This window comes from Equus caballus, chromosome 15 (assembly GCF_041296265.1).
Source record: "Equus caballus isolate H_3958 breed thoroughbred chromosome 15, TB-T2T, whole genome shotgun sequence".
Classification (NCBI taxonomy): Eukaryota; Metazoa; Chordata; class Mammalia; order Perissodactyla; family Equidae; genus Equus; species Equus caballus.
The window spans coordinates 7,116,589-7,188,677 of NC_091698.1; positions in this window are offsets into that span (position 1 = coordinate 7,116,589).

A 72,089-nucleotide genomic window follows, 5' to 3' on the forward strand; every position below is an offset into this window, starting at 1 on the left:
ACACCAGAACCACGTGCCAGAGACGCCGGAAGCACCAGCTGAGAATGCCTGAGCCACCTGTTCGACTCGCAAGAAACACCTGTCGGACATGCCAAAATCACCTGCCGGGTACGCCAGAAACACTTGGCGGACGCTCCGGAATCACCTGTCGGGCGTGCCGGAACCACCTCTCAGACTTGCCAGAACCATGTTCTGGACACGCCGGTACCACCTGCCGAGTATGCCGGAAGCAGCTGATGCACTCCCCAGAACCACCAGTGGACACGCCAAAATCAACCTCCGGGTACGCCAGAACCACGTGGCGGACTCTCCGGAATCTCCTGCCGGGCATGCCGGAACCACCTGTCAGAGGTGCCAGAACCACATGCTGGACACTCCGGAATCACCTGCCGGGCAAGCTGGAAGCACTTGCTGGACATGCCGGAACGACCGGCTCGACTCGCCGGAACCATTGCCGGACATGCAAAATCACCTGCCGGCTACGCCAGAACCAATCGGCAGACACTCCAGAACCACCTGCCGGCATGCCGGAACCACCTCTCAGAGGTGCCAGAACCACATGCCGGACACTCCGGAATCACCTGCCGGGCATGCCGGAACCACCTCTCAGAGGTGCCAGAACCACATGCCGGACACTCCGGAATCACCTGCCGGGCATGCCGGAACCACCTGCCGGACATGCCGGAACCACCAGCTCGAGTCGCCAGAACCATTGCCGGACATGCAAAATCACCTGCCGGCTACGCCAGAACCACTTGGCGAACACTCCGGAATCACCCGCCGGGCATGGCGGAACCACCTCTCAGACATGCCGGAACCACATGCCAATGACACCGGAAGCACCTGCCGAGCACGCCAGAACCACCTGCTCGACTCGCCAAAACCACCTGCTGGACACGCCAAAATCACCTGCCGGCTACGCCAGAACCACTCGGCAGACACTCCGGAACCACCTGCCGGGCATGCCGGAACCACCTCTCAGAGGTGCCAGAACCACATGCCGGACTCTCCGGAATCACCTGCCGGGCATGCCGGAACCAGCTCTCAGAGGTGCCAGAACCACATGACGGACACTCCGGAATCACCTGCCGGGCATGACGGAACCATCTCTCAGACGTGCCAGAACCATGTTCCGGACATGCTGGTACCACCTGCCGAGCTCGCCGGAACCACATGCTGGACACGCCAAAATCACCTGCCAGCTACGCCAGAACCACACGGCAGACACTCCGGAATCACCTGCCGGGCTGGCTGGAACCACCTGCCGGTCACGCCAACATCACCTTTCAGCTACGCCGGAACGACTTGGCGGACACTCCGGAAACACCTCTCCGGCCGGCCGCAACCACCTCTCAGACGTGCCAGAACCATGTGTCTGAGATGCCGGAACCACTCCCCGAACAGACCGAAACCACCTGCCAGACGCGCCTGAACCCCCTGGCGAGCACACCTGATCCAACTGCTCAACTTGCCGGAACCAACTTCCTGGCACACCAAAATCACCTGCCGGCTACGCCAGAACCACTTGGCGAACACTCCGGTATCACCTGCCGGGCATGCCGGAACCACATCTCAAAGGTGCCAGAACCACATGCAGGACACTCTGGAATCACCTGCCGGGCATGCCGGAACCACCTCTCAGAGGTGCCAGAAGCACATGACGGACACTCCGGAATCACCTGTCGGGCGTGCCGGAACCACCTGTCAGACTTGCCAGAACCATGTTCTGGACACGCCGGTACCAACTGCCGAGTATGCCGGAACAAGCTGATCCACTCCCCAGAACCACCTAGTGGACACGGCAAAATCAACTGCCGTCTACGCCGGAACCACCGGCTCGACTCACCGGAACCATCGCCGGACATGCAAAATGACCTGCCGGCTACGCCAGAATCACATGGCGAACAATCCGGAATCACCTGTCGGGCATGCCGGAACCACCTCTCAGACATGCCAGAACCATGTTCCGGACACGCCGGTACCATCTGCCGGGCATGCCGGAACCACCTCTCACAGGTGCCAGAACCATCTCTCAGACGTGCCAGAACCATGTTCCGGACACGCTGGTACCACCTGCCGAGCTCGCCGGAACCACCTGCCGGACATGCCTAAATCACATGACAGCTACGCCAGAACCACACGGCAGACACTCCGGAATCACCTGCCGGGCTGGCTGGAACCAACTGCCGGTCATGCCAACATCACCTTTCAGCTACGTCAGAAGCACTTGGCGGACACTCCGGAAACACCTCTCCGGCCGGCCGGAACCACCTCTCAGACGTGCCAGAACCATGTGCCTGAGATGCCGGAACCACTCCCCGAAAAGACCGAAACCACCTGCCATACCCTCCTGAACCCACTGGCGAGCACGCCTGATCCACCTGCTCCACTAGCCGGAACCACCTTCCTGACACGTCAAAATAACCTGCCGGCTACGCCACAACTATTTGGTGAACTCTTCGGAATCACCTGCCGGGCTGGCTCCAGAACCACTCAGCAGACTCTCCGGAACCACCTGCCGGGCATACCGGAGCCACCTCTCAGACATGCCGGAACCACATGCCAATGACACCGGAAGCACCTGCCGAGCACGCCAGAACCACCTGCTCGACTCGCCAAAACCACCTGCTGGACTCGCCAAAATCACCTGCCGGCTACGCCACAACCATTTGGTGAACTCTTCGGAATCACCTGCCGGGCTGGCTGGAACCACCTGCTGGTCACGCCAACATCACCTGCCAGCTGTGCCGGAACCACTTGGCGGACACCATGGAAACACCTGTCTGGCCGGCCGCAACCACCTCTCAGACGTGCCAGAACCATGAGCCTGAGATGCTGGAACCACTCCCCGAACAGACCGAAACCAACTTCCAGACCCGCCTGAACCCACTGTCGAGCACGCCTGATCCACCTGCTCAACAAGCCGGAACCACCTTCCTGACACGTCAAAATCACCTGCCAGGTATACCACAACCACTTGGTGGACACTCCGGAATCATCTGCCAGACATGCCAGAACCAGCTCTCAGAGACACCAGAACCACGTGCCAGAGACGCCGGAAGCACCAGCTGAGAATGCCTGAGCCACCTGTTCGACTCGCAAGAAACACCTGTCGGACATGCCAAAATCACCTGCCGGGTACGCCAGAAACACTTGGCGGACGCTCCGGAATCACCTGTCGGGCGTGCCGGAACCACCTCTCAGACTTGCCAGAACCATGTTCTGGACACGCCGGTACCACCTGCCGAGTATGCCGGAAGCAGCTGATGCACTCCCCAGAACCACCAGTGGACACGCCAAAATCAACCTCCGGGTACGCCAGAACCACGTGGCGGACTCTCCGGAATCACCTGCCGGGCATGCCGGAACCACCTGTCAGAGGTGCCAGAACCACATGCTGGACACTCTGGAATCACCTGCCGGGCAAGCTGGAAGCACCTGCTGGACATGCCGGAACGACCGGCTCGACTCGCCGGAACCATTGCCGGACATGCAAAATCACCTGCCGGCTATGCCAGAACCACTTGGGGAACACTCCGGAATCACCTGCCGGGCATGGCGGAACCACCTCTCAGACATGCCGGAACCGCATGCCAATGACACCGGAAGCACCTGCCGAGCACGCCAGAACCACCTGCTCGACTCGCCAAAACCACCCGCTGGACACGCCAAAATCACCTGCCGGCTACGCCAGAACCACTCGGCAGACACTCCGGAATCACCTGCCGGGCTGGCTGGAACCACCTGCCGGTCACGCCAACATCACCTGCCAGCTATGCCAGAACCACTTGGCGGACACCATGGAAACACCTGTCGGGCCGGCCGGAACCACCTATCAGACGTGCCAGAACCATGTGCCTGATATGCCGGAACCACACCCCGAACAGTCCGAAACCACCTTCCAGACCCGCCTGAACCACCTGCCGAGCACGCCGGAACCACATACTCGATTCACCGGAACCACCTACCAGACACGCTAAAATCACCAGCCGGGTATGCCACAACCACTTGGTGGACAATCCGGAATCATCTGCCGGACATGCCAGAACCAGCTCTCAGACACACCAGAACCACGTGCCGGACATGCCGGAAGCACCGGGTGAGCATACCTGAGCAAAATGCTCGACTTCCAAGAAACACCTGCCAGACACGCCAAAATCACCTGCCGGGTACGCCAGAACCAAGTAACGGACACTCCGGAATCACCTGTCAGGCATGCCGGAACCAACTCTCAGACGTGCCAGAACCTCGTGCCGGTCACGCCAGAACCACCTGCCGGACACGCCGGAACCACCGGCTCGACTCGCCGGAACCACCGCTGGACATGCAAAATGACCTGCCGGCTACGCCAGAACCACTTGGCGAACACTCCGGAATCACCTGTCGGGCATGCTGGAACCACCTCTCAGAGGTGCCAGAACCACATGCCGGACACTCTGGAATCACCTGCCGGGCATGCCGGAACCACCTCTCAGAGGTGCCAGAACCACATGCCGGACACTCCGGAATCACCTGCCGGGCATGCCGGAACCACCTCTCAGAGGTGCCAGAACCACATGCCGGACACTCCGGAATCACCTGCCGGGCATGCCGGAACCATCTCTCAGACGTGCCAGAACCATGTTCCGGACACGCTGGTACCACCTGCCGAGCTCGCCAGAACCACCTGCTGGACACGCCAAAATCACCTGCCAGCTACGCCAGAACCACACGGCAGACACTCCGGAATCACCTGCCGGGCTGGCTGGAAACACCTGCTGGTCACGCCAACATCACCTTTCAGCTACGCCAGAACCACTTGGCGGACACTCCGGAAAAGCCTCTCCGGCGGGCCGGAACCACCTCTCAGACGTGCCAGAACCATGTGCCTGAGATGCCGGAACCACTCCCCAAACAGACCGAAACCACCTGCCAGACCCGCCTGAACCCACTGGCGAGCACGCCTGATCCACCTGCTCAACTAGCCGGAACCACATTCCTGACACGTCAAAATAACCTGCCGGCTATGCCACAACCATTTGGTGAACTCTTCAGAATCACCTGCCGGGCTGGCTCCAGAACCACTCGGCAGACTCTCCGGAACCACCTCTCAGACATGCCGGAACCACATGCCAATGACACTGGAAGCACCTGCCGAGCACGACAGAACCACCTGCTCGACTCGCCAAAACCACGCGCTGGACACGCCAAAATCACCTGCCGGCTATGCCACAACCATTTGGTGAACTCTTCGGAATCACCTTCCGGGCATGCCGGAACCACCTGCCGGACATGCCGGAACCACCAGCTCGACTCGCCGGAACCAGTGCCGGACATGCAAAATCACCTGCCGGCTACGCCAGAACCACTTGGCGATCACTCCGGAATCACCTGCCGGGCATGGCGGAACCACCTCTCAGACATGCCGGAACCAGATGCCAATGACACCGGAAGCACCTGCCGGGCTCGCCAGAACCACCTGCTCGACTCACCAAAAACACCTGCTGGACACGCCAAAATCACCTGCCGGCTACGCAGAACCACTTGGTGAGCACTCTGGTATCACCTGCCGGGCATGCCGGAACCACCTCTCAGAGGTGCCAGAACCACATGCCAGAAACTCCGGAATCACCTGCCGGGCATGCCGGAACCACCTGCCGGACATGCCGGAACCACCGGCTCGACTCGCCGGAACCATTGCCGGACATGCAAAATCACCTGCCGGCTACGCCAGAACCACTTGGCGAACACTCCGGAATCACATGCCGGGCATGGCGGAACCACCTCTCAGACATGCCAGAACCACATGCCAATGACACCGGAAGCACCTGCCGAGCACGACAGAACCACCTGCTCGACTCACCAAAACCACCTGCTAGACACGCCAAAATCACCTGACGGCTACGCCAGAACCACTCGTCAGACACTCCGGAATCACATGCCAGGCATTCCGGAACCACCTCTCAGAGGTGCCAGAACCAAATGCCGGAGAATCCGGTATCACCTGCCGGGCATGCCGGAACCACCTGCCGGACACACCTGAACCACCTGACGAGCACGCCAGAACCACCTACTGGACTCGCCGAACCACCTAACTGACACGCTAAAATCACCTGCCTGGTAGGCCACAACCACTTGGTGGACACTAAGGAATCATCTGCAGGACATGCCAGAACCAGCTCTCAGACAAACCAGAACCACGTGCCAGACACGCCGGAAGCACCTGCTGAGCATGCCTGAGCCAAATGCTCGACTTGCAAGAAACACCTGCCAGACACGCCAAAATCACCTGCCGGGTACGCAAGAACCACGTGGCGGACACTCCGGAATCACCTGTCGGGCATGCCGGAACCAACTCTCAGACGTGCCAGAACCTCGTGCCGGTCACGCCAGGACCACCTGCCGGACAGACCGGAAACCACTGCTGGATACGCCGGAACCACCGGCTCGACTCGCCGGAACCACCGCCAGACATGCAAAATGACCTGCCGGCTACGCCAGAACCACTTGGCGAACACTCCGGAATCACCTATCGGGCATGCCGGAACCACCTCTCAGACTTGCCAGAACCATGTTCCGGACACGCCGGTACCACCTGCCGAGTATGCCGGAACCACCTGATCCACTCCCCAGAACCACCTGCTGGATACGCCAGAATCACCTGCCGGCTACGCCAGAACCACTCGGCAGACACTCCGGAATCACATGCCAGGCATTCCGGAACCACCTCGCAGAGGTGCCAGAACCACATGCCGGACACTCCGGAGTCACCTGCAGGGCATGCTGGAACCACGTGCTGGACATGCCGGAACCACCTGCCGGACATGCCGGAACCACCTGCCGGACATGCCGGAACCACCGGCTCGACTCGCCGGAACCATTGCCGGACATGCAAAATCACCTGCCGGCTACGCCAGAACCACTTGGCGAACACTCCGGAATCACCTGCCGGGCATGGCGGAACCACCTCTCAGACATGCCGGAACCGCATGCCAATGACACCGGAAGCACCTGCCGAGCACGCCAGAACCACCTGCTCAACTCACCAAAACCACCTGCTGGACACGCCAAAATCACCTGCCGGCTACGCCAGAACCACTCGGCAGACACTCCGGAATCACCTGCCAGGCATTCCGGAACCACCTCTCAGAGGTGCCAGAACCAAATGCCGGAGACTCCGGTATCACCTGCCGGGCATGCCGGAACCACCTCTCAGCGGTGCCAGAACCACATGCCGGACACTCCGGAATCACCTGCCGGGCATGGCGGAACCACCTGCCGGACACGCCTGAACCACCTGCCGAGCACGCCGGAACCACCTACACGACTCGCCGGAACCACCTACCTGACACGCTAAAATCACCTGGCGGGTATGCCACAACCACTTGGTGGACACTAAGGTATCATCTGCCGGACATGCCAGAACCAGCTCTCACAAACACCAGAACCACGTGCCGGACACGCCGGAAGCACCTGCTGAGCATGCCTGAGCCAAATGCTCGACTTGCAAGAAACACCTGTCAGACACGCCAAAATCACCGGCCGGGTACGCCAGAACCACGTGGCGGACACTCCGGAATCACCTGTCGGGCATGCCGGAACCAACTCTCAGACGTGCCAGAGCCTCGTGCCGGTCACGCCAGAACCACCTGCCGGACAGACCGGAAACAACTGCTGGATACGCCGGAACCACCGGCTCGACTCGCCGGAACCACCGCCGGACATGCAAAATGACCTGCCGTCTACGCCAGAACCACTTGGCGAACCCTCCGGAATCACCTGTCGGGCATGCCAGAACCACCTCTCAGACTTGCCAGAACCATGTTCCGGACACGCCGGTACCACCTGCCGAGTATGCCGGAACCAACAGATGCACTCCCCCGAACCACCTGCTGGACACGCCAGAATCACCTGCCGGCTACGCCAGAACCACTCGGCAGACACTCCGGAATCACCTGCCCGGCAGGCTGGAACCACCTGCCGGTCACGCCAACATCACCTTTCAGCTACGCCAGAACCACTTGGCGGACACTCCGGAAACACCTCTCCGGCCGGCCGGAACCGCCTCTCAGACGTGCCAGAACCATGTGCCTGAGATGCCGGAACCACTCCCCGAAGAGACCGAAACCACCTGCCAGACCCGCCTGAACCCCCTGGCAAGCACGCCTGATCCACCTGCTCAACTAGCCGGAACCAACTTCCTAACACGCCAAAATCACCTGCCAGGTATACAAGAACCACTTGGTGGACACTCCGGAATCATCTGCCGGACATGCCAGAACCAGATCTCAGACACACCAGAACCACGTGCCAAAGACGGCGGAAGCACCAGCTGAGCATGCCTGAGCCACCTGCTCGACTCGCAAGATACACCTGTCGGACATGCCAAAATCACCTGCAGGGTACGCCAGAAACACTTGGCAGACGCTCCGGAATCACCTGTCGGGCGTGCCGGAACCACCTCTCAGACTTGCCAGAACCATGTTCTGGACACGCCGGTACCACCTGCCGAGTATGCCGGAACCAGCTGATCCACTCTCCAGAACCACCTAGTGGACACGCCATAATCAACTGCCGGCTATGCCAGAACCACTCGGCAGACACTCCGGAATCACAGGCCAGGCATTCCGGAACCACCTCTCAGAGGTGCCAGAACCAAATGCCGGACACTCCGGTATCACCTGCCGGGCATGCCGGAACCACCTCTCAGAGGTGCCAGAACCACATGCCGGACACTCCGGAATCACCTGCAGGGCATGCTGGAACCACGTGCTGGACATGCCGGAACGACCTGCCGGACATGCCGGAAAAACCTGCCGAACATTCCGGAACCACCGGCTCGACTCGCCGGAACCATTGCCGGACATGCAAAATCACCTGCCGGCTACGCCAGAACCACTTGGCGAACACTCCGGAATCACCTGCCGGGCACGGCGGAACCACCTCTCAGACATGCCGGAACCAGATGCCAATGACACCGGAAGCAGCTGCCGAGCACGCCAGAACCACCTGCTCGACTCGCCAAAACCACCCTCTGGACACGCCAAAATCACCTGCCGACTATGCCAGAACCACTCGGCAGAAACTCCGGAATCACATGCCAGGCATTCCGGAACCACCTCTTAGAGGTGCCAGAACCAAATGCCGGACACTCCGGTATCACCAGCCGGCACGCCAGAACCACCTGCTCGACTCCCCAAAACCACCTGCTGGACACGCCGAAATCACCTGCCGGCTAGGCCACAACCATTTGGTGAACACTTCGGAATCACCTGCCGGGCTGGCTGGAACCACCTGCCGGTCACGCCAACATCACCTGCCAGCTATGCCAGAACCACTTGGCGGACGCAATGGAAACACCTGTCAGGCCGGCCGGAACCACCTATCATACGTGCCAGAACCATGTGCCTGATATGCCGGAACCACACCCCGAACAGACCGAAACCACCTGCCAGACCCGCCTGAACCACCTGCCGAGCACGCCGGAACCACCAGCTCGAGTCGCCGGAACCACCGCCGGACATGCAAAATGACCTGCCGTCTACGCCAGAACCACTTGGCGAACACTCCGGAATCACCTGTCGGGCATGCCAGAACCACCTCTCAGACTTGCCAGAACCATGTTCCGGGCACGCCGGTACCACCTGCCGAGTATGCCAGAACCACCTGATCCACTAGCCAGAACCACCTGCTGGACACGCCAGAATCACCTGCCGACTACGCCAGAACCACTCGGCAGACACTCCGGAACCACCTGCCGGGCATGCCGGAACCACCTCTCAGAGGTGCCAGAACCACATGCCGGAACAGCGGAATCACCTGCTGCGCATGCCGGAACCATCTCTCAGACGTGCCAGAACCATGTTTTGGACACGCTGGTACCACCTACCGAGCTCGCCGGAACCACCTGCTGGACACGCCAAAATCACCTGCCAGCTACGCCAAAACCACACGGCAGACACTCCGGAATCACCTGCCGGGCTGGCTGGAACCACGTGCTGGTCACGCCAACATCACCTGCCAGCTATGCCAGAACCACTTGGCGGACACCATGGAAACACCTGTCGGGCCGGCTGGAACCACCTCTCAGACGTGCCAGAACCATGAGCCTGAGATGCCAGAACCACTCCCCGAACAGACCGAAAAAACCTGCCAGACCCGCGTGAACCCACTGGCGAGCACGCTTCATCCACCTGCTCAACTAGCCGGAACCAACTTCCTGACACGCCAAAATCACCTGCCAGGTATACAAGAACCACTTGGTGGACACTCCGGAATCATCTGCCGGACATGCCAGAACCAGCTCTCAGACACACCAGAACCACGTTCCAGAGACGCCAGAAGCACCAGCTGAGCATGCCTCAGCCACCTGCTCGACTCGCAAGATACACCTGTTGGACATGCCAAAATCACCTGCCGGGTATGCCAGAAACACTTGGCGGACGCTCCGGAATCACCTGTCGGGCGTGCCGGAACCACCTCTCAGACTTGCCAGAACCATGTTCTGGACACAAGGGTACCACCTGCCGAGTATGCCGGAACCAGCTGATCCACTCCCCAGAACCACCTAGTGGACACGCCAAAATCAACTGCCGGCTACACCAGAACCACTCGGCAGACACTCCGGAATCACAGGCCAGTCATTCCGGAACCACCTCTCAGAGGTGCCAGAACCAAATGCCGGAGACTCCGGTATCACCTGCCGGGCATGCCGGAACCACCTCTCAGAGGTGCCAGAACCACATGCCGGACACTCCGGAATCACCTGCCGGGCATGCTGGAACCACGTGCTGGACATGCCGGAACCACCTGCCGGACATGCCGGAACCACCTGCCGGACATTCCGGAACCACCGGCTCGACTCGCCGGAACCATTGCCGGACATGCAAAATCACCTGTCAGCTACGCCAGAAACACTTGGTGAACACTCCGGTATCACCTGCCGGGCATGCCGTAACCACCTCTCAGAGGTGCCAGAACCACATGCCGGACACTCCGGAATCACCTGCCGGGCATGCCAGAACCAACTCTCAGACGTGCCAGAACCTCGTGCCGGACACGCCAGAACCACCTGCCGGACAGACCGGAGCGACCTGCTGGACACGCCGGAACCACTGGCTCGAGTCGCCGGAACCACCGCCGGACATGCAAAATGACCTGCCCGCGACGCCAGAACCACTTGGCGTACACTCCGGAATCACCTGTCGGGCGTGCCGGAACCACCTCTCAGACTTGCCAGAACCGTGTTCTGGACACGGCGGTACCACCTGCCGAGTATGCCGGAACCAGCTGCTCCACTCCCCAGAACCACCTAGTGGACACGCCAAAATCAACGGCCGGCTACGCCGGAACCACCGGCTCGACTCGCCGGAACCACCGCCGGACATGCAAAATGACCTGCCGGCTACGCCAGAACCACTTGGCGAACACTCCGGAATCACCTGTCTGGCATGCCAGAACCACCTCTCAGACTTGCGAGAACCATGTTCCGGACACGCCGGTACCACCTGCCGAGTATGCCGGAACCACCTGATAAACTCCCCAGAACCACCTGCTGGACACGCCAGAATCACCTGCCGGCTACGCCAGAACCACTCGGCAGACACTCCGGAACCACCTACTGGGCATGCCGGAACCACCTCTCAGAGGTGCCAGAACCACATGCCGGACACTCTGGAATCACCAGCCGGGCATGCCGGAACCATCTCTCAGATGTGCCAGAACCATGTTTCGGACACGCCGGTACCACCTGCCGAGCTCGCCGGAACCACCTGCTGGACACGCCAAAATCACCTGCCGGCTATGCCAGAACCACTCGACAGACACTCCGGAATCACCTGCCGGGCTGGATGGAACCACCTGCCGGTCACGCCAACATCACCTTTCAGCTATGCCAGAACCACTTGGCGGACACTCCGGAATCACCTGTCGGGCGGTCCGGAACCACCTCTCAGACTTGCCAGAACCATGTTCTGGACACGCCGGTACAACCTGCCGAGTATGCCGGAACCAGCTGATCCACTCCCCACAACCACCTAGTGGACACGCCAAAATCAACTGCCGGCTACGCCAGAACCACTCGACAGACACTCCGGAATCAAATGCCAGGCATTCCTGAACCACCTAACAGAGGTGCCAGAACCACATGCCGGACACTCCGGAATCACCTGCCAGGCATGCTGGAACCACCTGCCGGACATGCCGGAACCACCGGCTCGACTCGCCGGAACCATTGCCGGACATGCAAAATCACCTGGCGGCTACGCCAGAACCACTTGGCGAACAATCCGGAATCACCTGCCGGGCATGGCGGAACCACCTCTCAGACATGCCGGAACCACATGCCAATGACACCGGAAGCACCTGCCGAGCACGCCAGAACCACCTGCTCGACTCGCCAAAACCACCTGCTGGACACGCCAAAATCACCTGCCGGCTACGCCGCAACCATTTGGTGAACTCTTCGGAATCACCTGCCGGGCTGGCTGGAACCACCTGCCGGTCACGCCAACATCACCTGCCAGCTACGCCGGAACCACTTGGCGGACACTCCGGAATCAGCTGTAGGGCTGACCGGAACCACATCTCAGACGTGCCAGAACCATGTGCCTGAGATTCCGGAACCACTCCCCGAACAGACCGAAACCACCTGCCAGACCCGCCTGAACCCCCTGGCGAGCACGCCTGATCAACCTGCTCAACTAGCCGGAACCACCTTCCAGACATGCCAAAATCACCTGCCAGGTCTACCAGAACCACTTGGTGGACACTCCGGAATCATCTGCCGGACATGCCAGAACCAGCCCTCTGTCACACAAGAACCACGTGCCGGAAACGCCGGAAGCACCTGCTGATCATGCCTGAGCCACATGCTCGACTTGCAAGAAACACCTGCCAGACACGCCAAAATCAACCTGCCGGGTACGCCAGAACCACGTGGCGGACACTCCGGAATCACCTGTCGGGCTTGCCGGAACCAACTCTCAGACGTGCCAGAACCTCGTGCCGGACACGCCAGAACCACCTGCCGGACAGACCGGAAAGACCTGCCAGACACGCCGGAACAACCGGCTTGACTCGCCGGAACCACCGCCGGACATGCAAAATGACCTGCCGGCTATGCCAGAACCGCTTGGCGAACACTCCGGAATCACCTGTCGGGCATGCCGTAACCACCTCTCAGACTTGCCAGAACCATGTTCCGGACACGCCGGTACCACCTGCCGAGTATGCCGGAACCACCTGATCCACTCCCCAGAACCACCTGCTGGACACGCCAGAATCACCTGCCGACTACGCCAGAACCACTCGGCAGACACTCCGGAACCACCTGCTGGGCATTCCGGAACCACCTCTCAGAGGTGCCAGAACCACATGCCGGACACTCCGGAATCACCTGCCTGGCATGCCGGAACCATCTCTCAGACGTGCCAGAACCATGTTCCGGACACGCTGGTACCACCTGCCGAGCTCGCCGGAACCACCTGCTGGACACGCCAAAATCACCTGCCGGCTACGCCAGAACCACGCGGCAGACACTCCGGAATCACCTGCCGGGCTGGCTGGAACCACCTGCCGGTCACGCCAACATCACCTTTCAGCTACGCCAGAACCACTTGGCGGACACTCCGGAAACACCTGTCGTGCCGGGGGGAACCACCTCTCAGACGTGCCAGAACCATGTGCCTGAGATGCCGGAACCACACCCCGAACAGACCGAAACCACCTGCCAGACCCGACTGAACCACCTGCCGAGCACCCCGGAACCACCTACTCGACTCGCCGGAACCACCTACCTGACACGCTAAAATCACCTGCCGGGTATGCCACAACCACTTGGTGGACACTCCAGCATCATCTGCCGGACATGCCAGAACCAGCTCTCAGACACACCAGAACCACGTGCAGGACACGCCGGAAGCACCTGCTGATCATGCCTGAGCCACATGCTCGACTTGCAAGAAACACCTGCCAGACACGCCAAAATCACCTGCCCGGTACGCCACAACCACGTGGCGGACACTCCGAAATCACCTGTCGGGCATGCCGGAACCAACTCTCAGACGTGCCAGAACCTCGTGCCGGACACGCCAGAACCACCTGCCGGAAAGACCGGAACCACCTGCTGGACACGCCAGAAGCACCGGCTCGACTCGCCGGAACCATTGCCGGACATGCAAAATGACCTGCCGGCTACGCCAGAACCACTTGGCGAACACTCCGGAATCAGCTGCCGGGCATGGCGGAACCACCTCTCAGACATGCCGGAACCACATGCCAATGACACCGGAAGCACCTGCCGAGCACGCCAGAACCACCTGCTCGACTCGCCAAAACCACCTGCTGGACACGCGAAAATCACTTGCCGGCTACGCCGCAACCATTTAGTGAACTCTTCGGAATCACCTGCCGGGCTGGCTGGAACCACCTGCCGGTCACGCCAACATCACCTGCCAGCTATGCCAGAACCAATTGGCGGACACCATGGAAACACCTGTCGGGCCGGCCGGAACCACCTATCAGACGTGCCAGAACCATGTGCCTGAGATGCCGGAACCACACCCCGAACAGACCGAAACCACCTGCCAGACCCGCCTGAACCACCTGCCGAGCACGCCAGAACCACCTACTCGACTCGCTGGAACCACCTACCTGACACGCTAAAATCACCTGCCGGGTACGCCAGAACCACTTGGCGAACACTCCGGAATCACCTGTCGGGCCTGCCGGAACCACCTCTCAGACTTGCCAGAACCATGTTCCGGACACGCCGGTACCACCTGCCGAGTATGCCGGAACCACCTGATTCACTCCCCAGAACCACCTGCTGGACACCCCAGAATCACCTGCCGGCTACGCCAGAACCACTCGGCAGACACTCCGTAACCACCTGCCGGGCATGCCGGAACCACCTCTCAGAGGTGCCAGAACCACATGCCGGACACTCCGGAATCACCTGCCGGTCATGCCGGAACCATCTCTCAGACGTGCCAGAACCATGTCCCGGACACGCCGGCACAACCTGCCGAGCTCGCCGGAACTACCTGCTGGACACGCCAAAATCACCTGCCGGCTACGCCAGAACCATTCAGCAGACACTCCGTAATGACCTGCCGGGCTGGCTGGAACCACCTGCCGGTCACGCCAACATCACCTTTCAGCTACGCCGGAACCACTTGGCGGACACTCCGGAATCAGCTGTAGGGCCGACCGGAACCACATCTCAGACGTGCCAGAACCATGAGCCTGAGATGCCAGAACCACTCCCCGAACAGACCGAAACCACCTGCCAGACCCGCCTGAACCCCCTGGCGAGCATGCCTGATCCACCTGCTCAACTAGCCGGAACCACCTTCCTGACACGCCAAAATCACCTGCCAGGTCTACCAGAACCACTTGGTGGACACTCCGGAATCATCTGCCGGACGTGCCAGAACCAGCTCTCAGACACACCAGAACCACGTGCCAGAGACGCCGGAAGCACCAGCTGAGCATGCCTGAGCCACCTGCTCGACTCGCAAGAAACACCTGTCGGACATGCCAAAATCACCTGTCGGGTACGCCAGAAACACTTGGCGGATGCTCCGGAATCACCTGTCGGGCGTGCCGGAACCACCTCTCAGACTTGCCAGAACCATGTTCTGGACACGCCGGTACCACCTGCCGAGTATGCTGGAACCAGCTGCTACACTCCCCAGAACCACCTAGTGGACACGCCAAAATCAACTGCCGGCTACGCCAGTACCACTCGGCAGACACTCCTGAATCACAGGCCAGGCATTCCGGAACCACCTCTCAGAGGTGCCAGAACCAAATGCCGGAGACTCCGGTATCACCTGCCGGGCATGCCGGAACCACCTCTCAGAGGTGCCAGAACCACATGCCGGACACTCCGGAATCACCTGCCGGGCATGCTGGAACCACGTGCTGGACATGCCGGAACCAACTGCCGGACATGCCGGAACCACCTGCCGGACATTCCGGAACCACCGGCTCGACTCGCCGGAACCATTGCCGGACATGCAAAATCACCTGTCAGCTACGCCAGAAACACTTGGTGAACACTCCGGTATCACCTGCCGGGCATGCCGTAACCACCTCTCAGAGGTGCCAGAACCACATGCCGGACACTCCGGAATCACCTGCCGGGCATGCCAGAACCAACTCTCAGACGTGCCAGAACCTCGTGCCGGACACGCCAGAACCACCTGCCGGACAGACCGGAGCGACCTGCTGGACACGCCGGAACCACTGGCTCGAGTCGCCGGAACCACCGCCGGACATGCAAAATGACCTGCCCGCGACGCCAGAACCACTTGGCGTACACTCCGGAATCACCTGTCGGGCGTGCCGGAACCACCTCTCAGACTTGCCAGAACCGTGTTCTGGACACGGCGGTACCACCTGCCGAGTATGCCGGAACCAGCTGCTCCACTCCCCAGAACCACCTAGTGGACACGCCAAAATCAACGGCCGGCTACGCCGGAACCACCGGCTCGACTCGCCGGAACCACCGCCGGACATGCAAAATGACCTGCCGGCTACGCCAGAACCACTTGGCGAACACTCCGGAATCACCTGTCTGGCATGCCAGAACCACCTCTCAGACTTGCGAGAACCATGTTCCGGACACGCCGGTACCACCTGCCGAGTATGCCGGAACCACCTGATAAACTCCCCAGAACCACCTGCTGGACACGCCAGAATCACCTGCCGGCTACGCCAGAACCACTCGGCAGACACTCCGGAACCACCTACTGGGCATGCCGGAACCACCTCTCAGAGGTGCCAGAACCACATGCCGGACACTCTGGAATCACCAGCCGGGCATGCCGGAACCATCTCTCAGATGTGCCAGAACCATGTTTCGGACACGCCGGTACCACCTGCCGAGCTCGCCGGAACCACCTGCTGGACACGCCAAAATCACCTGCCGGCTATGCCAGAACCACTCGACAGACACTCCGGAATCACCTGCCGGGCTGGATGGAACCACCTGCCGGTCACGCCAACATCACCTTTCAGCTATGCCAGAACCACTTGGCGGACACTCCGGAATCACCTGTCGGGCATGCTAGAACCACGTGCTGGACATGCCGGAACCACCTGCCGGACATGCCGGAACCACCTGCCGGACATTCCGGAACCACCGGCTCGACTCGCCGGAACCATTGCCGGACATGCAAAATCACCTGTCAGCTACGCCAGAAACACTTGGTGAACACTCCGGTATCACCTGCCGGGCATGCCGTAACCACCTCTCAGAGGTGCCAGAACCACATGCCGGACACTCCGGAATCACCTGCCGGGCATGCCAGAACCAACTCTCAGACGTGCCAGAACCTCGTGCCGGACACGCCAGAACCACCTGCCGGACAGACCGGAGCGACCTGCTGGACACGCCGGAACCACTGGCTCGAGTCGCCGGAACCACCGCCGGACATGCAAAATGACCTGCCCGTGACGCCAGAACCACTTGGCGTACACTCCGGAATCACCTGTCGGGCGTGCCGGAACCACCTCTCAGACTTGCCAGAACCGTGTTCTGGACACGGCGGTACAACCTGCCGAGTATGCCGGAACCAGCTGCTCCACTCCCCAGAACCACCTAGTGGACACGCCAAAATCAACGGCCGGCTACGCCGGAACCACCGGCTCGACTCGCCGGAACCACCGCCGGACATGCAAAATGACCTGCCGGCTACGCCAGAACCACTTGGCGAACACTCCGGAATCACCTGTCTGGCATGCCAGAACCACCTCTCAGACTTGCGAGAACCATGTTCCGGACACGCCGGTACCACCTGCCGAGTATGCCGGAACCACCTGATAAACTCCCCAGAACCACCTGCTGGACACGCCAGAATCACCTGCCGGCTACGCCAGAACCACTCGGCAGACACTCCGGAACCACCTACTGGGCATGCCGGAACCACCTCTCAGAGGTGCCAGAACCACATGCCGGACACTCTGGAATCACCAGCCGGGCATGCCGGAACCATCTCTCAGATGTGCCAGAACCATGTTTCGGACACGCCGGTACCACCTGCCGAGCTCGCCGGAACCACCTGCTGGACACGCCAAAATCACCTGCCGGCTATGCCAGAACCACTCGACAGACACTCCGGAATCACCTGCCGGGCTGGATGGAACCACCTGCCGGTCACGCCAACATCACCTTTCAGCTATGCCAGAACCACTTGGCGGACACTCCGGAATCACCTGTCGGGCGGTCCGGAACCACCTCTCAGACTTGCCAGAACCATGTTCTGGACACGCCGGTACAACCTGCCGAGTATGCCGGAACCAGCTGATCCACTCCCCACAACCACCTAGTGGACACGCCAAAATCAACTGCCGGCTACGCCAGAACCACTCGACAGACACTCCGGAATCACATGCCAGGCATTCCGGAACCACCTAACAGAGGTGCCAGAACCACATGCCGGACACTCCGGAATCACCTGCCAGGCATGCTGGAACCACCTGCCGGACATGCCGGAACCACCGGCTCGACTCGCCGGAACCATTGCCGGACATGCAAAATCACCTGCCGGCTATGCCAGAACCACTTGGCGAACAATCCGGAATCACCTGCCGGGCATGGCGGAACCACCTCTCAGACATGCCGGAACCACATGCCAATGACACCGGAAGCACCTGCCGAGCACGCCAGAACCACCTGCTCGACTCGCCAAAACCACCTGCTGGACACGCCAAAATCACCTGCCGGCTACGCCGCAACCATTTGGTGAACTCTTCGGAATCACCTGCCGGGCTGGCTGGAACCACCTGCCGGTCACGCCAACATCACCTGCCAGCTACGCCGGAACCACTTGGCGGACACTCCGGAATCAGCTGTAGGGCTGACCGGAACCACATCTCAGACGTGCCAGAACCATGTGCCTGAGATGCCGGAACCACTCCCCGAACAGACCGAAACCACCTGCCAGACCCGCCTGAACCCCCTGGCGAGCACGCCTGATCAACCTGCTCAACTAGCCGGAACCACCTTCCAGACATGCCAAAATCACCTGCCAGGTCTACCAGAACCACTTGGTGGACACTCCGGAATCATCTGCCGGACATGCCAGAACCAGCCCTCTGTCACACAAGAACCACGTGCCGGAAACGCCGGAAGCACCTGCTGATCATGCCTGAGCCACATGCTCGACTTGCAAGAAACACCTGCCAGACACGCCAAAATCAACCTGCCGGGTACGCCAGAACCACGTGGCGGACACTCCGGAATCACCTGTCGGGCATGCCGGAACCAACTCTCAGACGTGCCAGAACCTCGTGCCGGACACGCCAGAACCACCTGCCGGACAGACCGGAAAGACCTGCCAGACACGCCGGAACAACCGGCTTGACTCGCCGGAACCACCGCCGGACATGCAAAATGACCTGCCGGGTACGCCAGAACTGCTTGGCGAACACTCCGGAATCACCTGTCGGGCATGCCGTAACCACCTCTCAGACTTGCCAGAACCATGTTTCGGACACGCCGGTACCACCTGCCGAGCTCGCCGGAACCACCTGCTGGACGCGAAAAAATCACCTGTCGGCTACGCCAGAACCACGCGGCAGACACTGCGGAATCACCTGCGGGGCTGGCTGGAACCACGTGCCGGTCACGCCAACATCACCTTTCAGCTACGCCAGAACCACTTGGCGGACACTCCGGAAACACCTGTCGTGCCGGGGGGAACCACCTCTCAGACGTGCGAGAACCATGTGCCTGAGATGCCGGAACCACTCCCCGAACACACCGAAACCACCTGCCAGACCCGCCTGAACCCCCTGGCGAGCATGCCTGATCCACCTGCTCAACTAGCTGGAACCACCTTCCTGACACGCCAAAATCACCTGCCATGTCTACCAGAACCACTTGGTGGACACTCCGGAATCATCTGCCGGACATGCCAGAACCAGCTCTCAGAGACACCAGAACCACGTGCCAGGGACGCCAGAAGCACCAGCTGAGCATGCCTGAGCCACCTGCTCGACTCGCAAGAAACACCTGTCGGACATGCCAAAATCACCTGCCGGGTACGCCAGAAAAACTTGGCGGACGCTCCAGAATCACCTGTCGGGCGTGCCGGAACCACCTCTCAGACTTGCCAGAACCGTGTTCTGGACACGGCGGTACCACCTGCCGAGTATGCCGGAACCAGCTGCTCCACTCCCCAGAACCACCTAGTGGACACGCCAAAATCAACGGCCGGCTACGCCGGAACCACCGGCTCGACTCGCCGGATCCACCGCCGGACATGCAAAATGACCTGCCGGCTACGCCAGAACCACTTGGCGAACACTCCGGAATCACCTGTCTGGCATGCCAGAACCACCTCTCAGACTTGCGAGAACCATGTTCCGGACACGCCGGTACCACCTGCCGAGTATGCTGGAACCACCTGATCCACTCCCCAGAACCACCTGCTGGACACGCCAGAATCACCTGCCGGCTACGCCAGAACCACTCGGCAGACACTCCGGAACCACCTGCCGGGCATGCCGGAACCACCTCTCAGAGGTGCCAGAACCATGTTCCGGACACGCCGGTACCACCTGCCGAGCTCGCCGGAACCACCTGCTGGACACGCCAAAATCACCTGCCGGCTATGCCAGAACCACTCGACAGACACTCCGGAATCACCTGCCGGGCTGGATGGAACCACCTGCCGGTCACGCCAACATCACCTTTCAGCTATGCCAGAACCACTTGGCGGACACTCCGGAATCACCTGTCGGGCGGTCCGGAACCACCTCTCAGACTTGCCAGAACCATGTTCTGGACACGCCGGTACAACCTGCCGAGTATGCCGGAACCAGCTGATCCACTCCCCACAACCACCTAGTGGACACGCCAAAATCAACTGCCGGCTACGCCAGAACCACTCGACAGACACTCCGGAATCACATGCCAGGCATTCCGGAACCACCTCTCAGAGGTGCCAGAACCACATGCCGGACACTCCGGAATCACCTGCCGGGCATGCCGGAACCAGCTCTCAGAGGTGCCAGAACCACATGACGGACACTCCGGAATCACCTGCCGGGCATGACGGAACCATCTCTCAGACGTGCCAGAACCATGTTCCGGACACGCTGGTACCACCTGCCGAGCTTGCCGGAACCACCTGCTGGACACGCCAAAATCACCTGCCGGCTACGCCAGAACCACGCGGCAGACACTCCGGAATCACCTGCCGGGCTGGCTGGAACCACCTGCCGGTCACGCCAACATCACCTTTCAGCTACGCCAGAACCACTTGGCGGACACTCCGGAAACACCTGTCGTGCCGGGGGGAGCCACCTCTCAGACGTGCCAGAACCATGTGCCTGAGATGCCGGAACCACACCCCGAACAGACCGAAACCACCTGCCAGACCCGACTGAACCACCTGCCGAGCACCCCGGAACCACCTACTCGACTCGGCGGTACCACCTACCTGACACGCTAAAATCACCTGCCGGGTATGCCACAACCACTTGGTGGACACTCCAGCATCATCTGCCGGACATGCCAGAACCAGCTCTCAGACACACCAGAACCACGTGCAGGACACGCCGGAAGCACCTGCTGATCATGCCTGAGCCACATGCTCGACTTGCAAGAAACACCTGCCAGACACGCCAAAATCACCTGCCCGGTACGCCACAACCACGTGGCGGACACTCCGAAATCACCTGTCGGGCATGCCGGAACCAACTCTCAGACGTGCCAGAACCTCGTGCCGGACACGCCAGAACCACCTGCCGGAAAGACCGGAACCACCTGCTGGACACGCCAGAAGCACCGGCTCGACTCGCCGGAACCATTGCCGGACATGCAAAATCACCTGCCGGCTATGCCAGAACCACTTGGCGAACACTCCGGAATCAGCTGCCGGGCATGGCGGAACCACCTCTCAGACATGCCGGAACCACATGCCAATGACACCGGAAGCACCTGCCGAGCACGCCAGAACCACCTGCTCGACTCGCCAAAACCACCTGCTGGACACGCGAAAATCACTTGCCGGCTACGCCGCAACCATTTGGTGAACTCTTCGGAATCACCTGCCGGGCTGGCTGGAACCACCTGCCGGTCACGCCAACATCACCTGCCAGCTATGCCAGAACCACTTGGCGGACACCATGGAAACACCTGTCGGGCCGGCCGGAACCACCTATCAGACGTGCCAGAACCATGTGCCTGAGATGCCGGAACCACACCCCGAACAGACCGAAACCACCTGCCAGACCCGCCTGAACCACCTGCCGAGCACGCCGGAACCACCTACTCGACTCGCTGGAACCACCTGCTGGACACCCCAGAATCACCTGCCGGCTACGCCAGAACCACTCGGCAGACACTCCGTAACCACCTGCCGGGCATGCCGTAACCACCTCTCAGACGTGCCAGAACCATGTGCCTGAGATGCCGGAACCACACCCCGAACAGACCGAAACCATCTGCCAGACCCGACTGAACCACCTGCCGAGCACGCCGGAACCACCTACTCGACTCGCCGGAACCACCTACCTGACACGCTAAAATCACCTGCCGGGTATGCCACAACCACTTGGTGGACACTCCAGCATAATCTGCCGGACATGCCAGAACCAGCTCTCAGACACACCAGAACCACGTGCAGGACACGCCGGAAGCACCTGCTGATCATGCCTGAGCCACATGCTCGACTTGCAAGAAACACCTGCCAGACACGCCAAAATCACCTGCCCGGTACGCCACAACCACGTGGCGGACACTCCGAAATCACCTGTCGGGCATGCCGGAAGCAACTCTCAGACGTGCCAGAACCTCGTGCCGGACACGCCAGAACCACCTGCCGGAAAGACCGGAACCACCTCCTGGACACGCCAGAAGCACCGGCTCGACTCGCCGGAACCATTGCCGGACATGCAAAATCACCTGCCGGCTATGCCAGAACCACTTGGCGAACACTCCGGAATCACCTGCCGGGCATGGCGGAACCACCTTTCAGACATGCCGGAACCACATGCCAATGACACCGGAAGCACCTGCCGAGCACGCCAGAACCACCTGCTCGACTCGCCAAAACCACCTGCTGGACACGCGAAAATCACTTGCCGGCTACGCCACAACCATTTGGTGAAATCTTCGGAATCACCTGCCGGGCTGGCTGGAACCACCTGCCGGTCACGCCAACATCACTTGCCAGCTATGCCAGAACCACTTGGCGGACACCATGGAAACACCTGTCGGCCCGGCCGGAACCACCTATCAGACGTGCCAGAACCATGTGCCTGAGATGCCGGAAACACACCCCGAACAGTCCGAAACCACCTGCCAGACCCGCCTGAACCACCTGCCGAGCACGCCGGAACCACCTACTCGACTCGCCGCAACCACCTACCTGACACGCTAAAATCACCTGCCGGGTATGCCACAACCACTTGGTGGACACTCCGGAATCATCTGCCGGACATGCCAGAACCAGCTCTCAGACACACCAGAACCACGGGCCGGACACGCCGGAAGCACCTGCTGATCATGCCTGAGCCAAATGCTCAACTTGCAAGAAACACCTGCCAGACATGCCAAAATCACCTGCCGGGTACGCCAGAACCACCTGGCGGACACTCTGGAATCACCTGTCGGGCATGCCGGAACCAACTCTCAGACGTGCCAGAACCTCGTGCCGGAGACGCCAGAACCACCTGCCGGAGAGACCGGAACCACCTGCTGGACACGCTGGAACCACCGGCTCGACTCGCCGGACCCACCGCCGGACATGCAAAATGACCAGCCGGCTACGCCAGAACCACTTGGCGAACACTCCTGAATCACCTGTCGGGCATGCCAGAACCACCTCTCAGACTTGCCAGAACCATGTTCCGTACACGCCGGTACCACCTGCCGAGTATGCCGGAACCACCTGATCCACTCCCCAGAACAACCTGCTGGACACGCCAGAATCACCTGCCGGCTACGCCAGAGCCACTCGGCAGACACTCCGGAACCACCTGCCGGGCATGCCGGAACCACCTCTCAGAGGTGCCAGAACCACATGCCGGACACTCCGGAATTACCTGCCGGGCATGCCGGAACCATCTCTCAGACGTGCCAGAACCATGTTCCGGACACGCCGGTACCACCTGCCGAACTCGCCGGAACCACCTGCTGGACACGTCAAAATCACCTGCCAGCTACGCCAGAACCACGCGGCAGACACTCCGGAATCACCCTCCGGGCTGGCTGGAACCACCTGCCGGTCACGCCAACATCACCTGCCAGCTATGCCAGAACCAATTGGCGGACACCATGGAAACACCTGTCGGGCCGGCCGGAACCACCTATCAGACGTGCCAGAACCATGTGCCTGAGATGCCGGAACCACACCCCGAACAGACCGAAACCACCTGCCAGACCTGCCTGAACCACCTGCCGAGCACGCCGGAACCACCTACTCGACTCGCTGGAACCACCTACCTGACACGCTAAAATCACCTGCCGGGTACGCCTCAACCACTTGGCGAACACTCCGGAATCACCTGTCGGGCCTGCCGGAACCACCTCTCAGACTTGCCAGAACCATGTTCCGGAAACGCCGGTACCACCTGCCGAGTATGCCGGAACCACCTGATTCACTCCCCAGAACCACCTGCTGGACACCCCAGAATCACCTGAAGGCTACGCCAGAACCACTCGGCAGACACTCCGTCACCACCTGCCGGGCATGCCGGAACCACCTCTCAGAGGTGCCAGAACCACATGCCGGACACTCCGGAATCACCTGCCGGGCATGCCGGAACCATCTTTCAGACGTGCCAGAACCATGTTCCGGACACGCCGGTACAACCTGCCGAGCTCGCCGGAACTACCTGCTGGACACGCCAAAATCACCTGCCGGCTACGCCAGAACCATTCAGCAGACACTCCGTAATGACCTGCCGGGCTGGCTGGAACCACCTGCCGGTCACGCCAACATCACCTTTCAGCTACGCCGGAACCACTTGGCGGACACTCCGGAATCAGCTGTAGGGCCGACCGGAACCACATCTCAGACGTGCCAGAACCATGAGCCTGAGATGCCGGAACCACTCCCCGAACAGACCGAAACCACCTGCCAGACCCGCCTGAACCCCCTGGCGAGCATGCCTGATCCACCTGCTCAACTAGCCGGAACCACCTTCCTGACACGCCAAAATCACCTGCCAGGTCCACCAGAACCACTTGGTGGACACTCCGGAATCATCTGCCGGACATGCCAGAACCAGCTCTCAGACACACCAGAACCACGGGCCGGACACGCCGGAAGCACCTGCTGATCATGCCTGAGCCAAATGCTCGACTTGCAAGAAACACCTGCCAGACACGCCAACATCACCTGCCGGGTACGCCAGAACCACCTGGCGGACACTCTGGAATCACCTGTCGGGCATGACGGAACCAACTCTCAGACGTGCCAGAACCTCGTGCCGGAGACGCCAGAACCACCTGCCTGAGAGACCGGAACCACCTGCTGGACACGCTGGAACCACCGGCTCGACTCGCAGGAACCACCGCCGGACATGCAAAATGACCTGCCGGCTGCGCTAGAACCACTTGGTGAACACTCCGGAATTACCTGTCGGGCATGCCAGAACCACCTCTCAGACTTGCCAGAACCATGTTCCGGACACACCGGTACCACCTGCCGAGTATGCCGGAACCACCTGATCCACTCCCCAGAACAACCTGCTGGACACGCCAGAATCACCTGCCGGCTACGCCAGAACCACTCGGCAGACACTCCGGAACCACCTGCCGGGCATGCCAGAACCACCTCTCAGAGGTGCCAGAACCACATGCCAGACACTCCGGAATCACCTGCCGGGCATGCCGGAACCACCTGCCGGACATGCCGGAACCACCGGCTCGACTCGCCGGAACCATTGCCGGACATGCAAAATCACCTGCCGGCTACGCCAGAACCACTTGGCGAACACTCTGGTATCACCTGCCGGGCATGCCGGAACCACCTCTCAGAGGTGCCAGAACCACATGCCAGACACTCCGGAATCACCTGCCGGGCATGCCGGAACCACCTGCCGGACATGCCGGAACCACCGGCTCGACTCACCGGAACCATTGCCGGACATGCAAAATCACCTGCCGGCTACGCCAGAACCACTTGGCGAACACTCCGGAATCAGCTGCCAGGCATGGCGGAACCACCTCTCAGACATGCCGGAACCAGATGCCAATGACACCGGAAGCACCTGCCGAGCACGCCAGAACCACCTGCTCGACTTGCCAAAACCACCTTCTGGACACGCCAAAATCATCTGCCGACTATGCCAGAACCACTCGGCAGAAACTCCGGAATCACATGCCAGGCATTCCGGAACCACCTCTCAGAGGTGCCAGAACCAAATGCCGGAGACTCAGGTATCACCAGCCGGCACGCCAGAACCACCTGCTCGACTCGCCAAAACCACCTGCTGGACACGCCGAAATCACCTGCCGGCTAGGCCACAACCATTTGGTGAACACTTCGGAATCACCTGCCGGGCTGGCTGGAACCACCTGCCGGTCACGCCAACATCACCTGCCAGCTATGCCAGAACCACTTGGCGGACACCATGGAAACACCTGTCGGACCGGCCGGAACAACCTATCAGACGTGCCAGAACCATGTGCCTGAGATGCCGGAACCACACCCCGAACAGACCGAAACCACCTGCCAGACCCGCCTGAACCACCTGCCGAGCACGCCGGAACCACCAGCTCGAGTAGCCGGAACCACGGCCGGACATGCAAAATGACCTGCCGGCTACGCCAGAACCACTTGGCGAACACTCCGGAATCACCTGTCGGGCATGCCGGAACCGCCTCTCAGACTTGCCAGAACCATGTTCCGGACACGCCGGTACCACCTGCCGAGTATGCCGGAACCACCTGATCCACTAGCCAGAACCACCTGCTGGACACGCCAGACTCACCTGCCGACTACGCCAGAACCACTCGGCAGACACTCCGGAACCACCTGCCGGGCATGCCGGAACCACCTCTCAGAGGTGCCAGAACCACATGCCGGACACTCCGGAATCACCTGCTGCGCATGCCGGAACCATCTCTCAGACGTGCCAGAACCATGTTTCGGACACGCTGGTACCACCTACCGAGCTCGCCGGAACCACCTGCTGGACACGCCAAAATCACCTGCCAGCTACGCCAAAACCACACGGCAGACACTCCGGAATCACCTGCCGGGCTGGCTGGAACCAAGTGCTAGTCACGCCAACATCACCTGCCAGCTATGCCAGAACCACTTGGCGGAAACCATGGAAACACCTGTCGGGCCGGCGGGAACCACCTCTCAGACGTGCCAGAACCATGAGCCTGAGATGCCGGAACGACTCCCCGAACAGACCGAAACCACCTGCCAGACCCGCGTGAACCCACTGGCAAGCACGCCTGATCCACCTGCTCAACTAGCCGGAACCAACTTTCTGACATGCCAAAATAACCTGCCAGGTATACAAGAACCACTTGGTGGACACTCCGGAATCATCTGCCGGACATGCCAGAACCAGCTCTCAGACACACCAGAACCACGTGCCAGAGACGCCGGAAGCACCAGCTGAGCATGCCTCAGCCACCTGCTCGACTCGCAAGATACACCTGTCGGACATGCCAAAATCACCTGCCGGGTACGCCAGAAACACTTGGCGGACGCTCCGGAATCACCTGTCGGGCGTGCCGGAACCACCTCTCAGACTTGCCAGAACCATGTTCCGGACACACCGGTACCACCTGCTGAGTATGCCGGAACCAGCTGATGCACTCCCCAGAACCACCTAGTGGACACGCCAAAATCAACTGCCGGCTACACCAGAACCACTCGGCAGACACTCCGGAATCACAGGCCAGGCATTCCGGAACCACCTCTCAGAGGTGCCAGAACCAAATGCCGGAGACTCCGGTATCACCTGCCGGGCATGCCGGAACCACCTCTCAGAGGTGCCAGAACCACATGCCGGACACTCCCGAATCACCTGCCGGGCATGCTGGAACCACGTGCTGGACATGCCGGAACCACCTGCCGGACATGCCGGAACCACCTGCCGGACATTCCGGAACCACCGGCTCGACTCGCCGGAACCATTGCCGGACATGCAAAATCACCTGTCAGCTACGCCAGAAACACTTGGTGAACACTCCGGTATCACCTGCCGGGCATGCCGTAACCACCTCTCAGAGGTGCCAGAACCACATGCCGGACACTCCGGAATCACCTGCCGGGCATGCCAGAACCAAATCTCAGTCGTGCCAGAACCTCGTGCCGGACACGCCAGAACCACCTGCCGGACAGACCGGAGCGACCTGCTGGACACGCCATAACCACTGGCTCGAGTCGCCGGAACCACCGCCGGACATGCAAAATGACCTGCCCGCGACGCCATAACCACTTGGCCAACACTCCGGAATCACCTGTCGGGCATGCCGGAACCACCTCTCAGACTTGCCAGAAGCATGTTCCGGACACGCCGTTACAACCTGCCGAGTATGCCGGAACCACCTGATACACTCCCCAGAACCACCCGCTGGACACGCCAGAATCACCTGCCGGCTACGCCAGAACCACTCGGCAGACACTCCGGAACCACCTGCCGGGCATGCCGGAACCACCTCTCAGAGGTGCCAGAACCACATGCCGGACACTCCGGAATCACCTGCCGGGCATGCCGGAACCATCTCTCAGACGTGCCATAACCATGTTCCGGACACGCCGGTACCACCAGCCGAGCTCGCCGGAACCACCTGCTGGACACGCCAAAATCACCTGCCGGCTACGCCAGAACCACGCGGCAGACACTCCGGAATCACCTGCCGGGCTGGCTTGAACCACCTCTCAGACGTGCCAGAACCATGTGCCTGAGATGCCGGAACCACTCCCCGAACAGACCGAAACCACCTGCCAGACCCGCCTGAACCCCCTAGCGAGCACGCCTGATCCACCTGCTCAACTAGCCTGAACCACCTTCCTGACACGCCAAAATCACCTGCCAGGTATACCAGAACCACTTGGTGGACACTCCGGAATCATCTGCCGGACGCGCCGGAACCAGCTCTCAGACACACCAGAACCACGTGCCAGAGACGCCGGAAGCACCAGCTGAGCATGCCTGAGCCACCTGCTCGACTCGCAAGAAACACCTGTCGGACATGCCAAAATCACCTGCCGGGTACGTCAGAAACACTTGGCGGACGCTGCGGAATCAACTGTCGGGCGTGCCGGAACCACCTCTCAGACTTGCCATAACCATGTTCTGGACACGCCGGTACCACCTGCCGAGTATGCCGGAACCAGCCACTCCACTCCCCAGAACCACATAGTGGACACGCCAAAATCAACTGCCGGATACGCCAGAACCACTCGGCAGACACTCCGGAATCACATGCCAGGCATTCCGGAACCACCTCTCAGAGGTGCCAAAACCAAATGCCGGACACTCCGGTATCACCTGCCGAGCATGCCGGAACCACGTCTCAGAGGTGCCAGAACCACATGCCGGACACTCCGGAATCACCTGCCGGGCATGCCGGAACCATCTCTCAGACGTGCCAGAACCATGTTTCGGACACGCCGGTACCACCTGCCGAGCTCGCCGGAACCACCTGCTGGACGCGAAAAAATCACCTGTCGGCTACGCCAGAACCACGCGGCAGACACTGCGGAATCACCTGCGGGGCTGGCTGGAACCACGTGCCGGTCACGCTAACATCACCTTTCAGCTACGCCAGAACCACTTGGCGGACACTCCGGAAATACCTGTCGGGCCGGCCGGAACCACCTCTCAGACGTGCGAGAGCCATGTGCCTGAGATGCCGGAACCACTCCCCGAACACACCGAAACCACCTGCCAGACCCGCCTGAACCCCCTGGCGAGCATGCCTGATCCACCTGCTCAACTAGCCGGAACCACCTTCCTGACACGCCAAAATCACCTGCCATGTCTACCAGACCCACTTGGTGGACACTCCGGAATCATCTGCCGGACATGCCAGAACCAGCTCTCAGAGACACCAGAACCACGTGCCAGAGACGCCAGAAGCACCAGCTGAGCATGCCTGAGCCACCTGCTCGACTCGCAAGAAACACCTGTCGGACATGCCAAAATCACCTGCCGGGTACGCCAGAAAAACTTGGCGGACGCTGCGGAATCACCTGTCGGGCGTGCCGGAACCACCTCTCAGACTTGCCAGAACCGTGTTCTGGACACGGCGGTACCACCTGCCGAGTATGCCGGAACCAGCTGATCCACTCCCCAGAACCACCTAGTGGACACGCCAAAATCAACGGCCGGCTACGCCGGAACCACCGGCTCGACTCGCCGGAACCACCGCCGGACATGCAAAATGACCTGCCGGCTACGCCAGAACCACTTGGCGAACACTCCGGAATCACCTGTCTGGCATGCCAGAACCACCTCTCAGACTTGCGAGAACCATGTTCCGGACACGCCGGTACCACCTGCCGAGTATGCCGGAACCACCTGATCCACTCCCCAGAACCACCTGCTGGACACGCCAGAATCACCTGCCGGCTACGCCAGAACCACTCGGCAGACACTCCGGAACCACCTGCCGGGCATGCCGGAACCACCTCTCAGAGGTGCCAGAACCATGTTCCGGACACGCCGGTACCACCTGCCGAGCTCGCCGGAACCACCTGCTGGACACGCCAAAATCACCTGCCGGCTACGCCAGAACCACTCGACAGACACTCCGGAATCACCTGCCGGGCTGGATGGAACCACCTGCCGGTCACGCCAACATCACCTTTCAGCTATGCCAGAACCACTTGGCGGACACTCCGGAATCACCTGTCGGGCGGTCCGGAACCACCTCTCAGACTTGCCAGAACCATGTTCTGGACACGCCGGTACAACCTGCCGAGTATGCCGGAACCAGCTGATCCACTCCCCACAACCACCTAGTGGACACGCCAAAATCAACTGCCGGCTACGCCAGAACCACTCGACAGACACTCCGGAATCACATGCCAGGCATTCCGGAACCACCTCTCAGAGGTGCCAGAACCACATGCCGGACACTCCGGAATCACCTGCCTGGCATGCCGGAACCATCTCTCAGACGTGCCAGAACCATGTTCCGGACACGCTGGTACCACCTGCCGAGCTCGCCGGAACCACCTGCTGGACACGCCAAATTCACCTGCCGGCTACGCCAGAACCACGCGGCAGACACTCCGGAATCACCTGCCGGGCTGGCTGGAACCACCTGCCGGTCACGCCAACATCACCTTTCAGCTACGCCAGAACCACTTGGCGGACACTCCGGAAACACCTGTCGTGCCGGGGGGAACCACCTCTCAGACGTGCCAGAACCATGTGCCTGAGATGCCGGAACCACACCCCGAACAGACCGAAACCACCTGCCAGACCCGACTGAACCACCTGCCGAGCACCCCGGAACCACCTACTCGACTCGCCGGAACCACCTACCTGACACGCTAAAATCACCTGCCGGGTATGCCACAACCACTTGGTGGACACTCCAGAATCATCTGCCGGACATGCCAGAACCAGCTCTCAGACACACCAGAACCACGTGCAGGACACCCCGGAAGCACCTGCTGATCATGCCTGAGCCACATGCTCGACTTGCAAGAAACACCTGCCAGACACGCCAAAATCACCTGCCCGGTACGCCACAACCACGTGGCGGACACTCCGAAATCACCTGTCGGGCATGCCGGAACCAACTCTCAGACGTGCCAGAACCTCGTGCCGGACACGCCAGAACCACCTGCCGGACAGACCGGAACCACCTGCTGGACACGCCGGAACCACCGGCTCGACTCGCCGGAACCATTGCCGGACATGCAAAATCACCTGCCGGCTATGCCAGAACCACTTGGCGAACACTCTGGAATCAGCTGCCGGGCATGGCGGAACCACCTCTCAGACATGCCGGAACCACATGCCAATGACACCGGAAGCACCTGCCGAGCACGCCAGAACCACCTGCTCGACTCGCCAAAACCACCTGCTGGACACGCGAAAATCACTTGCCGGCTACGCCGCAACCATTTGGTGAACCCTTCGGAATCACCTGCCGGGCTGGCTGGAACCACCTGCCGGTCACGCCAACATCACCTGCCAGCTATGCCAGAACCACTTGGCGGACACCATGGAAACACCTGTCGGGTCGGCCGGAACCACCTATCAGACGTGCCAGAACCATGTGCCTGAGATGCCGGAACCACACCCCGAACAGACCGAAACCACCTGCCAGACCCGCCTGAACCACCTGCCGAGCACGCCGGAACTACCTACTCGACTCGCAGGAACCACCTACCTGACACGCTAAAATCACCTGCCGGGTACGCCAGAACCACTTGGCGAACACTCCGGAATCACCTGTTGGTCCTGCCGGAACCACCTCTCAGACTTGCCATAACCATGTTCCGGACACGCCGGTACCACCTGCCGAGTATGCCGGAACCACCTGATTCACTCCCCATAACCACCTGCTGGACACCCCAGAATCACCTGCCGGCTACGCCAGAACCACTCGGCAGACACTCCGTAACCACCTGACGGGCATGCCGGAACCACCTCTCAGAGGTGCCAGAACCACATGCCGGACACTCCGGAATCACCTGCCGGGCATGCCGGAACCATCTCTCAGACGTGCCAGAACCATGTTCCGGACACGTCGGTACAACCTGCCGAGCTCGCCGGAACTACCTGCTGGACACGCCAAAATCACCTGCCGTCTACGCCAGAACCATTCAGCAGACACTCCGTAATGACCTGCCGGGCTGGCTGGAACCACCTGCCGGTCACGCCAACATCACCTTTCAGCTACGCCGGAACCACTTGGCGGACACTCCGGAATCAGCTGTAGGGCCGACCGGAACCACATCTCAGACGTGCCAGAACCATGAGCCTGAGATGCCGGAACCACTCCCCGAACAGACCGAAACCACCTGCCAGACCCGCCTGAACGCCCTGGCGAGCATGCCTGATCCACCTGCTCAACTAGCCAGAACCACCTTTCTGACACGCCAAAATCACCTGCCAGGTATACCAGAACCACTTGGTGGACACTCCGGAATCATCTGCCGGACATGCCAGAACCAGCTCTCAGACACACCAGAACCACGTGCCAGAGACGCCGGAAGCACCAGCTGAGCATGCCTGAGCCACCTGCTCGACTCGCAAGATACACCTGTCGGACATGCCAAAATCACCTGTCGGGTATGCCAGAAACACTTGGCGGATGCTCCGGAATCACCTGTCGGGCGTGCCGGAACCACCTCTCAGACTTGCCAGAACCATGTTCTGGACACGCCGGTACCACCTGCCGAGTATGCTGGAACCAGCTGCTCCACTCCCCAGAGCCACCTAGTGGACACGCCAAAATCAACTGCCGGCTACGCCAGTACCACTCGGCAGACACTCCGGAATCACATGCCAGGCATTCCGGAACCACCTCTCAGAGGTGCCAGAACCAAATGCCGGACACTCCGGAATCACCTGCCGGGCATGCTGGAACCAGGTGCTAAACATGCTGGAACCACTTGCCGGACATGTCGGAACCACCTGCCGGACGTTCCGGAACCACCGGCTCGACTCGCCGCAGGCATTGCCGGACATGCAAAATCACCTGCCGGCTATGCCAGAACCACTTGGCGAACACTCCGGAATCACCTGCCGGGCATGGGGGAACCACCTTTCAGACATGCCGGAACCACATGCCAATGACACCGGAAGCACCTGCCGAGCACTCCAGAACCACCTGCTCGACTCGCCAAAACCACCTACTGGACACGCCGAAATCACCTGCCGGCTACGCCACAACCACTTGGTGAACTCTTTGGAATCACCTGCCGGGCTGGCTGGAACCACCTGCCGGTCATGCCAACATCACCTGCCAGCTATGCCAGAACCACTTGGCGGACACCATGGAAACACCTGTCGGCCCGGCCGGAACCACCTATCAGACGTGCCAGAACCATGTGCCTGAGATGCCGGAACCACACCCCGAACAGACCGAAACCACCTGCCAGACCCGCCTGAACCACCTGCCGAGCACGCCGGAACCACCTACTCGACTCGCCGCAACCACCTACCTGACACGCTAAAATCACCTGCCGGGTATGCCACAACCACTTGGTGGACACTCGGGAATCATCTGCCGGACATGCCAGAACCAGCTCTCAGACACACCAGAACCACGGGCCGGACACGCCGGAAGCACCTGATGATCATGCCTGAGCCAAATGCTCGACTTGCAAGAAACACCTGCCAGACACGCCAAAATCACCTGCCGGGTACGCCAGAACCACGTGGCGGACACTCTGGAATCACCTGTCGGGCATGCCGGAACCAACTCTCAGACGTGCCAGAACCTCGTGCCGGACACGCCAGAACCACCTGCCGGACAGACCGGAAACACCTGCCGGACACGCCGGAACAACCGGCGTGGCTCGCCGGAACCACCGCCGGACATGCAAAATGACCTGCCGGCTACGCCAGAACCGCTTGGCGAACGCTCCGGAATCACCTGTCGGGCATGCCGGAACCATCTCTCAGATGTGCCAGAACCATGTTCCGGACACGCCGGTACCACCTGCCGAGCTCGCCGGAACCAACTGCTGGACACGCCAAAATCACCTGCCGGCTATGCCAGAACCACTCGACAGACACTCCAGAATGACCTGCCGGGCTGGATGGAACCACCTGCCGGTCACGCCAACATCACCTTTCAGCTATGCCAGAACCACTTGGCGGACACTCCGGAATCACCTGTCGGGCGGTCTGGAACCACCTCTCAGACTTGCCAGAACCATGTTCTGGACTCGCCGGTACAACATGCCGAGTATGCTGGAACCAGCTGATCCACTCCCCACAACCACCTAGTGGACACGCCAAAATCAACTGCCGGCTACGCCAGAACCACTCGACAGACACTCCGGAATCACATGCCAGGCATTCAGGAACCACATCTCAGAGGTGCCAGAACCACATGCCGGACACTCCGGAATCACCTGCCGGGCATGCCGGAACCACCTGCCGGACATGCCGGAACCACCGGCTCGACTCGCCGGAACCATTGCCGGACATGCAAAATCACCTGCCGGCTCTGCCAGAACCACTTGGCGAACACTCCGGAATCACCTGCTGGGCATGGTGGAACCACCTCTCAGACATGCCGGAACCACATGCCAATGACACCGGAAGCACCTGCCGAGCACGCCAGAACAACCTGCTCGACTCGCCAAAACCACCTGCTGGACACGCCAAAATCACCTGCCGGCTACGCCGCAACCATTTGGTGAACTCTTCGGAATCACCTGCCAGGCTGGCTGGAACCACCTGCCGGTCACGCCAACATCACCTGCCAGCTATGCCAGAACCACTTGGCGGACACCATGGAAACACCTGTCGGGCCGGCCGGAACCACCTATCAGACGTGCCAGAACCATGTGCCTGAGATGCCGGAACCACTCCCCGAACAGACCGAAACCACCTGCCAGACCCGCCTGAACCCCCTGGCGAGCACGCCTGATCAACCTGCTCAACTAGCCGGAACCACCTTCCAGACATGCCAAAATCACCTGCCAGGTCTACCAGAACCACTTGGTGGACACTCCGGAATCATCTGCCGGACATGCCAGAACCAGCCCTCTGTCACACAAGAACCACGTGCCGGAAACGCCGGAAGCACCTGCTGATCATGCCTGAGCCACATGCTCGACTTGCAAGAAACACCTGCCAGACACGCCAAAATCAACCTGCCGGGTACGCCAGAACCACGTGGCGGACACTCCGGAATCACCTGTCGGGCATGCCGGAACCAACTCTCAGACGTGCCAGAACCTCGTGCCGGACACGCCAGAACCACCTGCCGGACAGACCGGAAACACCTGCCGGACACGCCGGAACAACCGGCTTGCCTCGCCGGAACCACCGCCGGACATGCAAAATGACCTGCCGGCTACGCCAGAACCGCTTGGCGAACACTCCAGAATCACCTGTCGGGCATGCCGGAACCACCTCTCAGACTGGCCAGAACCATGTTCCGGACACGCCGGTACCACCTGCCGAGTATGCCGGAACCACCTGATCCACTCCCCAGAACCACCTGCTGGACACGCCAGAATCACCTGCCGACTACGCCAGAACCACTCGGCAGACACTCCGGAACCACCTGCCGGGCATTCCGGAACCACCTCTCAGAGGTGCCAGAACCACATGCCGGACACTCCGGAATCACCTGCCTGGCATGCCGGAACCATCTCTCAGACGTGCCAGAACCATGTTCCGGACACGCTGGTACCACCTGCCAAGCTCGCTGGAACCGCCTGCTGGACACGCCAAAATCACCTGCCGGCTACGCCAGAACCACGCGGCAGACACTCCGGAATCACCTGCCGGGCTGGCTGGAACCACCTGCCGGTCACGCCAACATCACCTTTCAGCTACGCCAGAACCACTTGGCGGACACTCCGGAAACACCTGTCGTGCCGGCCGGAACCACCTCTCAGACGTGCCAGAACCATGTGCCTGAGATGCCGGAACCACACCCCGAAAAGACCGAAACCACCTGCCAGACCCGACTGAACCTCCTTCCGAGCACCCCGGAACCACCTACTCGACTCGCCGGAACCACCTACCTGACACGCTAAAATCACCTGCCGGGTATGCCACAACCACTTGGTGGACACTCCAGAATCATCTGCCGGACATGCCAGAACCAGCTCTCAGACAAACCAGAACCACGTGCAGGACACGCCGGAAGCACCTGCTGATCATGCCTGAGCCACATGCTCGACTTGCAAGAAACACCTGCCAGACACGCCAAAATCACCTGCCCGGTACGCCGCAACCACGTGGCGGACACTCCGAAATCACCTGTCGGGCATGCCGGAACCAACTCTCAGACGTGCCAGAACCTCGTGCCGGACACGCCAGAACCACCTGCCGGACAGACCGGAACCACCTGCTGGACACGCTGGAACCACCGGCTCGACTCGCCGGAACCATTGCCGGACATGCAAAATCACCTGCCGGCTACGCCAGAACCACTTGGCGAACACTCCGGAATCACCCGCCGGGCATGGCGGAACCACCTCTCAGACATGCCGGAACCACATGCCAATGACACCGGAAGCACCTGCCGAGCACGCCAGAACCACCTGCTCGACTCGCCAAAACCACCTGCTGGACACGCCAAAATCACCTGCCGGCTATGCCAGAACCACTCGGCAGACACTCCGGAACCACCTGCCGGGCATGCCGGAACCACCTCTCAGAGGTGCCAGAACCACATGCCGGACATTCCGGAATCAACTGCCGGGCATGCCGGAACCAGCTCTCAGAGGTGCCAGAACCACATGACGGACACTCCGGAATCACCTGCCGGGCATGCTGGAACCACCTGCCGGACATGCCGGAACCACCAGCTCGAGTCGCCAGAACCATTGCCGGACATGCAAAATCACCTGCCGGCTACGCCAGAACCACTTGGCGAACACTCCGGAATCACCCGCCGGGCATGGCGGAACCACCTCTCAGACATGCCGGAACCACATGCCAATGACACCGGAAGCACCTGCCGAGCACGCCAGAACCACCTGCTCGACTTGCCAAAACCACCTGCTGGACACGCCAAAATCACCTGCCGGCTACGCCAGAACCACTCGGCAGACACTCCGGAACCACCTGCCGGGCATGCCGGAACCACCTCTCAGAGGTGCCAGAACCACATGCCGGACACTCCGGAATCACCTGCCGGGCATGCCGGAACCAGCTCTCAGAGGTGCCAGAACCACATGACGGACACTCTGGAATCACCTGCCGGGCATGACGGAACCATCTCTCAGACGTGCCAGAACCATGTTCCGGACACGCGGGTACCATCTGCCGGGCATGCCGGAACCACCTCTCACAGGTGCCAGAACCATCTCTCAGACGTGCCAGAACCATGTTCCGGACACGCTGGTACCACCTGCCGAGCTCGCCGGAACCACCTGCCGGACATGCCTAAATCACCTGACAGCTATGCCAGAACCACACGGCAGACACTCCGGAATCACCTGCCGGGCTGGCTGGAACCAACTGCCGGTCATGCCAACATCACCTTTCAGCTACGTCAGAAGCACTTGGCGGACACTCCGGAAACACCTCTCCGGCCGGCCGGAACCACCTCTCAGACGTGCCAGAACCATGTGCCTGAGATGCCGGAACCACTCCCCGAAAAGACCGAAACCACCTGCCATACCCTCCTGAACCCACTGGCGAGCACGCCTGATCCACCTGCTCCACTAGCCGGAACCACCTTCCTGACACGTCAAAATAACCTGCCGGCTACGCCACAACTATTTGGTGAACTCTTCGGAATCACCTGCCGGGCTGGCTCCAGAACCACTCGGCAGACTCTCCGGAACCACCTGCCGGGCATACCGGAGCCACCTCTCAGACATGCCGGAACCACATGCCAATGACACCGGAAGCACCTGCCGAGCACGCCAGAACCACCTGCTCGACTCGCCAAAACCACCTGCTGGACTCGCCAAAATCACCTGCCGGCTACGCCACAACCATTTGGTGAACTCTTCGGAATCACCTGCCGGGCTTGCTGGAACCACCTGCTGGTCACGCCAACATCACCTGCCAGCTATGCCGGAACCACTTGGCGGACACCATGGAAACACCTGTCTGGCCGGCCACAACCACCTCTCAGACGTGCCAGAACCATGAGCCTGAGATGCTGGAACCACTCCCCGAACAGACCGAAACCAACTTCCAGACCCGCCTGAACCCACTGTCGAGCACGCCTGATCCACCTGCTCAACAAGCCGGAACCACCTTCCTGACACGTCAAAATCACCTGCCAGGTATACCACAACCACTTGGTGGACACTCCGGAATCATCTGCCGGACATGCCAGAACCAGCTCTCAGAGACACCAGAACCACGTGCCAGAGACGCCGGAAGCACCAGCTGAGAATTCCTGAGCCACCTGTTCGACTCGCAAGATACACCTGTCGGACATGAAAAAATCACCTGCCGGGTACGCCAGAAACACTTGGCGGACGCTCCGGAATCACCTGTCGGGCGTGCCGGAACCACCTCTCAGACTTGCCAGAACCATGTTCTGGACACGCCGGTACCACCTGCCGAGTATGCCGGAAGCAGCTGATGCACTCCCCAGAACCACCAGTGGACACGCCAAAATCAACCTCCGGGCACGCCAGAACCACGTGGCGGACTCTCCGGAATCACCTGCCGGGCATGCCGGAACCACCTGTCAGAGGTGCCAGAACCACATGCTGGACACTCTGGAATCACCTGCCGGGCAAGCTGGAAGCACCTGCTGGACATGCCGGAACGACCGGCTCGACTCGCCGGAACCATTGCCGGACATGCAAAATCACCTGCCGGCTATGCCAGAACCACTTGGGGAGCACTCCGGAATCACCTGCCGGGCATGGCGGAACCACCTCTCAGACATGCCGGAACCGCATGCCAATGACACCGGAAGCACCTGCCGAGCACGCCAGAACCACCTGCTCGACTCGCCAAAACCACCCGCTGGACACGCCAAAATCACCTGCCGGCTACGCCAGAACCACTCGGCAGACACTCCGGAATCACCTGCCGGGCTGGCTGGAACCACCTGCCGGTCACGCCAACATCACCTGCCAGCTATGCCAGAACCACTTGGCGGACACCATGGAAACACCTGTCGGGCCGGCCGGAACCACCTATCAGACGTGCCAGAACCATGTGCCTGATATGCCAGAACCACACCCCGAACAGACCGAAACCACCTTCCAGACCCGCCTGAACCACCTGCCGAGCACGCCGGAACCACATACTCGATTCACCGGAACCACCTACCAGACACGCTAAAATCACCAGCCGGGTATGCCACAACCACTTGGTGGACAATCCGGAATCATCTGCCGGACATGCCAGAACCAGCTCTCAGACACACCAGAACCACGTGCCGGACATGCCGGAAGCACCGGGTGAGCATACCTGAGCAAAATGCTCGACTTCCAAGAAACACCTGCCAGACACGCCAAAATCACCTGCCGGGTACGCCAGAACCACGTAACGGACACTCCGGAATCACCTGTCGGGCATGCCGGAACCAACTCTCAGACGTGCCAGAACCTCGTGCCGGTCACGCCAGAACCACCTGCCGGACACGCCGGAACCACCGGCTCGACTCGCCGGAACCACCGCTGGACATGCAAAATGACCTGCCGGCTACGCCAGAACCACTTGGCGAACACTCCGGAATCACCTGTCGGGCATGCTGGAACCACCTCTCAGAGGTGCCAGAACCACATGCCGGACACTCTGGAATCACCTGCCGGGCATGCCGGAACCACCTCTCAGAGGTGCCAGAACCACATGCCGGACACTCCGGAATCACCTGCCGGGCATGCCAGAACCACCTCTCAGAGGTGCCAGAACCACATGCCGGACACTCCGGAATCACCTGCCGGGCATGCCGGAACCAGCTCTCAGAGGTGCCAGAACCACATGACGGACACTCCGGAATCACCTGCCGGGCATGACGGAACCATCTCTCAGACGTGCCAGAACCATGTTCCGGACACGCCGGTACCACCTGCCGAGCTCGCCGGAACCACCTGCTGGACACGCCAAAATCACCTGCCGGCTACGCCAGAACCACGCGGCAGACACTCCGGAATCACCTGCCGGGCTGGCTGGAACCACCTGCCGGTCACGCCAACATCAACTTTCAGCTACGCCAGAACCACTTGGCGGACACTCCGGAAACACCTGTCGTGCCGGGGGGAGCCACCTCTCAGACGTGCCAGAACCATGTGCCTGAGATGCCGGAACCACACCCCAAACAGACCGAAACCACCTGCCAGACCCGACTGAACCACCTGCCGAGCACCCCGGAACCACCTACTCGACTCGCCGGTACCACCTACCTGACACGCTAAAATCACCTGCCGGGTATGCCACAACCACTTGGTGGACACTCCAGCATCATCTGCCGGACATGCCAGAACCAGCTCTCAGACACACCAGAACCACGTGCAGGACACGCCGGAAGCACCTGCTGATCATGCCTGAGCCACATGCTCGACTTGCAAGAAACACCTGCCAGACACGCCAAAATCACCTGCCCGGTACGCCACAACCACGTGGCGGACACTCCGAAATCACCTGTCGGGCATGCCGGAACCAACTCTCAGACGTGCCAGAACCTCGTGCCGGACACGCCAGAACCACCTGCCGGAAAGACCGGAACCACCTGCTGGACACGCCAGAAGCACCGGCTCGACTCGCCGGAACCATTGCCGGACATGCAAAATCACCTGCCGGCTATGCCAGAACCACTTGGCGAACACTCCGGAATCAGCTGCCGGGCATGGCGGAACCACCTCTCAGACATGCCGGAACCACATGCCAATGACACCGGAAGCACCTGCCGAGCACGGCGGAACCACCTGCTCGACTCGCCAAAACCACCTGCTGGACACGCGAAAATCACTTGCCGGCTACGCCGCAACCATTTGGTGAACTCTTCGGAATCACCTGCCGGGCTGGCTGGAACCACCTGCCGGTCACGCCAACATCACCTGCCAGCTATGCCAGAACCACTTGGCGGACACCATGGAAACACCTGTCGGGCCGGCCGGAACCACCTATCAGACGTGCCAGAACCATGTGCCTGAGATGCCGGAACCACACCCCGAACAGACCGAAACCACCTGCCAGACCCGCCTGAACCACCTGCCGAGCACGCCGGAACCACCTACTCGACTCGCTGGAACCACCTGCTGGACACCCCAGAATCACCTGCCGGCTACGCCAGAACCACTCGGCAGACACTCCGTAACCACCTGCCGGGCATGCCGTAACCACCTCTCAGACGTGCCAGAACCATGTGCCTGAGATGCCGGAACCACACCCCGAACAGACCGAAACCATCTGCCAGACCCGACTGAACCACCTGCCGAGCACGCCGGAACCACCTACTCGACTCGCCGGAACCACCTACCTGACACGCTAAAATCACCTGCCGGGTATGCCACAACCACTTGGTGGACACTCCAGCATAATCTGCCGGACATGCCAGAACCAGCTCTCAGACACACCAGAACCACGTGCAGGACACCCCGGAAGCACCTGCTGATCATGCCTGAGCCACATGCTCGACTTGCAAGAAACACCTGCCAGACACGCCAAAATCACCTGCCCGGTACGCCACAACCACGTGGCGGACACTCCGAAATCACCTGTCGGGCATGCCGGAAGCAACTCTCAGACGTGCCAGAACCTCGTGCCGGACACGCCAGAACCACCTGCCGGAAAGACCGGAACGACCTGCTGGACACGCCAGAAGCACCGGCTCGACTCGCCGGAACCATTGCCGGACATGCAAAATCACCTGCCGGCTATGCCAGAACCACTTGGCGAACACTCCGGAATCACATGCCGGGCATGGCGGAACCACCTCTCAGACTTGCCAGAACCATGTTCCGGACACGCCGGTACCACCTGCCGAGTATGCCGGAACCACCTGATTCACTCCCCAGAACCACCTGCTGGACACCCCAGAATCACCTGCCGGCTATGCCAGAACCACTCGGCAGACACTCCGTAACCACCTGCCGGGCATGCCGGAACCACCTCTCAGAGGTGCCAGAACCACATGCCGGACACTCCGGAATCACCTGCCGGTCATGCCGGAACCATCTCTCAGACGTGCCAGAACCATGTCCCGGACACGCCGGCACAACCTGCCGAGCTCGCCGGAACTACCTGCTGGACACGCCAAAATGAGCTGCCGGCTACGCCAGAACCATTCAGCAGACACTCCGTAATGACCTGCCGGGCTGGCTGGAACCACCTGCCGGTCAAGCCAACATCACCTTTCAGCTACGCCGGAACCACTTGGCGGACACTCCGGAATCAGCTGTAGGGCCGACCGGAACCACATCTCAGACGTGCCAGAACCATGAGCCTGAGATGCCGGAACCACTCCCCGAACAGACCGAAACCACCTGCCAGACCCGCCTGAACCCCCTGGCGAGCACGCCTGATCCACCTGCTCAACTAGCCGGAACCACCTTCCTGACATGCCAAAATCACCTGCCAGGTCTACCAGAACCACTTGGTGGACACTCCGGAATCATCTGCCGGACATGACAGAACCAGCTCTCAGACACACCAGAACCACGTGCCAGAGACGCCGGAAGCAACAGCTGAGCATGCCTGAGCCACCTGCTCGACTCGCAAGAAACACCTGTCGGACATGCCAAAATCACCTGTCGGGTACGCCAGAAACACTTGGCGGATGCTCCGGAATCACCTGTCGGGCGTGCCGGAACCACCTCTCAGACTTGCCAGAACCATGTTCTGGACACGCCGGTACCACCTGCCGAGTATGCTGGAACCAGCTGCTCCACTCCCCAGAACCACCTAGTGGACACGCCAAAATCAACTGCCGGCTACGCCAGTACCACTCGGCAGACACTCCGGAATCACATGCCAGGCATTCCGGAACCACCTCTCAGAGGTGCCAGAACCAAATGCCGGACACTCCGGTATCACCTGCCGGGCATGCCGGAACCACCTCTCAGAGGTGCCAGTACCACATGCCGGACACTCCGGAATCACCTGCCGGGCATGCTGGAACCAGGTGCTAAACATGCTGGAACCACTTGCCGGACATGTCGGAACCACCTGCCGGACGTTCCGGAACCACCGGCTCGACTGCCGGAACCATTGCCGGACATGCAAAATCACCTGCCGGCTATGCCAGAACCACTTGGCGAACACTCCGGAATCACCTGCCGGGCATGGCGGAACCACCTTTCAGACATGCCGGAACCACATGCCAATGACACCGGAAGCACCTGCCGAGCACGCCAGAACCACCTGCTCGACTCGCCAAAACCACCTGCTGGACACGCGAAAATCACTTGCCGGCTACGCCACAACCATTTGGTGAAATCTTCGGAATCACCTGCCGGGCTGGCTGGAACCACCTGCCGGTCACGCCAACATCACTTGCCAGCTATGCCAGAACCACTTGGCGGACACCATGGAAACACCTGTCGGCCCGGCCGGAACCACCTATCAGACGTGCCAGAACCATGTGCCTGAGATGCCGGAAACACACCCCGAACAGTCCGAAACCACCTGCCAGACCCGCCTGAACCACCTGCCGAGCACGCCGGAACCACCTACTCGACTCGCCGCAACCACCTACCTGACACGCTAAAATCACCTGCCGGGTATGCCACAACCACTTGGTGGACACTCCGGAATCATCTGCCGGACATGCCAGAACCAGCTCTCAGACACACCAGAACCACGGGCCGGACACGCCGGAAGCACCTGCTGATCATGCCTGAGCCAAATGCTCAACTTGCAAGAAACACCTGCCAGACATGCCAAAATCACCTGCCGGGTACGCCAGAACCACCTGGCGGACACTCTGGAATCACCTGTCGGGCATGCCGGAACCAACTCTCAGACGTGCCAGAACCTCGTGCCGGAGACGCCAGAACCACCTGCCGGAGAGACCGGAACCACCTGCTGGACACGCTGGAACCACCGGCTCGACTCGCCGGACCCACCGCCGGACATGCAAAATGACCAGCCGGCTACGCCAGAACCACTTGGCGAACACTCCTGAATCACCTGTCGGGCATGCCAGAACCACCTCTCAGACTTGCCAGAACCATGTTCCGTACACGCCGGTACCACCTGCCGAGTATGCCGGAACCACCTGATCCACTCCCCAGAACAACCTGCTGGACACGCCAGAATCACCTGCCGGCTACGCCAGAACCACTCGGCAGACACTCCGGAACCACCTGCCGGGCATGCCGGAACCACCTCTCAGAGGTGCCAGAACCACATGCCGGACACTCCGGAATTACCTGCCGGGCATGCCGGAACCATCTCTCAGACGTGCCAGAACCATGTTCCGGACACGCCGGTACCACCTGCCGAACTCGCCGGAACCACCTGCTGGACACGTCAAAATCACCTGCCAGCTACGCCAGAACCACGCGGCAGACACTCCGGAATCACCCTCCGGGCTGGCTGGAACCACCTGCCGGTCACGCCAACATCACCTGCCAGCTATGCCAGAACCAATTGGCGGACACCATGGAAACACCTGTCGGGCCGGCCGGAACCACCTATCAGACGTGCCAGAACCATGTGCCTGAGATGCCGGAACCACACCCCGAACAGACCGAAACCACCTGCCAGACCCGCCTGAACCACCTGCCGAGCACGCCGGAACCACCTACTCGACTCGCTGGAACCACCTACCTGACACGCTAAAATCACCTGCCGGGTACGCCTCAACCACTTGGCGAACACTCCGGAATCACCTGTCGGGCCTGCCGGAACCACCTCTCAGACTTGCCAGAACCATGTTCCGGAAACGCCGGTACCACCTGCCGAGTATGCCGGAACCACCTGATTCACTCCCCAGAACCACCTGCTGGACACCCCAGAATCACCTGAAGGCTACGCCAGAACCACTCGGCAGACACTCCGTCACCACCTGCCGGGCATGCCGGAACCACCTCTCAGAGGTGCCAGAACCACATGCCGGACACTCCGGAATCACCTGCCGGGCATGCCGGAACCATCTTTCAGACGTGCCAGAACCATGTTCCGGACACGCCGGTACAACCTGCCGAGCTCGCCGGAACTACCTGCTGGACACGCCAAAATCACCTGCCGGCTACGCCAGAACCATTCAGCAGACACTCCGTAATGACCTGCCGGGCTGGCTGGAACCACCTGCCGGTCACGCCAACATCACCTTTCAGCTACGCCGGAACCACTTGGCGGACACTCCGGAATCAGCTGTAGGGCCGACCGGAACCACATCTCAGACGTGCCAGAACCATGAGCCTGAGATGCCGGAACCACTCCCCGAACAGACCGAAACCACCTGCCAGACCCGCCTGAACCCCCTGGCGAGCATGCCTGATCCACCTGCTCAACTAGCCGGAACCACCTTCCTGACACGCCAAAATCACCTGCCAGGTCCACCAGAACCACTTGGTGGACACTCCGGAATCATCTGCCGGACATGCCAGAACCAGCTCTCAGACACACCAGAACCACGTGCCAGAGACGCCAGAAGCACCAGCTGAGCATGCCTGAGCCACCTGCTCGACTCGCAAGAAACACCTGTCGGACATGCCAAAATCACCTGTCGGGTACGCCAGAAACACTTGGCGGATGCTCCGGAATCACCTGTCGGGCGTGCCGGAACCACCTCTCAGACTTGCCAGAACCATGTTCTGGACACGCCGGTACCACCTGCCGAGTATGCTGGAACCAGCTGCTCCACTCCCCAGAACCACCTAGTGGACACGCCAAAATCAACTGCCGGCTACGCCAGTACCACTCGGCAGACACTCCGGAATCACATGCCAGGCATTCCGGAACCACCTCTCAGAGGTGCCAGAACCAAATGCCGGACACTCCGGTATCACCTGCCGGGCATGCCGGAACCACCTCTCAGAGGTGCCAGTACCACATGCCGGACACTCCGGAATCACCTGCCGGGCATGCTGGAACCAGGTGCTAAACATGCTGGAACCACTTGCCGGACATGTCGGAACCTCCTGCCCGACGTTCCAGAACCACCGGCTCGACTCACCGGAACCATTGCCGGACATGCAAAATCACCTGCCGGCTATGCCGGAACCACTTGGCGAACACTCCGGAATCACCTGCCGGGCATGGCGGAACCACCTTTCAGACATGCCGGAACCACATGCCAATGACACCGGAAGCACCTGCCGAGCACGCCAGAACCACCTGCTCGACTCGCCAAAACCACCTGCTGGACACGCCAAAATCACCTGCCGGCTACGCCACAACCATTTGGTGAACTCTTCGGAATCACCTGCCGGGCTGGCTGGAACCACCTGCCGGTCACGCCAACATCACCTGCCAGCAATGCCAGAACCACTTGGCGGACACCATGGAAACACCTGTCGGCCCGGCCGGAACCACCTATCAGACGTGCCAGAACCATGTGCCTGAGATGCCGGAACCACACCCCGAACAGACCGAAACCACCTGCCAGACCCGCCTGAACCACCTGCCGAGCACGCAGGAACCACCTACTCGACTCGCCGCAACCACCTACCTGACACGCTAAAATCACCTGCCGGGTATGCCACAACCACTTGGTGGACACTCCGGAATCATCTGCCGGACATGCCAGAACCAGCTCTCAGACACACCAGAACCACGGGCCGGACACGCCGGAAGCACCTGCTGATCATGCCTGAGCCAAATGCTCGACTTGCAAGAAACACCTGCCAGACACGCCAACATCACCTGCCGGGTACGCCAGAACCACCTGGCGGACACTCTGGAATCACCTGTCGGGCATGACGGAACCAACTCTCAGACGTGCCAGAACCTCGTGCCGGAGACGCCAGAACCACCTGCCTGAGAGACCGGAACCACCTGCTGGACACGCTGGAACCACCGGCTCGACTCACAGGAACCACCGCCGGACATGCAAAATGACCTGCCGGCTGCGCTAGAACCACTTGGTGAACACTCCGGAATTACCTGTCGGGCATGCCAGAACCACCTCTCAGACTTGCCAGAACCATGTTCCGGACACACCGGTACCACCTGCCGAGTATGCCGGAACCACCTGATCCACTCCCCAGAACAACCTGCTGGACACGCCAGAATCACCTGCCGGCTACGCCAGAACCACTCGGCAGACACTCCGGAACCACCTGCCGGGCATGCCAGAACCACCTCTCAGAGGTGCCAGAACCACATGCCAGACACTCCGGAATCACCTGCCGGGCATGCCGGAACCACCTGCCGGACATGCCGGAACCACCGGCTCGACTCGCCGGAACCATTGCCGGACATGCAAAATCACCTGCCGGCTACGCCAGAACCACTTGGCGAACACTCTGGTATCACCTGCCGGGCATGCCGGAACCACCTCTCAGAGGTGCCAGAACCACATGCCAGACACTCCGGAATCACCTGCCGGGCATGCCGGAACCACCTGCCGGACATGCCGGAACCACCGGCTCGACTCACCGGAACCATTGCCGGACATGCAAAATCACCTGCCGGCTACGCCAGAACCACTTGGCGAACACTCCGGAATCAGCTGCCGGGCATGGCGGAACCACCTCTCAGACATGCCGGAACCAGATGCCAATGACACCGGAAGCACCTGCCGAGCACGCCAGAACCACCTGCTCGACTTGCCAAAACCACCTTCTGGACACGCCAAAATCATCTGCCGACTATGCCAGAACCACTCGGCAGAAACTCCGGAATCACATGCCAGGCATTCCGGAACCACCTCTCAGAGGTGCCAGAACCAAATGCCGGAGACTCAGGTATCACCAGCCGGCACGCCAGAACCACCTGCTCGACTCGCCAAAACCACCTGCTGGACACGCCGAAATCACCTGCCGGCTAGGCCACAACCATTTGGTGAACACTTCGGAATCACCTGCCGGGCTGGCTGGAACCACCTGCCGGTCACGCCAACATCACCTGCCAGCTATGCCAGAACCACTTGGCGGACACCATGGAAACACCTGTCGGACCGGCCGGAACAACCTATCAGACGTGCCAGAACCATGTGCCTGAGATGCCGGAACCACACCCCGAACAGACCGAAACCACCTGCCAGACCCGCCTGAACCACCTGCCGAGCACGCCGGAACCACCAGCTCGAGTAGCCGGAACCACGGCCGGACATGCAAAATGACCTGCCGGCTACGCCAGAACCACTTGGCGAACACTCCGGAATCACCTGTCGGGCATGCCGGAACCGCCTCTCAGACTTGCCAGAACCATGTTCCGGACACGCCGGTACCACCTGCCGAGTATGCCGGAACCACCTGATCCACTAGCCAGAACCACCTGCTGGACACGCCAGACTCACCTGCCGACTACGCCAGAACCACTCGGCAGACACTCCGGAACCACCTGCCGGGCATGCCGGAACCACCTCTCAGAGGTGCCAGAACCACATGCCGGACACTCCGGAATCACCTGCTGCGCATGCCGGAACCATCTCTCAGACGTGCCAGAACCATGTTTCGGACACGCTGGTACCACCTACCGAGCTCGCCGGAACCACCTGCTGGACACGCCAAAATCACCTGCCAGCTACGCCAAAACCACACGGCAGACACTCCGGAATCACCTGCCGGGCTGGCTGGAACCAAGTGCTAGTCACGCCAACATCACCTGCCAGCTATGCCAGAACCACTTGGCGGAAACCATGGAAACACCTGTCGGGCCGGCGGGAACCACCTCTCAGACGTGCCAGAACCATGAGCCTGAGATGCCGGAACGACTCCCCGAACAGACCGAAACCACCTGCCAGACCCGCGTGAACCCACTGGCAAGCACGCCTGATCCACCTGCTCAACTAGCCGGAACCAACTTTCTGACATGCCAAAATAACCTGCCAGGTATACAAGAACCACTTGGTGGACACTCCGGAATCATCTGCCGGACATGCCAGAACCAGCTCTCAGACACACCAGAACCACGTGCCAGAGACGCCGGAAGCACCAGCTGAGCATGCCTCAGCCACCTGCTCGACTCGCAAGATACACCTGTCGGACATGCCAAAATCACCTGCCGGGTACGCCAGAAACACTTGGCGGACGCTCCGGAATCACCTGTCGGGCGTGCCGGAACCACCTCTCAGACTTGCCAGAACCATGTTCCGGACACACCGGTACCACCTGCTGAGTATGCCGGAACCAGCTGATGCACTCCCCAGAACCACCTAGTGGACACGCCAAAATCAACTGCCGGCTACACCAGAACCACTCGGCAGACACTCCGGAATCACAGGCCAGGCATTCCGGAACCACCTCTCAGAGGTGCCAGAACCAAATGCCGGAGACTCCGGTATCACCTGCCGGGCATGCCGGAACCACCTCTCAGAGGTGCCAGAACCACATGCCGGACACTCCCGAATCACCTGCCGGGCATGCTGGAACCACGTGCTGGACATGCCGGAACCACCTGCCGGACATGCCGGAACCACCTGCCGGACATTCCGGAACCACCGGCTCGACTCGCCGGAACCATTGCCGGACATGCAAAATCACCTGTCAGCTACGCCAGAAACACTTGGTGAACACTCCGGTATCACCTGCCGGGCATGCCGTAACCACCTCTCAGAGGTGCCAGAACCACATGCCGGACACTCCGGAATCACCTGCCGGGCATGCCAGAACCAAATCTCAGTCGTGCCAGAACCTCGTGCCGGACACGCCAGAACCACCTGCCGGACAGACCGGAGCGACCTGCTGGACACGCCATAACCACTGGCTCGAGTCGCCGGAACCACCGCCGGACATGCAAAATGACCTGCCCGCGACGCCATAACCACTTGGCCAACACTCCGGAATCACCTGTCGGGCATGCCGGAACCACCTCTCAGACTTGCCAGAAGCATGTTCCGGACACGCCGTTACAACCTGCCGAGTATGCCGGAACCACCTGATACACTCCCCAGAACCACCCGCTGGACACGCCAGAATCACCTGCCGGCTACGCCAGAACCACTCGGCAGACACTCCGGAACCACCTGCCGGGCATGCCGGAACCACCTCTCAGAGGTGCCAGAACCACATGCCGGACACTCCGGAATCACCTGCCGGGCATGCCGGAACCATCTCTCAGACGTGCCATAACCATGTTCCGGACACGCCGGTACCACCAGCCGAGCTCGCCGGAACCACCTGCTGGACACGCCAAAATCACCTGCCGGCTACGCCAGAACCACGCGGCAGACACTCCGGAATCACCTGCCGGGCTGGCTTGAACCACCTCTCAGACGTGCCAGAACCATGTGCCTGAGATGCCGGAACCACTCCCCGAACAGACCGAAACCACCTGCCAGACCCGCCTGAACCCCCTAGCGAGCACGCCTGATCCACCTGCTCAACTAGCCTGAACCACCTTCCTGACACGCCAAAATCACCTGCCAGGTATACCAGAACCACTTGGTGGACACTCCGGAATCATCTGCCGGACGCGCCGGAACCAGCTCTCAGACACACCAGAACCACGTGCCAGAGACGCCGGAAGCACCAGCTGAGCATGCCTGAGCCACCTGCTCGACTCGCAAGAAACACCTGTCGGACATGCCAAAATCACCTGCCGGGTACGTCAGAAACACTTGGCGGACGCTGCGGAATCAACTGTCGGGCGTGCCGGAACCACCTCTCAGACTTGCCATAACCATGTTCTGGACACGCCGGTACCACCTGCCGAGTATGCCGGAACCAGCCACTCCACTCCCCAGAACCACATAGTGGACACGCCAAAATCAACTGCCGGATACGCCAGAACCACTCGGCAGACACTCCGGAATCACATGCCAGGCATTCCGGAACCACCTCTCAGAGGTGCCAAAACCAAATGCCGGACACTCCGGTATCACCTGCCGAGCATGCCGGAACCACGTCTCAGAGGTGCCAGAACCACATGCCGGACACTCCGGAATCACCTGCCGGGCATGCCGGAACCATCTCTCAGACGTGCCAGAACCATGTTTCGGACACGCCGGTACCACCTGCCGAGCTCGCCGGAACCACCTGCTGGACGCGAAAAAATCACCTGTCGGCTACGCCAGAACCACGCGGCAGACACTGCGGAATCACCTGCGGGGCTGGCTGGAACCACGTGCCGGTCACGCTAACATCACCTTTCAGCTACGCCAGAACCACTTGGCGGACACTCCGGAAATACCTGTCGGGCCGGCCGGAACCACCTCTCAGACGTGCGAGAGCCATGTGCCTGAGATGCCGGAACCACTCCCCGAACACACCGAAACCACCTGCCAGACCCGCCTGAACCCCCTGGCGAGCATGCCTGATCCACCTGCTCAACTAGCCGGAACCACCTTCCTGACACGCCAAAATCACCTGCCATGTCTACCAGACCCACTTGGTGGACACTCCGGAATCATCTGCCGGACATGCCAGAACCAGCTCTCAGAGACACCAGAACCACGTGCCAGAGACGCCAGAAGCACCAGCTGAGCATGCCTGAGCCACCTGCTCGACTCGCAAGAAACACCTGTCGGACATGCCAAAATCACCTGCCGGGTACGCCAGAAAAACTTGGCGGACGCTGCGGAATCACCTGTCGGGCGTGCCGGAACCACCTCTCAGACTTGCCAGAACCGTGTTCTGGACACGGCGGTACCACCTGCCGAGTATGCCGGAACCAGCTGATCCACTCCCCAGAACCACCTAGTGGACACGCCAAAATCAACTGCCGGCTACGCCAGAACCACTCGACAGACACTCCGGAATCACATGCCAGGCATTCAGGAACCACATCTCAGAGGTGCCAGAACCACATGCCGGACACTCCGGAATCACCTGCCGGGCATGCCGGAACCACCTGCCGGACATGCCGGAACCACCGGCTCGACTCGCCGGAACCATTGCCGGACATGCAAAATCACCTGCCGGCTCTGCCAGAACCACTTGGCGAACACTCCGGAATCACCTGCTGGGCATGGTGGAACCACCTCTCAGACATGCCGGAACCACATGCCAATGACACCGGAAGCACCTGCCGAGCACGCCAGAACAACCTGCTCGACTCGCCAAAACCACCTGCTGGACACGCCAAAATCACCTGCCGGCTACGCCGCAACCATTTGGTGAACTCTTCGGAATCACCTGCCAGGCTGGCTGGAACCACCTGCCGGTCACGCCAACATCACCTGCCAGCTATGCCAGAACCACTTGGCGGACACCATGGAAACACCTGTCGGGCCGGCCGGAACCACCTATCAGACGTGCCAGAACCATGTGCCTGAGATGCCGGAACCACTCCCCGAACAGACCGAAACCACCTGCCAGACCCGCCTGAACCCCCTGGCGAGCACGCCTGATCAACCTGCTCAACTAGCCGGAACCACCTTCCAGACATGCCAAAATCACCTGCCAGGTCTACCAGAACCACTTGGTGGACACTCCGGAATCATCTGCCGGACATGCCAGAACCAGCCCTCTGTCACACAAGAACCACGTGCCGGAAACGCCGGAAGCACCTGCTGATCATGCCTGAGCCACATGCTCGACTTGCAAGAAACACCTGCCAGACACGCCAAAATCAACCTGCCGGGTACGCCAGAACCACGTGGCGGACACTCCGGAATCACCTGTCGGGCATGCCGGAACCAACTCTCAGACGTGCCAGAACCTCGTGCCGGACACGCCAGAACCACCTGCCGGACAGACCGGAAACACCTGCCGGACACGCCGGAACAACCGGCTTGCCTCGCCGGAACCACCGCCGGACATGCAAAATGACCTGCCGGCTACGCCAGAACCGCTTGGCGAACACTCCGGAATCACCTGTCGGGCATGCCGGAACCACCTCTCAGACTGGCCAGAACCATGTTCCGGACACGCCGGTACCACCTGCCGAGTATGCCGGAACCACCTGATCCACTCCCCAGAACCACCTGCTGGACACGCCAGAATCACCTGCCGACTACGCCAGAACCACTCGGCAGACACTCCGGAACCACCTGCCGGGCATTCCGGAACCACCTCTCAGAGGTGCCAGAACCACATGCCGGACACTCCGGAATCACCTGCCTGGCATGCCGGAACCATCTCTCAGACGTGCCAGAACCATGTTCCGGACACGCTGGTACCACCTGCCAAGCTCGCTGGAACCGCCTGCTGGACACGCCAAAATCACCTGCCGGCTACGCCAGAACCACGCGGCAGACACTCCGGAATCACCTGCCGGGCTGGCTGGAACCACCTGCCGGTCACGCCAACATCACCTTTCAGCTACGCCAGAACCACTTGGCGGACACTCCGGAAACACCTGTCGTGCCGGCCGGAACCACCTCTCAGACGTGCCAGAACCATGTGCCTGAGATGCCGGAACCACACCCCGAAAAGACCGAAACCACCTGCCAGACCCGACTGAACCTCCTTCCGAGCACCCCGGAACCACCTACTCGACTCGCCGGAACCACCTACCTGACACGCTAAAATCACCTGCCGGGTATGCCACAACCACTTGGTGGACACTCCAGAATCATCTGCCGGACATGCCAGAACCAGCTCTCAGACACACCAGAACCACGTGCAGGACACGCCGGAAGCACCTGCTGATCATGCCTGAGCCACATGCTCGACTTGCAAGAAACACCTGCCAGACACGCCAAAATCACCTGCCCGGTACGCCGCAACCACGTGGCGGACACTCCGAAATCACCTGTCGGGCATGCCGGAACCAACTCTCAGACGTGCCAGAACCTCGTGCCGGACACGCCAGAACCACCTGCCGGACAGACCGGAACCACCTGCTGGACACGCCGGAACCACCGGCTCGACTCGCCGGAACCATTGCCGGACATGCAAAATCACCTGCCGGCTACGCCAGAACCACTTGGCGAACACTCCGGAATCACCCGCCGGGCATGGCGGAACCACCTCTCAGACATGCCGGAACCACATGCCAATGACACCGGAAGCACCTGCCGAGCACGCCAGAACCACCTGCTCGACTCGCCAAAACCACCTGCTGGACACGCCAAAATCACCTGCCGGCTACGCCAGAACCACTCGGCAGACACTCCGGAACCACCTGCCGGGCATGCCGGAACCACCTCTCAGAGGTGCCAGAACCACATGCCGGACATTCCGGAATCAACTGCCGGGCATGCCGGAACCAGCTCTCAGAGGTGCCAGAACCACATGACGGACACTCCGGAATCACCTGCCGGGCATGCTGGAACCACCTGCCGGACATGCCGGAACCACCAGCTCGAGTCGCCAGAACCATTGCCGGACATGCAAAATCACCTGCCGGCTACGCCAGAACCACTTGGCGAACACTCCGGAATCACCCGCCGGGCATGGCGGAACCACCTCTCAGACATGCCGGAACCACATGCCAATGACACCGGAAGCACCTGCCGAGCACGCCAGAACCACCTGCTCGACTTGCCAAAACCACCTGCTGGACACGCCAAAATCACCTGCCGGCTACGCCAGAACCACTCGGCAGACACTCCGGAACCACCTGCCAGGCATGCCGGAACCACCTCTCAGAGGTGCCAGAACCACATGCCGGACACTCCGGAATCACCTGCCGGGCATGCCGGAACCAGCTCTCAGAGGTGCCAGAACCACATGACGGACACTCTGGAATCACCTGCCGGGCATGACGGAACCATCTCTCAGACGTGCCAGAACCATGTTCCGGACACGCCGGTACCATCTGCCGGGCATGCCGGAACCACCTCTCACAGGTGCCAGAACCATCTCTCAGACGTGCCAGAACCATGTTCCGGACACGCTGGTACCACCTGCCGAGCTCGCCGGAACCACCTGCCGGACATGCCTAAATCACCTGACAGCTATGCCAGAACCACACGGCAGACACTCCGGAATCACCTGCCGGGCTGGCTGGAACCAACTGCCGGTCATGCCAACATCACCTTTCAGCTACGTCAGAAGCACTTGGCGGACACTCCGGAAACACCTCTCCGGCCGGCCGGAACCACCTCTCAGACGTGCCAGAACCATGTGCCTGAGATGCCGGAACCACTCCCCGAAAAGACCGAAACCACCTGCCATACCCTCCTGAACCCACTGGCGAGCACGCCTGATCCACCTGCTCCACTAGCCGGAACCACCTTCCTGACACGTCAAAATAACCTGCCGGCTACGCCACAACTATTTGGTGAACTCTTCGGAATCACCTGCCGGGCTGGCTCCAGAACCACTCGGCAGACTCTCCGGAACCACCTGCCGGGCATACCGGAGCCACCTCTCAGACATGCCGGAACCACATGCCAATGACACCGGAAGCACCTGCCGAGCACGCCAGAACCACCTGCTCGACTCGCCAAAACCACCTGCTGGACTCGCCAAAATCACCTGCCGGCTACGCCACAACCATTTGGTGAACTCTTCGGAATCACCTGCCGGGCTTGCTGGAACCACCTGCTGGTCACGCCAACATCACCTGCCAGCTATGCCGGAACCACTTGGCGGACACCATGGAAACACCTGTCTGGCCGGCCACAACCACCTCTCAGACGTGCCAGAACCATGAGCCTGAGATGCTGGAACCACTCCCCGAACAGACCGAAACCAACTTCCAGACCCGCCTGAACCCACTGTCGAGCACGCCTGATCCACCTGCTCAACAAGCCGGAACCACCTTCCTGACACGTCAAAATCACCTGCCAGGTATACCACAACCACTTGGTGGACACTCCGGAATCATCTGCCGGACATGCCAGAACCAGCTCTCAGAGACACCAGAACCACGTGCCAGAGACGCCGGAAGCACCAGCTGAGAATTCCTGAGCCACCTGTTCGACTCGCAAGATACACCTGTCGGACATGAAAAAATCACCTGCCGGGTACGCCAGAAACACTTGGCGGACGCTCCGGAATCACCTGTCGGGCGTGCCGGAACCACCTCTCAGACTTGCCAGAACCATGTTCTGGACACGCCGGTACCACCTGCCGAGTATGCCGGAAGCAGCTGATGCACTCCCCAGAACCACCAGTGGACACGCCAAAATCAACCTCCGGGCACGCCAGAACCACGTGGCGGACTCTCCGGAATCACCTGCCGGGCATGCCGGAACCACCTGTCAGAGGTGCCAGAACCACATGCTGGACACTCTGGAATCACCTGCCGGGCAAGCTGGAAGCACCTGCTGGACATGCCGGAACGACCGGCTCGACTCGCCGGAACCATTGCCGGACATGCAAAATCACCTGCCGGCTATGCCAGAACCACTTGGGGAGCACTCCGGAATCACCTGCCGGGCATGGCGGAACCACCTCTCAGACATGCCGGAACCGCATGCCAATGACACCGGAAGCACCTGCCGAGCACGCCAGAACCACCTGCTCGACTCGCCAAAACCACCCGCTGGACACGCCAAAATCACCTGCCGGCTACGCCAGAACCACTCGGCAGACACTCCGGAATCACCTGCCGGGCTGGCTGGAACCACCTGCCGGTCACGCCAACATCACCTGCCAGCTATGCCAGAACCACTTGGCGGACACCATGGAAACACCTGTCGGGCCGGCCGGAACCACCTATCAGACGTGCCAGAACCATGTGCCTGATATGCCAGAACCACACCCCGAACAGACCGAAACCACCTTCCAGACCCGCCTGAACCACCTGCCGAGCACGCCGGAACCACATACTCGATTCACCGGAACCACCTACCAGACACGCTAAAATCACCAGCCGGGTATGCCACAACCACTTGGTGGACAATCCGGAATCATCTGCCGGACATGCCAGAACCAGCTCTCAGACACACCAGAACCACGTGCCGGACATGCCGGAAGCACCGGGTGAGCATACCTGAGCAAAATGCTCGACTTCCAAGAAACACCTGCCAGACACGCCAAAATCACCTGCCGGGTACGCCAGAACCACGTAACGGACACTCCGGAATCACCTGTCGGGCATGCCGGAACCAACTCTCAGACGTGCCAGAACCTCGTGCCGGTCACGCCAGAACCACCTGCCGGACACGCCGGAACCACCGGCTCGACTCGCCGGAACCACCGCTGGACATGCAAAATGACCTGCCGGCTACGCCAGAACCACTTGGCGAACACTCCGGAATCACCTGTCGGGCATGCTGGAACCACCTCTCAGAGGTGCCAGAACCACATGCCGGACACTCTGGAATCACCTGCCGGGCATGCCGGAACCACCTCTCAGAGGTGCCAGAACCACATGCCGGACACTCCGGAATCACCTGCCGGGCATGCCGGAACCATCTCTCAGACGTGCCAGAACCATGTTCCGGACACGCTGGTACCACCTGCCGAGCTCGCCGGAACCACCTGCTGGACACGCCAAAATCACCTGCCAGCTACGCCAGAACCACACGGCAGACACTCCGGAATCACCTGCCGGGCTGGCTGGAAACACCTGCTGGTCACGCCAACATCACCTTTCAGCTACGCCAGAACCACTTGGTGGACACTCCGGAAAAGCCTCTCCGGCCGGCCGGAACCACCTCTCAGACGTGCCAGAACCATGTGCCTGAGATGCCGGAACCACTCCCCAAACAGACCGAAACCACCTGCCAGACCCGCCTGAACCCACTGGTGAGCACGCCTGATCCACCTGCTCAACTAGCCGGAACCACATTCCTGACACGTCAAAATAACCTGCCAGCTATGCCACAACCATTTGGTGAACTCTTCAGAATCACCTGCCGGGCTGGCTCCAGAACCACTCGGCAGACTCTCCAGAACCACCTCTCAGACATGCCGGAACCACATGCCAATGACACTGGAAGCACCTGCCGAGCACGACAGAACCACCTGCTCGACTCGCCAAAACAACCCGCTGGACACGCCAAAATCACCTGCCGGCTATGCCACAACCATTTGGTGAACTCTTCGGAATCACCTTCCGGGCATGCCGGAACCACCTGCCGGACATGCCGGAACCACCGGCTCGACTCGCCGGAACCAGTGCCGGACATGCAAAATCACCTGCCGGCTACGCCAGAACCACTTGGCGATCACTCCGGAATCACCTGCCGGGTATGGCGGAACCACCTCTCAGACATGCCGGAACCAGATGCCAATGACACCGGAAGCACCTGCCGGGCTCGCCAGAACCACCTGCTCGACTCACCAAAAACACCTGCTGGACATGCCAAAATCACCTGCCGGCTACGCAGAACCACTTGGTGAGCACTCTGGTATCACCTGCCGGGCATGCCGGAACCACCTCTCAGAGGTGCCAGAACCACATGCCAGAAACTCCGGAATCACCTGCCGGGCATGCCGGAACCACCTGCCGGACATGCCAGAACCACCGGCTCGACTCGCCGGAACCATTGCCGGACATGCAAAATCACCTGCCGGCTACGCCAGAACCACTTGGCGAACACTCCGGAATCACATGCCGGGCATGGCGGAACCACCTCTCAGACATGCCAGAACCACATGCCAATGACACCGAAAGCACCTGCCGAGCACGACAGAACCACCTGCTCGACTCACCAAAACCACCTGCTAGACACGCCAAAATCACCTGACGGCTACACCAGAACCACTCGTCAGACACTCCGGAATCACATGCCAGGCATTCCGGAACCACCTCTCAGAGGTGCCAGAACCAAATGCCGGAGAATCCGGTATCACCTGCCGGGCATGCCGGAACCACCTGCCGGACACACCTGAACCACCTGACGAGCACGCCAGAACCACCTACTGGACTCGCCGAACCACCTAACTGACACGCTAAAATCACCTGCCTGGTAGGCCACAACCACTTGGTGGACACTAAGGAATCATCTGCAGGACATGCCAGAACCAGCTCTCAGACAAAGCAGAACCACGTGCCAGACACGCAGGAAGCACCTGCTGAGCATGCCTGAGCCAAATGCTCGACTTGCAAGAAACACCTGCCAGACACGCCAAAATCACCTGCCGGGTACGCCAGAACCACGTGGCGGACACTCCGGAATCACCTGTCGGGCATGCCGGAACCAACTCTCAGACGTGCCAGAACCTCGTGCCGGTCACGCCAGGACCACCTGCCAGACAGACCGGAAACCACTGCTGGATACGCCGGAAGCACCGGCTCGACTCGCCGGAACCACCGCCAGACATGCAAAATGACCTGCCGGCTACGCCAGAACCACTTGGCGAACACTCCGGAATCACCTATCGGGCATGCCGGAACCACCTCTCAGACTTGCCAGAACCATGTTCCGGACACGCCGGTACCACCTGCCGAGTATGCCGGAACCACCTGATCCACTCCCCAGAACCACCTGCTGGATACGCCAGAATCACCTGCCGGCTACGCCAGAACCACTCGGCAGACACTTGATAATCACATGCCAGGCATTCCGGAACCACCTCTCAGAGGTGCCAGAACCACATGCCGGACACTCCGGAATCACCTGCAGGGCATGCTGGAACCACGTGCTGGACATGCCGGAACCACCTGCCGGACATGCCGGAACCACCTGCCGGACATGCCGGAACCACCGGCTCGACTCGCCGGAACCATTGCCGGACATGCAAAATCACCTGCCGGCTACGCCAGAACCACTTGGCGAACACTCCGGAATCACCTGCCGGGCATGGCGGAACCACCTCTCAGACATGCCGGAACCAGATGCCAATGACACCGGAAGCACCTGCCGAGCACGCCAGAACCACCTGCTCGACTCACCAAAACCACCTGCTGGACACGCCAAAATCACCTGCCGGCTACGCCAGAACCACTCGGCAGACACTCCGGAATCACCTGCCAGGCATTCCGAAACCACCTCTCAGAGGTGCCAGAACCAAATGCCGGAGACTCCGGTATCACCTGCCGGGCATGCCGGAACCACCTCTCAGCGGTGCCAGAACCACATGCCGGACACTCCGGAATCACCTGCCGGGCATGGCGGAACCACCTGCCGGACACGCCTGAACCACCTGCTGAGCACGCCGGAACCACCTACACGACTCGCCGGAACCACCTACCTGACACGCTAAAATCACCTGGCGGGTATGCCACAACCACTTGGTGGACACTAAGGTATCATCTGCCGGACATGCCAGAACCAGCTCTCACAAACACCAGAACCACGTGCCGGACACGCCGGAAGCACCTGCTGAGCATGCCTGAGCCAAATGCTCGACTTGCAAGAAACACCTGTCAGACACGCCAAAATCACCGGCCGGGTACGCCAGAACCACGTGGCGGACACTCCGGAATCACCTGTCGGGCATGCCGGAACCAACTCTCAGACGTGCCAGAGCCTCGTGCCGGTCACGCCAGAACCACCAGCCGGACAGACCGGAAACAACTGCTGGATATGCCGGAACCAACTTCTCGACTCGCCGGAACCACCGCCGGACATGCAAAATGACCTGCCGTCTACGCCAGAACCACTTGGCGAACCCTCCGGAATCACCTGTCGGGCATGCCAGAACCACCTCTCAGACTTGCCAGAACCATGTTCCGGACACGCCGGTACCACCTGCCGAGTATGCCGGAACCACCAGATGCACTCCCCCGAACCACCTGCTGGACACGCCAGAATCACCTGCCGGCTACGCCAGAACCACTCGGCAGACACTCCGGAATCACCTGCCCGGCAGGCTGGAACCACCTGCCGGTCACGCCAACATCACCTTTCAGCTACGCCAGAACCACTTGGCGGACACTCCGGAAACACCTCTCTGGCCGGCCGGAACCGCCTCTCAGACGTGCCAGAACCATGTGCCTGAGATGCCAGAACCACTCCCCGAACAGACCGAAACCACCTGCAAGACCCGCCTTAACCCCCTGGCGAGCACGCCTGATCCACCTGCTCAACTAGCCGGAACCACCTTCCTGACAAGCCAAAATCACCTGCTGGCTACGCCACAACCATTTGGTGAACTCTTCGGAATCACCTGCCGGGCTGGCTCCAGAACCATTAGGCAGACACTCTGGAACCCCCTGCTGGGCATGGCGGAACCACCTCTCAGACATGACGGAACCACATGCCAATGACACCGGAAGCACCTGCCGAGCACGCCAGAACCACCTGCTCGACTCGCCAAAACCACCTGCTGGACACGCCAAAATCACCTGCCGGCTACGCCACAACCATTAGGTGAACTCTTCGGAATCACCTGTAGGGCTGGCTGGAACCACCTGCCGGTCACGCCAACATCACCTGCCAGCTATGCCAGAACCACTTGGCGGACACCATGGAAACACCTGTCGGGCCGGCTGGAACCACCTCTCAGACGTGCCAGAACCATGAGCCTGAGATGCCGGAACCACTCCCCGAACAGACCGAAACCACCTGCCAGACCCGCCTGAACCCCCTGGCAAGCACGCCTGATCCACCTGCTCAACTAGCCGGAACCAACTTCCTAACACGCCAAAATCACCTGCCAGGTATACAAGAACCACTTGGTGGACACTCCGGAATCATCTGCCGGACATGCCAGAACCAGATCTCAGACACACCAGAACCACGTGCCAAAGACGGCGGAAGCACCAGCTGAGCATGCCTGAGCCACCTGCTCGACTCGCAAGATACACCTGTCAGACATGCCAAAATCACCTGCAGGCTACGCCAGAAACACTCGGCAGACACTCCGGAATCACAGGCCAGGCATTCCGGAACCACCTCTCAGAGGTGCCAGAACCAAATGCCGGACACTCCGGTATCACCTGCCGGGCATGCCGGAACCACCTCTCAGAGGTGCCAGAACCACATGCCGGAGACTCCGGTATCACCAGCCGGCACGCCAGAACCACCTGCTCGACTCCCCAAAACCACCTGCTGGACACGCCGAAATCACCTGCCGGCTAGGCCACAACCATTTGGTGAACACTTCGGAATCACCTGCCGGGCTGGCTGGAACCACCTGCCGGTCACGCCAACATCACCTGCCAGCTATGCCAGAACCACTTGGCGGACACAATGGAAACACCTGTCGGGCCGGCCGGAACCACCTATCAGACGTGCCAGAACCATGTGCCTGATATGCCGGAACCACACCCCGAACAGACCGAAACCACCTGCCAGACCCACAAGAACCACCTGCCGAGCACGCCGGAACCACCGGCTCGAGTCGCCGGAACCACCGCCAGACATGCAAAATGACCTGCCGGCTACGCCAGAACCACTTGGCGAACACTCCGGAATCACCTGTCGGGCATGCCAGAACCACCTCTCAGACTTGCCAGAACCATGTTCCGGGCACGCCGGTACCACCTGCCGAGTATGCCAGAACCACCTGATCCACTAGCCAGAACCACCTGCTGGACATGCCAGAATCACCTGCCGACTACGCCAGAACCACTCGGCAGACACTCCGGAACCACCTGCCGGGCATGCCGGAACCACCTCTCAGAGGTGCCAGAACCACATGCCGGACACTGCGGAATCACCTGCTGCGCATGCCGGAACCATCTCTCAGACGTGCCAGAACCATGTTCCGGACACGCTGGTACCACCTACCGAGCTCGCCGGAACCACCTGCTGGACACGCCAAAATCACCTGCCAGCTACGCCAAAACCACACGGCAGACACTCGGAATCACCTGCCGGGCTGGCTGGAACCACGTGCTGGTCACGCCAACATCACCTGCCAGCTATGCCAGAACCACTTGGCGGACACCATGGAAACACCTGTCGGGCCGGCAGGAACCACCTCTCAGACGTGCCAGAACCATGAGCCTGAGATGCCAGAACCACGCCCCGAACAGACCGAAAAAACCTGCCAGACCCGCGTGAACCCACTGGCGAGCACGCCTGATCCACCTGCTCAACTAGCCGGAACCAACTTCCTGACACGCCAAAATCACCTGCCAGGTATACAAGAACCACTTGGTGGCCACTCCGGAATCATCTGCCGGAGATGCCAGAACCAGCTCTCAGACACACCAGAACCACGTGCCAGAGACGCCAAAAGCACCAGCTGAGCATGCCTCAGCCACCTGCTCGACTCGCAAGATACACCTGTCGGACATGCCAAAATCACCTGCCGGGTATGCCAGAAACACTTGGCGGACGCTCCGGAATCAACTGTCGGGCGTGCCGGAACCACCTCTCAGACTTGCCAGAACCATGTTCTGGACACAAGGGTACCACCTGCCGAGTATGCCGGAACCAGCTGATCCACTCCCCAGAACCACCTAGTGGACACGCCAAAATCAACTGCCAGCTACACCAGAACCACTCGGCAGAAACTCCTGAATCACAGGCCAGGCATTCCGGAACCACCTCTCAGAGGTGCCAGAACCAAATGCCGGAGACTCCGGTATCACCTGCCGGGCATGCCGGAACCACCTCTCAGAGGTGCCAGAACCACATGCCGGACACTCCGGAATCACCTGCCGGGCATGCCAGAACCAACTCTCATACGTGCCAGAACCTCGTGCCGGACACGCCAGAACCACCTGCCGGACAGACCTGAGCGACCTGCTGGACGCGCCGGAACCACTGGCTCGAGTCGCCGGAACCACCGCCGGACATGCAAAATGACCTGCCCGCGACGCCAGAACCACTTGGCGTACACTCCGGAATCACCTGTCGGGCGTGCCGGAACCACCTCTCAGACTTGCCAGAACCGTGTTCTGGACACGGCGGTACCACCTGCCGAGTATGCCGGAACCAGCTGATCCACTCCCCAGAACCACCTAGTGGACACGCCAAAATCAACGGCCGGCTACGCCGGAACCACCGGCTCGACTCGCCGGAACCACCGCCGGACATGCAAAATGACCTGCCGGCTACGCCAGAACCACTTGGCGAACACTCCGGAATCACCTGTCTGGCATGCCAGAACCACCTCTCAGACTTGCGAGAACCATGTTCCGGACACGCCGGTACCACCTGCCGAGCTCGCCGGAACCACCTGCTGGACACGCCAAAATCACCTGCCGGCTACGCCAGAACCACTCGACAGACACTCCGGAATCACCTGCCGGGCTGGATGGAACCACCTGCCGGTCACGCCAACATCACCTTTCAGCTATGCCAGAACCACTTGGCGGACACTCCGGAATCACCTGTCGGGCGGTCCGGAACCACCTCTCAGACTTGCCCGAACCATGTTCTGGACACGCCGGTACAACCTGCCGAGTATGCCGGAACCAGCTGATCCACTCCCCACAACCACCTAGTGGACACGCCAAAATCAACTGCCGGCTACGCCAGAACCACTCGACAGACACTCCGGAATCACATGCCAGGCATTCCGGAACCACCTAACAGAGGTGCCAGAACCACATGCCGGACACTCCGGAATCACCTGCCAGGCATGCTGGAACCACCTGCCGGACATACCAGAACCACCGGCTCGACTCGCCGGAACCATTGCCGGACATGCAAAATCACCTGCCGGCTACGCCAGAACCACTTGGCGAACAATCCGGAATCACCTGCCGGGCATGGCGGAACCACCTCTCAGACATGCCGGAACCACATGCCAATGACACCGGAAGCACCTGCCGAGCACGCCAGAACCACCTGCTCGACTCGCCAAAACCACCTGCTGGACACGCCAAAATCACCTGCCGGCTACGCCGCAACCATTTGGTGAACTCTTCGGAATCACCTGCCGGGCTGGCTGGAACCACCTGCCGGTCACGCCAACATCACCTGCCAGCTACGCCGGAACCACTTGGCGGACACTCCGGAATCAGCTGTAGGGCTGACCGGAACCACATCTCAGACGTGCCAGAACCATGTGCCTGAGATGCCGGAACCACTCCCCGAACAGACCGAAACCACCTGCCAGACCCGCCTGAACCCCCTGGCGAGCACGCCTGATCAACCTGCTCAACTAGCCGGAACCACCTTCCAGACATGCCAAAATCACCTGCCAGGTCTACCAGAACCACTTGGTGGACACTCCGGAATCATCTGCCGGACATGCCAGAACCAGCCCTCTGTCACACAAGAACCACGTGCCGGAAACGCCGGAAGCACCTGCTGATCATGCCTGAGCCACATGCTCGACTTGCAAGAAACACCTGCCAGACACGCCAAAATCAACCTGCCGGGTACGCCAGAACCACGTGGCGGACACTCCGGAATCACCTGTCGGGCATGCCGGAACCAACTCTCAGACGTGCCAGAACCTCGTGCCGGACACGCCAGAACCACCTGCCGGACAGACCGGAAAGACCTGCCAGACACGCCGGAACAACCGGCTTGACTCGCCGGAACCACCGCCGGACATGCAAAATGACCTGCCGGGTACGCCAGAACCGCTTGGCGAACACTCCGGAATCACCTGTCGGGCATGCCGTAACCACCTCTCAGACTTGCCAGAACCATGTTCCGGACACGCCGGTACCACCTGCCGAGTATGCCGGAACCACCTGATCCACTCCCCAGAACCACCTGCTGGACACGCCAGAATCACCTGCCGACTACGCCAGAACCACTCGGCAGACACTCCGGAACCACCTGCTGGGCATTCCGGAACCACCTCTCAGAGGTGCCAGAACCACATGCCGGACACTCCGGAATCACCTGCCTGGCATGCCGGAACCATCTCTCAGACGTGCCAGAACCATGTTCCGGACACGCTGGTACCACCTGCCGAGCTCGCCGGAACCGCCTGCTGGACACGCCAAAATCACCTGCCGGCTACGCCAGAACCACGCGGCAGACACTCCGGAATCACCTGCCGGGCTGGCTGGAACCACCTGCCGGTCACGCCAACATCACCTTTCAGCTACGCCAGAACCACTTGGCGGACACTCCGGAAACACCTGTCGTGCCGGGGGGAACCACCTCTCAGACGTGCCAGAACCATGTGCCTGAGATGCCGGAACCACACCCCGAACAGACCGAAACCACCTGCCAGACCCGACTGAACCACCTGCCGAGCACCCCGGAACCACCTACTCGACTCGCCGGAACCACCTACCTGACACGCTAAAATCACCTGCCGGGTATGCCACAACCACTTGGTGGACACTCCAGCATCATCTGCCGGACATGCCAGAACCAGCTCTCAGACACACCAGAACCACGTGCAGGACACGCCGGAAGCACCTGCTGATCATGCCTGAGCCACATGCTCGACTTGCAAGAAACACCTGCCAGACACGCCAAAATCACCTGCCCGGTACGCCACAACCACGTGGCGGACACTCCGAAATCACCTGTCGGGCATGCCGGAACCAACTCTCAGACGTGCCAGAACCTCGTGCCGGACACGCCAGAACCACCTGCCGGAAAGACCGGAACCACCTGCTGGACACGCCAGAAGCACCGGCTCGACTCGCCGGAACCATTGCCGGACATGCAAAATCACCTGCCGGCTATGCCAGAACCACTTGGCGAACACTCCGGAATCAGCTGCCGGGCATGGCGGAACCACCTCTCAGACATGCCGGAACCACATGCCAATGACACCGGAAGCACCTGCCGAGCACGCCAGAACCACCTGCTCGACTCGCCAAAACCAACTGCTGGACACGCGAAAATCACTTGCTGGCTACGCCGCAACCATTTGGTGAACTCTTCGGAATCACCTGCCGGGCTGGCTGGAACCACCTGCCGGTCACGCCAACATCACCTGCCAGCTATGCCAGAACCAATTGGCGGACACCATGGAAACACATGTCGGGCCGGCCGGAACCACCTATCAGACGTGCCAGAACCATGTGCCTGAGATGCCGGAACCACACCCCGAACAGTCCGAAACCACCTGCCAGACCCGCCTGAACCACCTGCCGAGCACGCCGGAACCACCTACTCGACTTGCTGGAACCACCTACCTGACACGCTAAAATCACCTGCCGGGTAGGCCAGAACCACTTGGTGAACACTCCGGAATCACCTGTCGGGCCTGCCGGAACCACCTCTCAGACTTGCCAGAACCATGTTCCGGACACGCCGGTACCACCTGCCGAGTATGCCGGAACCACCTGATTCACTCCCCAGAACCACCTGCTGGACACCCCAGAATCACCTGCCGGCTACGCCAGAACCACTCGGCAGACACTCCGTAACCACCTGCCGGGCATGCCGGAACCACCTCTCAGAGGTGCCAGAACCACATGCCGGACACTCCGGAATCACCTGCCGGTCATGCCGGAACCATCTCTCAGACGTGCCAGAACCATGTCCCGGACACGCCGGCACAACCTGCCGAGCTCGCCGGAACTACCTGCTGGACACGCCAAAATCACCTGCCGGCTACGCCAGAACCATTCAGCAGACACTCCGTAATGACCTGCCGGGCTGGCTGGAACCACCTGCCGGTCACGCCAACATCACCTTTCAGCTACGCCGGAACCACTTGGCGGACACTCCGGAATCAGCTGTAGGGCCGACCGGAACCACATCTCAGACGTGCCAGAACCATGAGCCTGAGATGCCGGAACCACTCCCCGAACAGACCGAAACCACCTGCCAGACCCGCCTGAACCCCCTGGCGAGCATGCCTGATCCACCTGCTCAACTAGCCGGAACCACCTACCTGACACGCCAAAATCACCTGCCAGGTCTACCAGAACCACTTGGTGGACACTCCGGAATCATCTGCCGGACATGCCAGAACCAGCTCTCAGACACACCAGAACCACGTGCCAGAGACGCCGGAAGCACCAGCTGAGCATGCCTCAGCCACCTGCTCGACTCGCAAGATACACCTGTCGGACATGCCAAAATCACCTGTCGGGTACGCCAGAAACACTTGGCGGATGCTCCGGAATCACCTGTCGGGCGTGCCGGAACCACCTCTCAGACTTGCCAGAACCATGTTCTGGACACGCCGGTACCACCTGCCGAGTATGCTGGAACCAGCTGCTACACTCCCCAGAACCACCTAGTGGACACGCCAAAATCAACTGCCGGCTACGCCAGTACCACTCGGCAGACACTCCGGAATCACATGCCAGGCATTCCGGAACCACCTCTCAGAGGTGCCAGAACCAAATGCCGGACACTCCGGTATCACCTGCCGGGCATGCCGGAACCACCTCTCAGAGGTGCCAGTACCACATGCCGGACACTCCAGAATCACCTGCCGGGCATGCTGGAACCAGGTGCTAAACATGCTGGAACCACTTGCCGGACATGTCGGAACCACCTGCCGGACGTTCCGGAACCACCGGCTCGACTCGCCGGAACCATTGCCGGACATGCAAAATCACCTGCCGGCTATGCCAGAACCACTTGGCGAACACTCCGGAATCACCTGCCGGGCATGGCGGAACCACCTTTCAGACATGCCGGAACCACATGCCAATGACACCGGAAGCACCTGCCGACCACGCCAGAACCACCTGCTCGACTCGCCAAAACCACGTGCTGGACAAGCCAAAATCACCTGCCGGCTACGCCACAACCATTTGGTGAACTCTTCGGAATCACCTGCCGGGCTGGCTGGAACCACCTGCCGGTCACGCCAACATCACCTGCCAGCAATGCCAGAACCACTTGGCGGACACCATGGAAACACCTGTCGGCCCGGCCGGAACCACCTATCAGACGTGCCAGAACCATGTGCCTGAGATGCCGGAACCACACCCCGAACAGACCGAAACCACCTGCCAGACCCGCCTGAACCACCTGCCGAGCACGCCGGAACCACCTACTCGACTCGCCGCAACCACCTACCTGACACGCTAAAATCACCTGCCGGGTATGCCACAACCACTTGGTGGACACTCCGGAATCATCTGCCGGACATGCCAGAACCAGCTCTCAGACACACCAGAACCACGGGCCGGACACGCCGGAAGCACCTGCTGATCATGCCTGAGCCAAATGCTCGACTTGCAAGAAACACCTGCCAGACACGCCAACATCACCTGCCGGGTACGCCAGAACCACCTGGCGGACACTCTGGAATCACCTGTCGGGCATGACGGAACCAACTCTCAGACGTGCCAGAACCTCGTGCCGGAGACGCCAGAACCACCTGCCGGAGAGACCGGAACCACCTGCTGGACACGCTGGAACCACCGGCTCGACTCGCAGGAACCACCGCCGGACATGCAAAATGACCTGCCGGCTACGCTAGAACCACTTGGTGAACACTCCGGAATCACCTGTCGGGCATGCCAGAACCACCTCTCAGACTTGCCAGAACCATGTTCCGGACACACCGGTACCACCTGCCGAGTATGCCGGAACCACCTGATCCACTCCCCAGAACAACCTGCTGGACACGCCAGAATCACCTGCCGGCTACGCCAGAACCACTCGGCAGACACTCCGGAACCACCTGCCGGGCATGCCGGAACCACCTCTCAGAGGTGCCAGAACCACATGCCAGACACTCCGGAATCACCTGCCGGGCATGCCGGAACCACCTGCCGGACATGCCGGAACCACCGGCTCGACTCGCCGGAACCATTGCCGGACATGCAAAATCACCTGCCGGCTACGCCAGAACCACTTGGCGAACACTCCGGAATCAGCTGCCGGGCATGGCGGAACCACCTCTCAGACATGCCGGAACCAGATGCCAATGACACCGGAAGCACCTGCCGAGCACGCCAGAACCACCTGCTCGACTTGCCAAAACCACCTTCTGGACACGCCAAAATCATCTGCCGACTATGCCAGAACCACTCGGCAGAAACTCCGGAATCACATGCCAGGCATTCCGGAACCACCTCTCAGAGGTGCCAGAACCAAATGCCGGAGACTCAGGTATCACCAGCCGGCACGCCAGAACCACCTGCTCGACTCGCCAAAACCACCTGCTGGACACGCCGAAATCACCTGCCGGCTAGGCCACAACCATTTGGTGAACACTTCGGAATCACCTGCCGGGCTGGCTGGAACCACCTGCCGGTCACGCCAACATCACCTGCCAGCTATGCCAGAACCACTTGGCGGACACCATGGAAACACCTGTCGGACCGGCCGGAACAACCTATCAGACGTGCCAGAACCATGTGCCTGAGATGCCGGAACCACACCCCGAACAGACCGAAACCACCTGCCAGACCCGCCTGAACCACCTGCCGAGCACGCCGGAACCACCAGCTCGAGTAGCCGGAACCACGGCCGGACATGCAAAATGACCTGCCGGCTACGCCAGAACCACTTGGCGAACACTCCGGAATCACCTGTCGGGCATGCCGGAACCGCCTCTCAGACTTGCCAGAACCATGTTCCGGACACGCCGGTACCACCTGCCGAGTATGCCGGAACCACCTGATCCACTAGCCAGAACCACCTGCTGGACACGCCAGACTCACCTGCCGACTACGCCAGAACCACTCGGCAGACACTCCGGAACCACCTGCCGGGCATGCCGGAACCACCTCTCAGAGGTGCCAGAACCACATGCCGGACACTCCGGAATCACCTGCTGCGCATGCCGGAACCATCTCTCAGACGTGCCAGAACCATGTTTCGGACACGCTGGTACCACCTACCGAGCTCGCCGGAACCACCTGCTGGACACGCCAAAATCACCTGCCAGCTACGCCAAAACCACACGGCAGACACTCCGGAATCACCTGCCGGGCTGGCTGGAACCAAGTGCTAGTCACGCCAACATCACCTGCCAGCTATGCCAGAACCACTTGGCGGAAACCATGGAAACACCTGTCGGGCCGGCGGGAACCACCTCTCAGACGTGCCAGAACCATGAGCCTGAGATGCCGGAACGACTCCCCGAACAGACCGAAACCACCTGCCAGACCCGCGTGAACCCACTGGCAAGCACGCCTGATCCACCTGCTCAACTAGCCGGAACCAACTTTCTGACATGCCAAAATAACCTGCCAGGTATACAAGAACCACTTGGTGGACACTCCGGAATCATCTGCCGGACATGCCAGAACCAGCTCTCAGACACACCAGAACCACGTGCCAGAGACGCCGGAAGCACCAGCTGAGCATGCCTCAGCCACCTGCTCGACTCGCAAGATACACCTGTCGGACATGCCAAAATCACCTGCCGGGTACGCCAGAAACACTTGGCGGACGCTCCGGAATCACCTGTCGGGCGTGCCGGAACCACCTCTCAGACTTGCCAGAACCATGTTCCGGACACACCGGTACCACCTGCTGAGTATGCCGGAACCAGCTGATGCACTCCCCAGAACCACCTAGTGGACACGCCAAAATCAACTGCCGGCTACACCAGAACCACTCGGCAGACACTCCGGAATCACAGGCCAGGCATTCCGGAACCACCTCTCAGAGGTGCCAGAACCAAATGCCGGAGACTCCGGTATCACCTGCCGGGCATGCCGGAACCACCTCTCAGAGGTGCCAGAACCACATGCCGGACACTCCCGAATCACCTGCCGGGCATGCTGGAACCACGTGCTGGACATGCCGGAACCACCTGCCGGACATGCCGGAACCACCTGCCGGACATTCCGGAACCACCGGCTCGACTCGCCGGAACCATTGCCGGACATGCAAAATCACCTGTCAGCTACGCCAGAAACACTTGGTGAACACTCCGGTATCACCTGCCGGGCATGCCGTAACCACCTCTCAGAGGTGCCAGAACCACATGCCGGACACTCCGGAATCACCTGCCGGG